Genomic DNA, 62,497 nt, shown 5'->3' on the forward strand with positions numbered 1-62,497 from the left:
TTGGAAAGGGCGGGCGACACGAACATACAAAGGCTATCTGGCCATATTCGTATGCCTCGCTACATCAGCCGTTCATATAAAGATACTCACGGATTACACGACTGATGCCTTCATTGCCACCTACAAAAGATTCACGGGCAGAAGAAGCATATGCGCCTCATTGCAAAGTGACTGCGGAACGAATTTTGTGGGAGCTGATGCAGAGTTAAGACGACAATTTAAGACATTCTCCAAGGAACTACGACATCTCGCATTCCTGCTCGCCAACGATCACACTATATGGAGGTTCAATCCCCCAGTGGCCCCTCACTTCGGAGGAAAGTGGGAGGCGACCGTAAAGTCAACTAAATATCACTTGCAACGAGTGTTAAAGGAGACTGCATTGACTTACGAGGAAATGACAACCATTACTGTACAGATAGAAGCGATCTTAAACTCAAGACCATTATGCCCGCTATCAGACGACGCGATTGACTATAACGCTCTGACTCCTGGACATTTCCTCATAGGGGAAGCGCCCACTGCTATTCCAGAACCTGCTCTATCAGACGAGAAAACTTCAAGGTTCTCACGATGGCAACTGCTTAGACAAAAGGTAGACCATTTTTGGATAAGGTGGTCCTCCGAATGTTTACAGCGCTACCAAGCAGTATCTAAGTAGTATCATCCTTCAAACGACATAAATGAAGGAACAATGGTCCTCATCGTCGATGAACGCTATCCGCCAGGAAAATGGCCTCTCGCTCGAGTAACACATCTCTATCCAGGATCTGACGGGTTAACAAAAGTTGTTACCGTGAGAATGGCTACCTCTACTTATAAACGACCCATAATCAAGTTATGTATTTTGCCCACAGATCCTGATGCTGTTCATTCGACAGAACTCCTGTCGAAGGCGGGCGGAAATGTTAAGGACACTCCCTGTGTTATCGTAAGAGTCCCAGTTAGGGGGACTGAGGCCGCGAGAGGCACTGGGATGAACGCGCAGCTCCCGCGGGAGCGGCGCCAGCTTGATGGGCCCGAGGGAGCGCGTGCCGAGAGCGTGGCGCATTCCTTTGTTCGATACGCTTGGGTTGAGCTCGATCGTGATCTCATGCGTCTTATCTCTTGTGATTTTCTCTCGTGGTATTTTCTTGTGTCTTACCAAATCAGGAAGGTCGACCTTCGTTCAATTGGGGACAAAAGGAAAGGGGGTAATCGTCTTCAACAGACGAAGGGCATGCCGAAAAGTGATAGAGAATCGCAAAGATTCTCAGAAGGATTTCTACCGCCCACCTCCCTCTGCCGCAAGGTGACGAGTCCTCGTTCGACTCTTTCTCACAGAGCTTGCCGACGACCCCCAGTGAGGGGCAAGGTGAAGAGTCCTAGTTCGACTCTCTCTTTGTCCTCCGCGTGAGTATAGTCCGAGTTCGACTCTCACATCTGACGTCACATAGTGTGACGTAACCTCGTCCCCCTTTCTGAGGGATGGGAAAACCGCTTTCTACGCTAATTATATTCTTTAAATTATATTTTTTGCAAGATACACTTAAGCTTTATTCGAACAATATTAACTTTGATATATTTTCTATTATAATTGTTTAAGTACTTTAGTGCAATAAGCATATATTATAGATTATAAGACCTCAACGCAAGCATATATTATAGATTACAAGACATCAACATGAACAAAGAAAGATAGTCACTACATTATTTGCGTACTTTAGTATTAAATGAAACTTGTTCATTTTTTGCTCTGTGCATTATAACTTATACAACTGTTATTATAATTTATTATTATCAATACTTTAAGAATAGTAATTTTATTTATGAGATTTATTTGAGTCGTTAGAGGATAGAGCATCACAAGTTTTTGTTTTTATTGATAATAAGAGCATTGATTTTGTATTAAAATATTGTTTTTTATTTACTTCGGATAAGAGAGTATTAGTTTTTACGTTCCTTTATGTTTTTTATCTTACCAAAAAGCGATAAGTGATAAAGTCAGGCATGTTTTATCAATCATTGTAAAATAAATGTTGATGCGTTAATTTCAGAATTACATGTTATTTACATCCACGCAGCAATTATTTTAGATTTAACCACCGTATCAAGAGACAACAGCGAAATGCGCGGAACCAGACAAGGGAATCTTATACAGTTGATGTAGAGAGAGAATTTGATAATATATGAAACGTCACTACTTTATTGTCCAAGGTTACTGTGCGAATGATCGTAAGTCATAAAACGTCGTTGAAATATTCTATGAGTGATGATTAAGAAAATTTAAAACATTGGTCGAAATTTATTTAATTTTAATAAGTATTGTTAGAGAAATTATTATAGTAAGTATTAATAATCGAAAGATCATAATAAAATTAATTTCTTCCCTTTTATGTTCCCTTTTTCAATTTTTATTCACAGTAATTAATGATTGCGATTCGATAAAGATTTATCGTTGCGATCAGTAATGAGTAAGATACATTTAAAATGTATTTCGATACAGATACATGTAAAAAAATATATCTAGATATAGATATAGACACACAAATTAAAATGTATATAGATACAGATACTCAGATACTTTAAAAGTATCTCAGATACATATAAGATACTTTTAAATAATATTTTATTGTAATATGCACAAAAAACTACTCAATATATCTTTTTTTTTTCTATTTTCTATTTTATTTACATTTCTATAATTTTTTATACAAGCCGCAGCGAGAATGACTCGAACAAATTATTTGAATTAATGTGTGTTGTAGTCGACAGCGAGGTATTTTTGGTTTTTATCAAATGTATAATTTCCCTTCTATTTAAAATTTAAAAAAAACTTGAAAACAAGAAAAAGAGATAGTAAAGAATTTAAGTGTAAATTATTACGGATACAGATGAAACAATGTAAAAAGAATTTACATTTCTTTGCATTACATTTCTATTTTATTGTTTTAAAAGATCAAGAATCAAAATCACAGAAACAACAGACATTTTTGCTTTATTTATTAGTATTAGTCTTACACATCAAAAAATATCGTCACTTAATCTATTTCGCCATGGTATTAAAATTTGACCACCAGTACTAAATAACCGCTTAACTGGAGCTGATGATGGTATAATTGTATTAAACTTTAAAAACAAGTGTTTTACGTTAAGAAAACGTGTTATTAATATAATATCTTTTTGTTTATCGGATAAGTAAGAAAATATCTCTATTTCGACAGTACTATCCGTTGTTGTTTCTATGTGATCTTGATCTTTTAAAAATTTAAAGAATTGACATAAATTTATGTGGCGCCATCAACGACAGTAAAAGTTATAGACAGATAAAAAAGAACATATTTATTTCCATTATACAGACAAAAATACATGAAAATGTATTTAAAAATGTATCTGAAAATGTATCTGAAAAACGGTTCAGATTCTATGTTTTATATCTATATACAGATACAGATACTTTAATTTGAATATATCTCAGATACAGGCAAGATACACAAAATGTATCTAGATACTGTATCTAGATATATGTATCTAGATATTACCCAACACTGTTGCGATACAGTTTCATATCGTTTATCAAAAATTAATTAATTTTTAATTATTAATTTTTATAGCAAATTATGTTTTGATACTAATCGTAATAGTGTTTAGTATAAAAATTACAACATACGAAGCATTTCTCATCACTACTTTATTATTCGAGAGTCACTATGCGAATGATGATAAAACCGTAACGTAGCGCGCTATTGTTTATATTTTATATTGTCAAAATCAAACACCGTGTTATCGAATTCGTTCCTGAAATATTTTATATATTATAAAATATACATTAACGCGGAATAGTAAATTATACAAGTATTTTAATTTATTGAGTAAAATTAATTATTTATTAAACAATTTATCAAGGAGCCTTTCGTTATGCTAATTATTTGCATCTATAATTCGATTGTTTTACTTTGTGTTCTCTCATAATCCAAATTATATTTATATTGTCAAATAGAACGATAATACGGATAAAATATATTTGTGACTCTAAGCATTAAAATAATAAATATTGTCCGTAAAAATTGCAACGAAATGATTATTTATTATCTTAGATTTCTATCACTTTGATTTTTGATTAAATTGTACACATCGCTAAATATGCATTTCAAGATATGTCGTCGCGACGTAATTTTACGTATTATTTAACATATATAAAATTAAGTATTAATCATATCAAATTATTTCTCAATATACTTATCAAATCAATCGCGTTTAGAAAAGGAAGTTGACGGAGCTTCAAGTATCATTGTGCGAATGATAAGAACCATAACACTTTTAAATATCAATGCGTTATATGTTGCAAAGATCGGACGCGATATTATTATTAATTTGTCGCAAAAATATTTTATATATAGCATATATACGCGCGAAATATTAAATTAATTTAGAAAAGTATTTTAAATTATTGATTAATTTACTATACGATTGATGTATCACGAATCTTTATATTAATCTCGATTGTACGATTTAACTGTCAGACTGAAAACAATAACAAAATAAACATATTTAGTCAAGTTAATATTTTTTTTGTATAATATCTACATATATGTTATGATTATTATATAAATAAGACATCTAAATAATTTTCTTTTTTTAAGAAAGACAAAGAGAGAAAGAAGAAAATGACTCACAGTAATATTAATTACAATTTCGAGAACTTTCTCTGATTATTTGTTATAAATGTAAACGCTAAGCACAAATTAAGCACGCAAACAAACAATACTTTTACAGATCCCTTTATAAAGCAAAGTGTCCAAAATAAATGATTTTAAGAAACTAATAATTACGCCCTATTTATATTTTTATTTGTCCATTGAACAGATTAGCAATTGATGATATTTAATATCATCAATTGCAATTATCGAAAAAATTGTTCTCGAGTATAACTTTTAAAAAGTGTAAAAAATTTAATGAATAAAAAATCTAATTTTTATATATAAAATATCTAAATAAATATATTATAAAAAATATTTTATAACGTATTTATTAAATGTTAATATTATTATAATTAAATATTAATATATTATAATGTATTTATTAAATATTAATTAAATCTAATTATTCTCTAAATTTTTGGCTTGCAAAAGAGTTATCAGCGTTCGATTCGCAAGAACAGCTGTAATAGCACCACGATTCTCTATAAGTCTTTTAATGCAAATCTGAATTCCATCAAGTATGAACGCTTTGGATCAGCTTTCGTAAAGATAAGTTTAATTGTTCTTGTTTTTTTGCAAGAAACACATTTAGAAGCATTAACAGAATAATGAAAATGAGATACAATTTTGCTTCCTTTAGCAAGCACGATGGAAATATTATCTTCCTTCAGCACATCCGTCACGACTAAATTTATCGTGTGTGCTGCACAACTATAATTGAATTCAACATTCATCATGTTCACTGCAGCAACAATATTACCTGCGTTATCATGGACAACAGATACACTTTTGGTGTCAATTTGCCATTTAGCAGTAATATTTTGTAAGCTGTCAGCTAAATTTTTCGCGGTATGCTTTTCGCTAAGTTCTTGCATGTTTAATGTGAGGATTTGTGGCTTCCATAAGTTATTTAAAATATGAGCATTTATATTCATGTAACCTTCTTGAGATCGAGAAGGCCAACAATCCGTATCCAGAGCAATAAATTCACACATATCTAATGTATGCTCTTCAATTTTAATTCGTTTTCAAGAATACGTAAACGGCGAAATATTGTTTGACTGCACGGGCATTTGTATCTAGATTCAATTTCTTTCATAAATGTTTTAAAAGCAGGATTTGAAAAAACTAAAAGGCAATCGGTTAAATGCAATTAATTTAACTAGCGCTTATGATCTTCTCGCTGCGTTCTTTAGTAAGAAATGTAACCGTGCGTGCGCGTTTTTGTGATACAATGACGAAATCAATGGAAGAAATATTGCTTGTGTTAGAAGAAGATCCTTCTATTGGATCATCCATATTCGTGCTATCTTGTACTCTATAAATGAGGCAAACATGTAAATTATGTATTATAGTATTATTAAAAACATGTAAATTATGTATTATTCATAGTATTATTAAAAACATGTAAATTATGTATTATTTATTGTATTATTAAAAACATATAAATTATGTATTATTTATTGTATTATTAAAAACATGTAAATTATGTATTATTTATTGTATTAAGTGATAAATCAGATTGAAAATTAAATAAGAGAGAGAAGAGAAGAGAAGAGAGAGAGAGAAGAGAGAAGAAAAGTACTTGCTAAATAATATTTACTTTTTTTTGTGAACATGTTGTTGCCTTGCATTTTTGCTTGGTGTTAAAGAATGAACGTTTTTTAAATGTTCTATTAAAGTGCTTGTAGAATTATGTGTTCGAAGTACAGTATCACATATTTCACAAGTTACTGACTGGCCGTCAGTAGCTTTCAAACAATACTGCTCTTCATTTTCTCAATTTGCTAATTCACACTACATAAATCTTGATTGCACTTTATTTTATTCGAAGATTTACACGAATCTACTTCAAAGAGGCTGTACAGAGATTTGCATACAATAACCACAAGCGACTGAGACTGCTCTCAAAATGTCTCTCTTACAAAGAAGAAGCAATTGCATGAAAACGCGTGCAAATAAATACCGTGTGATATACGAGATGTAATATGTATGTTATTCAAAATATATATATATATATATATATATATATATATATGTATATATATTTATATGAGGCTTAAATAATATAAAATAATTGATATTATTGTAAGATAAAAATAGTAAAACACATATAATAGAACAAATATATATGTAAAATGTATAAAAAATATATAAAATTTTATACAAAATTTTATATTAAAAATTTTATAATAATAAGAATATATGAAAAATTTATAAAATTTTAAGTTAAAAAATTGTTAAAGAGGTAAAAGAAAACATTAATAAATACATACAAAATAGCTAAAAAGTCTGAAAGAGCATTTATTTCTTAATACTTTGAAATTATAATTCAAGAATAATTTTGTGTGTGTGTGAGCATATACTTATGTTAATTAACTCACACTTATTCAGAATATTTTCATCATTTTTTATATAAATTCGCATTTACATATATGTAATTTCGAAACTTCGAAGCTTCGAAGTTAACTTCAAAATTCGAAGCTTCGAAAACACCTCAAACTTCGAAGCTTCGAAGGTAAACCTACATAGCAAACGCTGCTCGTATAACTTTGATCTTAATATGTTATCAAGATCATCCTCCTGAATAACATGCCAAAGGTTTTAGCCGTCGATCGTTGTTTATTAAAAAGTTATAGACAAAAGAAGTTTTATGAATTTCACAATTGTCGGACACCTACAATAATAGATCTAGATTTTAATAAAAATAAGTGTTATAGATACAACATACATTTTTGACACTGTATATATAGAATCATAAACATATATGAATAGACATGATAATACCATTTAGTTTTTCTTTGCAACCTCATATTTTGTACATAAACAGAAATATTATTGTAAAAATTTCTTACTCTTATTTTCCTTTAACATTCTTCGTATTTCTACACTTTTATTACATATTCTGCTTGAAACTTTGGAGGTGATACATACATATATTCTCAATTTTTGTTTAAAAGACTACATAATTTTGATGAACAAATTGATGCTTTCTTTGAAACTTTTTGAGACGATTTTCGAACGAATTAATGCTTTCTTTGAAGCTTTTTGAGACTTTCCAGGCGAATTTTTGTATTTATTATTTTATCTTTTTCAGCCTATATCTCCAAACTATTTGAGTCCGACTCTTATATACAGGGTGTCCTAGACAACCCGTACACCCCTTTTCTTTCAAAAACTAAGCATTTTAGAGGAAAACGTTTTCGACAAAAATTGTATGGTTTTGAGGGGAACATAAGATGGTGTCATTGGTTTGACCTTAGATGGCGTTAAGGTCAGGTCAAGGAAACACACAGTTGTTTTTAAAAAAAAATATGTAATTATTAATTGCAAATTATATATATTTTTTTCGGAATTATGTGTTTTTTTACATCAATTGATTCCTCTCATTATTTTGTACATAAAAGTATTAAGGTAAGATAATCGAAAAATAAATATTTTACTAGATATTTTATAGTTTATATAAAATTAAGATATTACTTTAAGCCTCATAAATCGAAAAGTATTCAATGAAAAAATACTTTATTATAGTGTTTTGGAAAGCTCTCGACATAAGCTATAAGAATATGCAATAAAAAATAGGTGGTTCTATTTAAGAAATTAAAGGTGTCCTTGACCTGACCTTAACGATGCCATCCAAGGTCAAACCAATGACACCATCTTATGTTCCCCTCAAAACCATACAATTTTTGTCGAAAACGTTTTCCTCTAAAATGCTTAGTTTTTAAAAGAAAAGGAGTGTACGGGTGGTCTAGGACACCCTGTATATATACGAAATTTACTCGGGAAGACCTTCTCTATAACATATTTAAAAATAAAGCAAATCAGAGAGAAGGCCCCTTTTATGCACAATTATCAATTAGCAAAAAAAGATTATGCCAACAGTACATGAGGTCATGGAGTTCCCCTACTTCTTAAAACAAACCGGTTTATTAGATATGTTACTAAGGCTAATTAGTCTTTACATATCTTGTTGGTGACATAACTAAAAAACATATCGATGTTTGTGGAAAAGTATAAGTTATAATTTATTTATATAGGGTGTCCGATTCGTGAGGGACCAAACGAAAAGTGATGATAGATTGGGTCAAACTAAGAAGAATAGTCCTCTATCATTTTGCAAAATTCGCAATAATTATTAAGTAATAAGCAAAAATGTACATATATATACATACATGCATACATACATATGATGATAGATTTGGTCAAACTAAGAAGAATAGTCCTCTACCATTTTGCAAAATTCGCAATAATTATTAAATAATAAGCAAAAATGTCTCGGCGCATGAAAGGCGATAGATCGCATGCATCGAGCGACGAGCGACACGCGACATATGATACCGCGCCGAACAGTATTAAAAAGTATTGTCTTTTCGTTTCTTCGATAAAATGATGCGCTATCATTTCCTATCATCACCTTGCGGTAGATAGCTTGGTGCGTTTTTTTTTTGTGGTATTATCATCAATTTTTCATATTCGCGGATTAATTTAGAAGTGAAACAACTATAGTAAATGTAGAAAATATGCACAAAATTCTTCGTGCAATGTCGGCGGAATTTGTCTCATCCCGACAATATTTTGTGGACTGACGAAGCGACTTTCACATCGAATGGCGTGTAAAAAAAATTTAAAAAACGCACCAAGCTATCTATCGCAATGTGGTGTGGAAATGATAGCGCATCATTTTCCTATCGCCAAAGAAACGAAAGAAAATTCTTTTTAATACTGTTCGGCGCGGTATCATATATCGCGTGTCGCTCGTCGCTCGCCGCTCGATGCGTGCGATCCATCGCTTCTCATGCGCCGGGACATTTTTGCTTATTACTTAATAATTATTGCGAATTTTGCAAAATGGTAGAGGACTTTTCTTCTTAGTTTGACTCAATCTATCATCACTTTTCGTTTGGTCCCACACGAATTGGACACCCTGTATATGTCAATGCTATATGTCAATGGAATTATATAAAAATATTAATATGGGATAATCAATTATTTCAAGATTAAATGTCTTCATTTAAAATATAAATTTAGAACCATAAAACAAGAAAAAAATTGTCCTCTGGAGATATGCCGTAAACGTTTTATTGAAGAGATATTAACATCTAAACATTTAGAATATAAAATATATTTTAGAATTATTATCAGATTATAAGAAATAAATTAATAGTATTTCTCGACTACTTTAAAATTACTAGAAAATATGAAAATTTTAACATAATTATAAATTTTGTTTAAAGTAATGATCTTGAACATTTAGACATTGCTTCGATATCTTTCTTTCACGGCACTGGACAGTTGTAATTGTTTCATATAATTCAATAATACTTCTTTTTATTTAATAGTCTTAAAACTTTTTGTTTAGTGATCATATATAATAAATTTATAAGAAAAATTACATAAATTATATTTATAAAATTATAATATAATATAATGTAAAATTAAATTTAATTTTATATATACATATATATACAGGGTGTCCCAGACCACCCGTCTCACCCGATTTTTTCGTAAACGCGACATTTTAAAGAAAAATGTTTCAGACAAAAGTTTTGTGACTTCGAGGGGGACATAAGATGGTGTCATTGGTTTGACCTTGGATAGTCGTTTGAAGGTCACATAAAGATTACCTTCAATTTCTTAAATGAAACCCCCTATTTTTTATTGCATATTCTTGTAGCTTATCTCGAGAGCTTTCCAAAAAACTATAATTAAGTACCTTTTTATTAAGTACTTTTTGAGTTATAAGGCTTGAAATAATTTCTTAATTTTACATAAACCATAAAATATCTAGTAAACCATTCATTTTTCGATTATCTTACCTTCATACTTTTATGTACAAAATAATGAGAGGAATCAATTGGTGTGAAGAAAACACAAAGTTGTTTCTAAGAAAAAATATGTAATTTGCAATTAACAATTCCATATTTTTTCTTAAAAACAACTGTATGTTTTCTTTACACCAATTGATTCCTCTCATTATTTTGTACATAAAAGTATGAAGGTAAGATAATCGAAAAATGAATGGTTTACTAGATATTTTATGGTTTATGTAAAATTAAGAAATTATTTCAAGCCTTATAACTCAAAAAGTACTTAATAAAAAGGTACTTAATTATAGTTTTTTGGAAAGCTCTCGAGATAAGCTACAAGAATATGCAATAAAAAATAGGGGGTTTCATTTAAGAAATTGAAGGTAATCTTTATGTGACCTTCAAACGACTATCCAAGGTCAAACCAATGACACCATCTTATGTCCCCCTCGAAGTCACAAAACTTTTGTCTGAAACATTTTTCTTTAAAATGTCGCGTTTACGAAAAAATCGGGTGAGACGGGTGGTCTGGGACACCCTGTATATACAGGGTGTTTTATTTTAATCCGACCATCTAAATTTCTCGGAACCTAAGCAAGATAGAGAAAAATGTTTTAGACAAAAGTTGTATGGTTTCAAGGGGGACATAAGATGGTGTCATTAGTTTGATCTTGAAGAGTCACCTGAAGGACACGCGAAGGTCAGTTCCAACTTTTTAAATGGGACACCCTATATGCTTTTGCATATTCTTGTAGCTCATTTCAAGAGCTTTCCAAAATACTATAATTAAGTTAGTTTTCATTAAATACTTTCCAAGTTATGAAGCTTGAAATCATTTTTTAATTTTACATAAACCGTAAAATATCTTGTAAAATATTCATTTTTCGATTATTTTACCTTAATACTTTTATGTACAAAATAATGAGAGGAATCAATTGGTGTAAAAAAACACATAATTGTTCCGAAAAAAATGGTGTCATTAGTTTGATCTTGAAGAGTCACCTGAAGGACACGCGAAGGTCAGCTCCAACTTTTTAAATGAGACACCTTATATGCTTTTGCATATTCTTGTAGCTCATTTCAAGAGCTTTCCAAAACACTATAATTAAGTTAGTTTTCATTAAGTACTTTCCAAGTTATGAGGCTTGAAATCATTTCTTAATTTTGTATAAACCGTAAAATATCTAGTAAAATATTCATTTTTCGATTATCTTGCTTTAATACTTTTATGTACAAAATAATGAGAGGAATCAATTGGTGTAAAGAAAACACATAGTTATTTTTAAGAAAAAATATGTAATTTGCAATTAACAATTACATATTTTTTCTTTGAAACAACTCGAAAAGTACTCAATAAAGAAATACTTTATTATAGTGTTTTGGAAAGCTTCCAAGATAAGCTACACGAATATGTAATAAAAAATAGGGAGTTCCATTTAAGAAATCGAAGGTTACCTTTATGTCATCATCAAATGACTCTCTAAGGTCAAATCATTGCTACTATCTGATGGCCCCCTTCAAGCCATACAACTTTTATCTGAAACATTTTTTTGATTTTTCATTATTTTCCGAAATATTTGAGTAGATCACTTAAAATGGCCCACCCTGTATATAAAATTTTTAGAAAAAGAGATTAATATCAATAACCTTAAACTTTGATATATATTTTAAATTCATAATTCTTAATGATTTTCATAAGTTTTTATCATTATACATACATATACACATAAAATTTTAGATTCTATTTTCGTTAATGTAAATAGCACTTCTTTCTTTTTTTAAAATTTTAATAGTAACTTTTTATAAAGATCAAAAGGTAATGTATGATAACGTATATGAATAATAATATAATTAAATGTATAATTAATAATGATTTATGATTATGTAAAGCGTATATTATTTGCGTGTAATTACCAAGATCGTGCAAGTTAAATATGCGATAAGTTCAATAAAAAGTATTCTAATAAAGTTTTAATTCTAACTAATTTACTTGATAACTTTTTTAATATATTATGTATATTATATATATTAACATATATTATAAAGATGTATAATTTTTAATAAAATATGCTTTGAATTATATCGAGTTCTCTTTCAGTTTTTATGATATTTGAAACATTGTGTTTATGTATAAAATATTATAAATAAATATCTAAAATATAGGAAATAATATTTTTAGAAAAAGAGATTTAATCTCAATAATTCTAACTTTAGTATATGTTTTAAGCTCATAATTCTTAATAATTTTTAAAAGATTTCCATCATTATTATGTACATGCATAAAATTGTACAGTCTATCTTTCTGCATAATGTAGATAGGATTTCTCTCTTTTTTTGAGATAGAAACATTTCATAAAAGTCAAGAAATAATGTAGGATTGAATAATAATATAATTGATTGTATAATGATGTTTAATTTAACACATGTTTTAACATAGTTTTTTCATAAAAGATTATATGTTAAATAACGCTAAATATATACTGTACAATTTTATTTCCTGATTTAACTCATTAGCTGCCGTATAATCAACTCGTCATATTCACTGTAGATCATATAAATATTCAATTCTGAAGTAATATCATATAAATATTCAATTCTGAAGTAATATGATTTAGAAGTGGATCATACTATACTGTTTTTCTCCTCTGGTACTTTTGAATTGTATAGCCCCAAGTATATCATTTGTGTCTTTAGCTCTCATTGTCAGATTTACATTTTCTCATAACAATGCAATGCATGCAAACTTGTGCAAATATATGCATTATTACATATGAAAGTGAATTATAGCGGCGAGACGAACATTTAACACTTGTAGACATTCATATTACCAAATCATGGCTTCATTTAGTAGGACATTTAAAACTGAACCTTGTTAGGTCCTGATTGGTTCACTTACTTTACTAATAGAAGTTACAAAAAGGTTAGAAATAAAGTTTAATAATATTAATCTATCAACTATTAATTCTTAATTTGAAGAAACATGTCTAAGTATTCATGTAGAAAATATTTTAAATTATCACAGCTTATTTCTAATCATAATAATTAATAATCTCTAAATAATGTGTAAATAAAAAAAAATAAATTTTAGCCTTTTTTTAGATGAGAACAAAAATTATGTCTTTATTGTAAATTGTAAATTCTAAATTGTAAATTTATTAAATTTTAAATTCTATATTTAAATATATATTTGAGTATACACTCTTACATACAGTAAAAAGAAATAATGTTGAATCAATAACATCAGTGTAATTGTAACTTACTTTATTAATTCAAAAACATTATTAATCAAATCAGTACATCAAATCAGTGTAGACATATTGATTTGATTAATAATGTTATTAAATTAAGAAAGTAAATTGCACTGATGTTGTTAATTCAACATTATTTTTTTCTCAATGTACTTGAAAAATGATCTCTTTCTCTCTCTCTTCTCTTCTCCTTTCTCTTTTTTCCCTTATATGTTTAATAATTTACAAATTCAAACATTTTATAAAATAAAGATTACCTATTTTATATTTAATTTTTTTAACGTAATTTTTTGGATTAATTAGATTCTTGTAGCAAAAGGAAAGTGGCATGTATAACCGCTTTCTCTTAGCGTAGAAAAAATAAATATATTAAATACATAAACACTAAAATTTTGTTTCACTTATTAGAATAGATTACCACTTGTAATGCTAATAATATTTTTACTTTGACAGTGGAAGTGCTTCCTTTCATGCATGTATTCCTCTCATTTTTTTACTATTAATTAAGATAAGAGTTGATACTAATACGAGATACTATTAAAGATTAGTTAGCTTCAGTAACATATCTAATAAACCTACCTTTTAATAGGCATAAATAAAAAACACATCGATGCTTATAGAAAAATAATGTTATAATTTATTCATATATGACAATGCCATATGTAATTATAAAAATTATACAAGGTAAAAAGTTATTTCAAGATTAAAAGTTTTAATTTGAAATATGAATTTAAGACCTTAAAACAACAAAAATTCTTTTGGAGATATGTCCGTAAATATTTTGTTTAAGAAATATTAACATCTAAATATTTTTAATATAAAATTTCACGAAATCATTGTCAAATTATAGGAAATAAATTAATATTATAAATAATATTATAAATAATAATAATAATAATAATAATATTATAAATAAATTAACATTAATAGTATTTCAATTAGTTTAAAATAATTAGAAAATATGACAACTTTAACACAAATATAAATTTTATTCAAAGTGATGGTCTTGAATATTCCTACATCAATTCACAGTATCTTTCTTTCACGGCAGTAATTGCAGAAGAAGCTATAATTGTTACGCTTCAATTCTTTTTAAAAAATTAATGTTATTAACTAGCCTTTGGTAAACTTTTTATTTAATAATTTTAAAACTTTTTATTTAACAGACGTATAAAATAAATTTAATTTATTTATTTTCCTTACTTTAGATGTCATTAAATGTCTTTAGATGTCTCTTAAACAAAACATTTACGGATCACATCTCTAGAGAAATTTTTTCTTGTTTTAAGATCCTAAATTTAAGTTAAAACATTTAGTATTCTAAATACCTTGAAACATCCTATACAGACCCCTATACAGACCATCCTATACTACAGACACACGTATACACATCTAATATTTACATAATACAATATGTATAATCCAAAGAAAGAGAAAGAGAGGGAACCAAAAGTAGAATTTCTATTGATTATTACATTCATTTTATATATATTTTTTTTCAAGATTTGAATTCATTGCAAGATTTAATTTTCTTCCTTTTATAAATATAAAATGGTTAACTTTAAGTTAAAAGAAGAATGGTTAATATTAAGTTAAAAAATAGCAAAGTGTAAATTATCATTTCAAAATTATCATATAATATCAAAATTATTATCTTTTAAAATCTTATAAAAGTATTGCATTTTAAATCAAAACTTATTTAATTTTTATCTCTTTTAAACTAAAAAGTTCTTGAAATCTTCTATGCATGAAACTTGATATTTCAAAAAAAGTTAACGCGTACTTTCCAATCTAAAGGACGTATCATGTAAATTGTGTTTTTTTATTTATTATAATATGATTGGGTGGGGAAAACATAATAAAATTGTCCACAGACAACATCCACAGAATAGTAGCAATATTAATATAATATACTATACTACTATTTTGTGGTTATCATTGTTCAATACCGTTCAATAATGTCATTTGTAAGTGATGTGTTAATTGCATTGGCAGGTATCGTCATAAGTTATTTCATCTTGAATTGTCACCGACGGTCTTCTGTTAAAACGATAAACACCCTGTCTGGTCCAAAAGCATTTCCGCTTATTGGAAGTGCTTATTATTTTTTTCGGCGGAGTTCTGATGGTAATAGTAAAAATATAAAAATATTTATTTGAAAATAAATTATAGCTAATAATAATTTAAAATAATAAGATATCTATAAATTACATTATATGATAAATTATAAAATTTATTTTAGAATTTTTAAATATTATAATTGAATTGACGGATAATTATTTGTCGCCGTTCAAACTTTGGATGGGCAACAAATTATTTATTATTATACATGAGCCAGAAGAAATTCAGGTAGAAAAATAGTGCCATATATTTCAAGAATAATACAAATTTATATTTATTTAGAAAATATGATATATATATATATATATATATATATATATATATATATATACACATATACATATATACATATGTGTGTGTGTGTGTGGTGTGTGTGTGTGTGTGTGTGTGTGTGGTGTGTGTGCGTGTGCGTGCGTGCGTGCGTGTGTGTGTGTGTGTGTGTGTGTGTGTGTGTGTGTGCGTGCGTGCGTGCGCGCGTGTGTGTGTGTGTGTGTGTGTGTGTGTGTGTGTGTGTGTGTATTGTTGCATTTTCGCAATTTTTCTTTCATACTCGCGCACAAACAATAAAAGGACACTTTCTTAAAAACGGAAATAACTTTATGCATAACACAGTTATTAAATACAGGAATACACAATTCATAAATATGCAAACGATCAATTCAAATTCAAATCTGAATACTATACGATATTATTTTTTAATCACCATAGCGATTGCCCGTTCTTCTGTTCAAGTGGCCGATCGAAATCGAGCGCAATACTGACAAGACAAGATCTTGACGACGATTGCAATAATATATATGTATATATATATATATATATTTTTTTTTTATTTTTATATTTTTATATATATATTTTTCATATTTCAGTAATATATATATATATATATATATATATATATATATATATATTAGTTATTCATATACTTCAAAAAATAAATACTTAGATTAGTGATAAATTATTGTTAATTTATTAATAAGATATGAAAAAATATGAAATATTATTATTTATTTGGTATATATTGGGTCGTCCGGAAAGTTCGTGCGGATTTCTCAATAGATGTCGTTCAAAGGCGAATTTTACAAGTTTATGTCGATGTGATATGTCAAATGCTTTCGTGTTTTGATTAGTGACATTTCAACGCATACTTAGTGATATTAATTATCCCAATAAATTAAAAACTTTTTACTTGACATTAGTTTAGAGATGGAAGGAAATAACGTGTTTTTTCGATGCATAATGCTTTTTTATTTCCGTAAAGGAAAGAACGCGACACAAACTCGAAAAAAAATATGTGCCGTATACGGGGAAGATGCCGTAAGTGATCGCATGTGTCAGAAGTGGTTTGCTAAATTTCGTTCAGGAGAAATGAATATTGAAAATGCTCCTCGCTCTGGTCGGCCAGTCACCACTGATGTCGACCAAATAACAGCTTTAATCGATTCCGAGCGGCAGATCACAGTTCGGGAAATCGCAGCGAGGTTAAACATTGGCAAATCAACTGTTTCCGAACATTTAAACAAGCTCCAGATGGTAAAAAAGCTTGATGTTTGGGTACCGCACGACTTAACTGAGAAAAATCGTATTGACCGCATTTCCATCAGCGATTTGCTATACAAACGCAATGAATACGATTCATTTTTAAAACGCATCATAACAGGCGACGAAAAGTGGATAATTTATAATAATGTCGAGCGTAAAAGGTCGTGGAGCAAGCGAGGTGAACCGCCATTAACCACTTCGAAGGCAGGCTTACATCCGAAAAAGGTAATGCTCTGCATTTGGTGGAATTGGAAGGGGATAGTATATTATGAGCTACTACCGGACAACGAAACCATCGATTCGGACAAGTACTGTTCACAGTTGGATAAATTGAAGATAGAAATCGCCAAAAAGTGTCCGGAATTGATCAATAGGAAAGGCGTCGTTTTTCATCATGATAACGCCAGACCTCATGCAAGTTTGCAGACTCGCCAAAAATTATTGGCGTTTGGCTGGGATGTTTTGCCTCATCCACCGTATTCCCCCGACATTGCACCCTCGGATTTTCATTTATTTCGGTCGCTACAAAACTCAATTAATGGTTTGAACTTTGCTTCTTTGCAACTCCTCAAAAACTACTTGGACAGCTTCTTCGCCGAAAAAACCCAAGACTTCTATGAGAGAGGAATTATGAAATTACCCGAAAGATGGAAAAGTATTGTGCAAAATAATGGTGCATATATCACAGAATGAAATAACTTTTAACAACAAAATTTTTTCATTCGAATTTTGCTTAAAAATCCGCACGGACTTTCCGGACAACCCAATATATATATATATATATATATATATATATATATATATATATATATATATATATATAAATAATAATATTTCATATTTTTTCATATCTTATTAATAAATTAACAATAATTTATCACTAATCTAAGTGAATTTTTGATGTATATGAATAACTCAAATATCAAATAATACATATCCGGAAAATAAAAATTTGAGAAATAAAGCGTTTATTTGTACCATAAGTATATAAAAAGATAATTAAAAATTTAATTATGCAATCTGATGACTATGCGATCTAAAACTTTGAAAGTAAAAGAATTCAATATAGTTATACTGATTGCATTACTTGTATTTCAAATCTGTTAATAACTTGATATCAAATTTAGAGAAATTTGTATTATTTGTCTAATAAAATATTCATATGTTAACTATTTATATGAACTATTTATATGTTGATTATCAAACAAGTATACATTGGAAATGTTTAAAAAATATTTAAAATTTTACATAATATTATAGGTAATGTTACAAAACACTGTAGAGAAAAATATAATATATAAATTTGTTGAACCAGCGTTCGGCAAAGGATTGCTCACAGCACCCGGTAAGATATTTTAGTATAATCAAATTTAAAATAACTTCTAATGAATTGTGAGTATTCGGGTTTCAGTCAGAAAAATCTAAAATATAAAATCTTTCAGTCTTATTGTTACATGAATAAAATTACAAATAACAGTTTTATCTTTTTCTTTCTCTGTCTCTCTCTCTCCCCCTCACTCTCTCATATTTAAATTACATACTAACATAATTAAAAATAGTAGCTTTTATACTTTAATTGCATTCCAGTTATATAATATTTTTATTTACAATTCGATACCAATATGACAAATTTGAAATTATTAATAATTAAATTTCTAATAACATTTCCTGATACCATTTTTATTCATATATTTCATATTCTTTTTCTATATTGTAACTTCTTATAATACTTTTTTCAGAATTAACATGGATTAAAAATCGAAAAATAATAGCACCGAATTTTAATACAATTGCATTAAAAAAGTTTTTTATGTATTTGTGGAACAATCTTTGATAATGACAGATCAATTAGAAAAAATTGGACTAAGTAGAAAGAAAATCATCCTTCACAATCATATAGCTAAATATGCTCTGAGTACTGCCTGTGGTAAGTTTAAATATTTTTATTTATTTATAAAATTATTGCATATCTGTTACCGTTAATATTAAAAAAAATAAAAAATTTACAAGAGAAAACAAAACGCATTAATGATATATATGATAATTGTGTTATAGATCTTAAAAATTAAATAATATTAAATAAAGTTAATATAAAGATAATATTAAATAAAGTTAATATTAAATGAAGTTAATATAAAGATAATTTTTACAAAATTATTAATTAATTCTTTCAATAAAATATCACTGATTTACAGTGTTATACTTAACTGCCTGTAATCAGTGACTGTTTATTGTTTTACAGTGATAATACACTGATTGAAACAATCAGTAATATTAAACTACAATTCATCTCTCCATCTCATCTCCATTCATACAAAATTAAAAATTTTATTTATATTTATTAAATACTTATAATATTAAAAATTTTATTTTATTTTATTTATATTACATGCACATTGAACTTGTTATTTTAAATAGATAACGAACAAATAATTTTTATTAAGTCGCCAGACATTTATTTGTCCGATTTATAAAATCGATTTAATATCTGAAGCCTCTCTATTGAGATTGTATCAGAAATTAAATCGAAATAATATTAATAATATTTTTAATTTTATCTGTCGCTCTTTGCAAACTTTATATTCTTATATTATATATTGCATACTTTATATAATTCTTATGAAAACTTAAATACGAAAGAGATAGCGATCATAGCAGTAAACGAACAAACTAGCGATTTTACAGTAAATTTTATTTTAACTGACCATAATCAGGGAGATAATAAAATAAAATTACAAAAAATAAGCGTTTCTACTGAAGATCAGTAAAATACTCACTGAGCCTCAGTGAAATCTTATTTTACTGTTTAAATTAGTAATATTTTCATTGATTCACTTTCAGAGAATAGGACAAAAGTACAGATATTTCCTTTGTATGATGAGATCCAAGCTATCAATTAAGATTTTGAATGCTTTAAGTGTTACTTTGTGAAATCCGATAATCTATTATTTTCATAACTAGGCGACTCACATATAGATACACAATTCGCTTCGTTGTTGCTATATATAGTTTCAAGATGCTACAGTGTATATTGTTTTTTTGAGTTTTATGTATTTTACTTTCTAAAACATTTTAATGATAAAATGTATTAAATGTGCTGATAAATTTTTTAACATTAGATATAATGAATTCATATATACATATAAAGGATGTTCCTGCATTCAGTGCCAAAATTGATACAGCGGCTTTAAGCATGAAAACAAGTCGAAAATGTAAAACATACATTCGAATTCGAACGATTCTGGAGTTATAAGATTATAAAGCGCTTCCTTAAAACAATATAAATTGAAATAAATGTTATTTAATGTTCTTTATTTTGTTTAAAACTTTACAAAAAATGCTGAAAAATTCTTTCGTCAACTTTGATACACTTTCTAACAGAATTTAATAAATTGTTTCGAGCATTTTGGAAAATATTTAGAATTCTACAAATAACATCCGCAACATTAAATGTATATCGAAGTCGACGGAAGAATTTTTGAGCATCTTTTGTAAAGCTTTAAACAAAATAAAGAACATTAAACAACTTTTATTTCAATTTATATTGTCTTAAGAAAGCTTTAGAAAATTTTATTATCTTATAACTCCAAAACCATTCAAATTCAGACATATGTTTATTAACATTTTCGACATGTTTTCATGTCCTAAAACCGCCGTAAATTCAATTTTGGCATTGACTTCAGGGACACCCTGTATATAATAAAAATAATAAAACAAGTGCAATCTTATATAGCTAATCGTAATTTTCAAGAGTATTTTATAAAGAAACATTCATTTTCTGTTTAAAAATTTTGTATCATTTGTTTACCAAATATATAACTTAATATAATATATAACTTATTAATAAATTAATAATTAATATCTTAACTAATTACTTTATTTTTCATGACATTATAAAGGCACAATGACGGATATCAAATTGGAATTTCTATCCAATGAAATCAATCAATGTCTCGAAGTAATTGCGAGGTAAACTAATTTTAACTCTGAATTTCTTATGTTAATGTATATAAAAATCATAATGATAAGTTTATTTAAAAATATTTTATGCATTTTTTAAGAGATTGCACTTTCAAAAGAATTTTTTTAAATGTACAAGTAGCAATTATATTTCAAATTAAATGTTTATTATGAATAATATTTTTGATGTATAACTAAGAGAATAATATTAGCTTTTTAATTTATTCGTATAGAACTTAATAACTATAATTAGTTAATTATGTGCTTATATCATGCAAGTGCTTATATAATATAAAATATTTTAAGAGAAAAATCTTTTAGCTTGAGAAAGACTTTTAAATCCAGATTGCGAAATCCATTCTTATATTTTGATTTGATATTCAATCTTACTGCTGTGGGACGAGAACAACAAAAGAATGTAAACTTCTTACAATCTTTTATAAATAAAGTAAGTAGGAATATTAATAACTAATTAATTTAACTTATAACATTATATTATATATATGTATATACAGGGTGATCCATTTTAAAGAAGAATTAAAGAAAAGACATAGTTATTTTTAAGAAAAAATATGTAATTGTTAATTGCAAATTACATATCTTTTTTCGAAACAACTATGAGTTTTCTTTACACCAATTGATTCTTCTCATTATTTTGTACATAAAAGTATTAAGGTAAAATAATCGAAAAATGAATATTTTACAAGATATTTTACGGTTTATGTAAAATTAAAAAATGATTTCAAGCCTCATAACTTGGAAAGTACTTAATGAAAACTAACTTAATTATAGTGTTTTGGAAAGCTCTTGAGATGAGCTACAAGAATATGCAAAAGCATATAGGGTGTCCCATTTAAAAAGTTGGAGCTTCCTTCGCGTGTCCTTCAGGTGGCTCTTCAAGATCAAACTAATAACACCATCTTATGTCCCCCTTGAAACCATACAACTTTTGTCTAAAACATTTTTCTCTATCTTGCTTAGGTTCCGAGAAATTTAGCTGGGGAGATTAAAATGGGTCACCCTGTATACACACACACACACACACACACACACACACACACACACACACACGCACACGCACACGCACACGCACACACACACGCACACGCACACGCACACGCACACGCACACGCACACGCACACGCACACGCACACGCACACGCACGCGCACACGCACACACACGCACACACACGCACACGCACGCACGCACACGCACACACACACACACACACACACACACACACACGTATATGTATATGTATATGTATATCTATATATATATATATATATATATATATATATATATATACACATATACATATACATATACATATACATATACATATATTTATATGTATATTTATATGTATATTTACTACATAGTTTATTATTACACAGATAATACAACAGCACATGTATGCATTAAATGAAGAGAATACCAACTGCACAGAATACCAACAGAATACAACTCGTAAGTTTTTATCCATGTTTTATTTGTATGTTTTTTATTGTTCTATTAAGATTAAAGCATTTTAAATTGTGAAAATAACTTTTTTTCATAAACTTACAATATTATTAAAATGTTTGTTTCATTTGTTAAAACACTATTAAAATGCCTAATTTTGATCATTACTAAAGATATTTTTCTTTTTCTAAATTTATTTTCAATATTAATTTTCAAAGCGACACATTTAAATTTGCTATTATAAGATTTAGACACTAATTAACATATACACACACGCTCAAAATTTTACATTTTATTTTCTATATGATATAGATAAAACACTTCTACAGATTTTATTATCTCATAAGTACCCGCAAGAGATGATACATGATAATCTAATTACAATGATATTAGCGGTATGTAAAATAATTCTATATAATTTCTACGTTAATTATATTTGTTTATAAATAAACAAAATTTATTATATTAAATATAAAAAGGCGAGGAAGAATAAGACTAAGAAGAATCAAGCCTAACAAAATAAACGTACTTATTTTGTGTTGAAATTCTTTTTAATAATAATGTTTCGGTTATTTGTGAATTATCTTCAGCATACAAAAATAAATAATATATTGATACAATATAATTAATATTATTTAACTTTGACACTCCAACTAATTTTGTCATATGGCCTATCAACAATTCCAAGGCATTTTTGTGATATTTTTAGTGAACATTAAAAAATGTTATTCTATAGAATAAAAAAATTCTACCTAACTATCGTCATTATTGTTCTCAGCATTATAAATAATGTCATTATAATCGACTGAAAAATAAATATCATAAATAATTTTATTATAAAATGTTTGGCGCCGTAACGACGCCTATGGCGTGCAAAAAATTAATATAAATAAAAAACATAAAGAATCGGCCACAGTATTCATAACATGAATTGCCTTATATGTTTTTTAACATATCATAAATATGTTCTATACCATATGTATATATGTTCTACGTGTCTTTTTTCGAACATTTTAGAGATATAATATGAAGAATATACTTTTATTTTATACATACGAACAAATTGCATTCCTTCAAATACTTAAATTAAATACTTCATAAAAATCTTCTCTTTAACTAATCAAATAAAAATATGATGTGTAGAATTTCAGATAGTGAGATGTGTTGTATTAATCAGCAATCGGACAGATTACTAAAAACACGCAATTAATAGCATAATAATAATAATAATAATAATAATAATAATAATAATAATAATAATAATAATAATAATAATAATAAAAGTAATTTGCAATTCTGTCGAATTACGAATATCATACATTAATGAATCACGAGTTTTAATAAGATAACGAGATTGAAGTCCTTCGGATGTTTTTTTTAAATAAGAGATTAATAATATAAATGTTATTTACGAAACGTCAGAAAAATAGTTACACAGTTTTAATAGACACACAGATATCAAATGTCTTCGTCATACATATGTGACGATTATTGAAAATTTGCCGAAATTCATTTAAATTGAAAATTCAAATGTTTTGCATTCTATGTTGACACATTTATTTTTCCTTCCTCTTCGTATGCAATTTAGTGGTTCATCTTGGTTTGTTTATATCTAATTCTTTGTCAATATGTTATTTACCTCTATATGCTGAAGATGGCTCAAAGAAAGAATCGAAACTATTATTAATCAAAACTATTATTAATCAAAATTATTATTAATGAAAATTTTTACACGTACAATATAAGTGCATTTATTTACTGTGCTCAAATCTTCTTAGCGTTTTTTCTTGCTGATTTTTTATACTTTTCTATTTAATATATTAGAGCCTTTTTTGTTTTAACTTGTTTATTGTATTAATCAACAAATGAAATTTTTATCTTTAGGCTTTCGACACAACAGCTGTTACGTTAGATTTTGCAATCTTTATGTTAGCAAATTTTCCATCAATACAAGTACGTATTTATTAAATTTATTCACAGCAATTTACTCATAATAAAGCGAAATGTGCAAATGATAATCCGATAAGCAGCCCGGCAAGTAAACAGAAATTGATTATAATGTAATTGTAATTTGTGTGCAACCTCAAAGTTCATGAACATGCATTGTTATATACAGGAGCCAAATTTAGTAGTAGCCAAATTTTATACTTTGATTCATGTCAGTAAGCCTTTTCGAAGTTATTGAAGTTATAAAGATTTCCCTGATAAGTCGACGACTGTAGCTATCGTATTATTATCCGCGAATGAAGATAGAAGTGATAAATGATGGTGGATCTACTTTTATAACTGACCGATGCGTATGATATTTTGGGTCATTTTTTAATACAGACATTCGAGCAAATAAAAATGATCCCATCCATGATTAAACACATGGCGTCAATAAATAGACCTTTTTACACCCTACAACTTTCGTTTGAAACAATTTTTTGTAAAACTTCTATTTTTTGTGATCGATTTCGAGATCCCGATTCTTTCGAACACTCCATATGCGATATAATGACACGTTTCCGACTCAGGTTCATTTACAAAAAATGGTTCTATAGTGCCCCCGACAATCTCTGAAAATTTGTCGGTTGAATTTTCAAACACTCTGTATACATTGCGGATTTCGAATGATTGTCACAGAAGTATTGTCAGTTTTTCATTGCTAAAATGCCGATCAGTAGATGAAAATCAAACGTTTACTTCTTTTTTCCATGTAACAATACATGCTTATGATTTCGAGGTTACACGTATAGATCAAATAATTAACGCTTATCTTTATTATCGAACTGCTCTCGTACGATTCTCTATGGCAAATATATTTTTAAACAATAATCAAGAAAACTCTTTTTTTAATAAATTCAATTATATTCACTCAAATCATAACTTATTCAAAATTTTTTTTAAATATATTATTATATAAGCATTATGAAGTAATTTCTACTACTGAGGTTAATAGAATCATATATATTATTGCAAATATTTATCATGAATAAATATGTAGCTGAAGCATTGTTCAAATTGTAACTTAAATTTAGTTTGTAACATAAACATAACATAAACATCATAAATATTTTTTTTTTTCAAAATAACTAAACTTATAAGAAGCGAGCAAACAAAAAAGTATATATCATGTGCGAAACTTATTACAAATTCATTTAAATAAGAATTTTGTGTGTAATGTTTTAATTAAGTTGAGGACTTTAAGATATGTGTACATTGATCTTTATCATTATTATAATATCAGAATACGAATCCGTAAACGTAATTAATAAAATTACATTAAAATTTAAATTTTAAAATGTCTCTTATAATTTATATATATTGCATGTATTTATAATTTATATAATTTATACATATTGCATATATTTATATTTATATAATTAAATGTATATGTTATTAATTTTATATATTAGGAAAAAGTATATCAAGAATTATGGCAAATTTACGAGACGAAAACTCCAAAATCTGCCCCAATTAAATACGAAGATTTAAAACATATGGATTACTTAGATCGTGTCATTAAAGAAACTATGAGATTATTTCCTGCTGCTCCTTTAATTGGGCGATATCTAACAAAGGATATAAAAATGGGTTTGTTTCTAAATATAATTATCTTCTTCTTTTATATGTCTTGTTATTATATATATATATATATATATATATATATATATATGTATATATAATAACATACAGGGTGTCTCATTTTAACTTTCACATTCAAATATCTCGAAACCATGGCGGTTTCGATGATAATGTTTGAAACAAAAGTTGTATGGTTTCGAAGAGGACATAAGAAAGTGCCATTAGTTTGATCTTGAAGAGTCACCAAAAGGTCACGTGAAGGTCACCTTCATCTAGTCAAATGGGACATCCTATATGCTTTTGCCTATTCTTGTAGCTCATCTCGAGAGCTTTCCAAAACACCATAATTAAGTTAGTCTTCATTAAGTACTTTCCGAGTTATAAGGCTTGAAATCATTTCCTAATTTTACATAAACTGTAAAATATTTTGTAAAATATTCATTTTTCGATTATCTTACCTTAATACTTTTATAGACAAAATAATCAATTAGAAATGAATCAATTGGTGTAAAGAAAACATATAATTGTTTCGAAGAAAAAATATGTAATTTGCAATTAACAATTACATATTTTTTCTTCTTAATAAATATTTATTATCAGTTTTATAATTCGGAAAGTATTTAATAAAATCTAACTTAATTATAGTGTTTTGGAAAGCTCTCGAGATGAGCTACAAGAATATGCAAAAGCATATTGGGTTTCCCATTTAAAAAGTTGGAAGTGACCTTCACGTAACCTTCAGGTGACTCTTCAACGTCAAACTAAAGGCACCTTTTTATGTCCCTCTCGAAACCATACAACTTTTGTTTAAAACATTTTCATCGCCATGGTTTCGAGATATTTGAGTGTGAAAGTTAAAATGAAACACCTTGTTTGTGTTTATATATAAAAATAAATTAAACATAGAAAAGTATTTAATAATAGATTCAATAATAGAAATACTTTATAAGATTGACTTTTTTTCTGGAATTATTCGTAGAATTTATTTCAATTATAAATTATGAGCAAAATAAGATCCGATAAAAAAACATGAGTTTTGTTTGTCAAATTGAAAACAAAAATTTTAAAATATATAAAAATAAGCTAAATATAGAAAAGTATTTAATAATAGATTCAATAATAGAAATATTTTATAAGATATTTTATAAGATTGACCTTTTTTCTTTCTGGAATTATTATTCGTAGAATTTATTTCAATTATGAATTATAGGCAAAATAAGATCCCAAAAAAGCACATGAGTTTTTTTTTTGTCAAATTGGAAATAAAAATTTTATAATTGAAAGGAACTGTTATGTTTAAAACAGCAATAATATCTTTTAGTAAATTAAAAATTAAATCTTTTAGAATAATAAAAAATAATAAAGTTTAAATTTATCAAAATTCTCAACAAAAATATTCAATAAAAAAGAACTTCTATTAAAATTTAAAAAATCATTTCAAGTTTTAATAAAAAATATTGTTTGCTCAATGACAATTTTGTACATCAAATATATACTTGTCTGTGAAATGAAAGAACATAAGACGATTTAAATTATATTCCTATTGTTTTATATATAACCTATTTATTATTTTTCTAATAATTTATAATTTTTAATATTTTCTATCGTTATTATAATAATATTATATATAAGCATATATGTTTAGCAGAATTTATTTTGCCAAAGGGCACTGAAGTTTTTTTAATAATATTGGCTCTACACCGAAATGAAAAGTATTGGCCCAATCCGTTGATATTTGATCCAGACAGATTCCTTCCTGAGAAAGGAACATCTAATAAATATTACATGCCGTTTAGTTCTGGACGCAGAAATTGTATAGGTAAGCATAAATAAATCACATAGAACACATATCACAAAGAAATATACTTAAATATAACTATCAAGCTTTTGCAGGTATGAAATATGCAATGATTTCAATGAAAGTTATCTTAGCAATTTTGATAAGAACATTTGTATTCAAAGTAGAGAAAATTACTCAGATAGATGCAATAAAATTAGATATGGATATGACACTACGTAATATTGAACCTATGGAAGTCATTATAAAAAGACGAGAATTACATTAAAATAATGTAAGAATATGTTAATAAACATGGTTTCGAGATATTCGAGTGTGAAAGTTAAAATGGGACACCTTGTATATATATGCACAATTATATTATTATATACAACCTAATATGTTTCAATAGAAAAATAAACTTAATATTTTTTGTATAATGTATTGTTTCTGCATAGTATACATAGTATAGCATAATGAACGGAGAAAGGGCAATCTAAAGTTAAGCCACAATTTATTCATAACGTGATTGAAATTAAATGTAAGTGCTAACATTAACATCATAAATAAATGAAATAAAATACATATCCACAATTGTTTTACCCAATAATTAAATAATATTTATTAAATATTAGTTGTAAATGAAAATATGTGTGTGTGTGTGTGTGTGTGTGTGTAAAGACACGATATTTTTGTTATGTAATGATAGTTTGTTAATTAAAAAAATAGATAATAAAAAATGTTTTTTTATTTTAGAAAAATATTTTGAGTGCTTTAAATGTTTAGTTTGAAAGTTGTAATTTAAGTAGAACTTAATAGTTATACGACAAGAATAATTTTTATTCTTTACTATTGTTCGTTCTTTCTTAAAGGATTTTGCCGAATTATTTATTTCAATTCTCTTTAATTTTTTTCTAAAGTATTTAAAAGTTGGACTATTAATAATTATTAATAATTATTTATCAATTATAAAAATTTTAAAACTGTGATTCAATTTTTTTTACAAATTCTTTAAAAAATATGTTATTTAAGAAAAAATGAAGCATGTAATATATTTTTAATAAATTTGTTATATATATTTGTTATATAATTCTTTGTTATGTACAGTTCTTTGTTAGAAAATAATTACCTGTAAATATATTACCATAAAAAAGATATATTATAATTATACTTCGATTTTTGTTTCAAATAATTTTAATAAATAAATAAATAACTTTAAATAACTTTATAAATCGAATGTGTTGTATATTTATTGAAAGACATTTAATATTTTTTGTATAATGTGTTGTTTCTGCATATATATATATATACAGGGTCTACCAAAAGTGTGGAAACCCCTAAATATCTCGGAAAATATACGTTTTACAGAAAAGTGTTTCCAACAAAAGTTGTAGGGTTTAAGAAGATCTATATACTGATTCTATCAGTTTGACCTTGGATGGCGTCGTCAAGGTCAGGTCAAGGTCACATTGACTTTTTTAAATGACACCCCCTACATTTGATTGCATATTCTTATAGCTTAATTCAAGAGCTTTCCAAAACACTATAATAATGTTCATTTTTATTAAGTACTTTGCGAGTTATGAGGGTTGAAATAATTTCTTAATTTTACATAAACCATAAAATATCTAGTAAACCATTCATTTTTCGATTATCTTACCTTCATACTTTTATGTACAAAATAATGAAAGGAATCAATTGGTGTAAAGAAAACATACAGTTGTTTTTAAGAAAAAATATGGAATTGTTAATTGCAAATTACATATTTTTTCTTAGAAACAACTATGTGTTTTCTTTACACCAATTGATTCCTCTCATTAATTTGTACATAAAAGTATGAAGGTAAGATAATCGAAAAATGAATGGTTTACTAGATATTTTATGGTTTATGTAAAATTAAGAAATTATTTCAACCCTCATAACTCGCAAAGTACTTAATAAAAATGAACATTATTATAGTGTTTTGGAAAGCTCTTGAATTAAGCTATAAGAATATGCAATCAAATGTAGGGGGTGTCATTTAAAAAAGTCAATGTGACCTTGACCTGACCTTGACGACGCCATCCAAGGTCAAACTGATAGAATCAGTATATAGATCTTCTTAAACCCTACAACTTTTGTTGGAAACACTTTTCTGTAAAACGTATATTTTCCGAGATATTTAGGGGTTTCCACACTTTTGGTAGACCCTGTATATATATATATATATATATATATATATATACAGGATGGGGCAAAAGTTCCGGAACGGTCAATTATCTCAGGAAATATTGGTTTATTAAAAAAATGTTTCGAACAAAAGTTGTATGGTTCAAAAAAATCTATCTACTGATCTTATTAGTTTGACCTTGGCGTTGCCAAAGTCAGGTCAAGGTCACGTCAATTTTTTTAAATTAAACATACCATTTTTGATTCAAGAATCTAATAGCTGATGTCAAGAGCTTTTCAAAACCCTATAATAAAGTATTTTTTCGTTAAGCACATCACAAGTTATGAAGCTTGAAAGTTATAGTACCGCCGGCATTAGCATTACCCAAGATATACCACGCGGAGGTTGCACGGTCGGATTTATATCTTTTTTGTTTTGTGATATGTGCGTGTATGCGTGTGTGTGCTTGTACGTGTGTGTGTATGCGTGTACGTGTGTGTGCGTGTGCGTGCGTGCGTGCGTGCGTGCATGATGGGGCTCCAGCTCATTTCGCATTGCGTGTACGCAATTTTCTAAACGAAACTTTTATTGGTCGATGGATTAGTAGAAGAGGCACGATAGAATGGCCACCGAGATCTCCCGATCTAAACCCGTTAGACTTTTTCTACTGGGGATATTTGAAAAGTAGAGTCTATGAAACGAAACCTACCAACGTGAACGATTTAAGAAAGAATATTAAACATTTCAAATTTAATAACACCGGAAACTTTAAGAAACGTCACAGATACATTTTATTTTCGCTTAGGATACTGCCAAGAAGCAGGAGGACATCAATTTAAACACTTAATAAATTAATGAACATTTATTTAGAAACACATAAGAGAGCACGCGCGCGCGCGTATGCACGCACGCACGCACGCACGCACGCACACGCACACACACGCACACACACGTACACGCATACACACGCACACACACGTACACGCACACACACGCATACACGCACATATCACAAAACAAAAAAGATATAAATCCGACCGTGCAACCTCCGCGTGGTATATCTTGGGTAATGCTAATGCCGGCGGTACTATAACTTTCAAGCTTCATAACTTGTGATGTGCTTAACGAAAAAATACTTTATTATAGGGTTTTGAAAAGCTCTTGACATCAGCTATTAGATTCTTGAATCAAAAATGGTATGTTTAATTTAAAAAAATTGACGTGACCTTGACCTGACCTTGTCAACGCCACCCAAGGTCAAACTAATAAGATCAGTAGATAGATTTTTTTGAACCATACAACTTTTGTTCGAAACATTTTTTTAATAAACCAATATTTCCTGAGATAATTGACCGTTCCGGAACTTTTGCCCCACCCTGTATATATATACAGGGTGTTCAAAAAGTCCCGGTACGGGGGAATAACTCGAAAAGTAAGGGTCGGACAAAGAAACTTTTCGGACAAAAGTTGTAGGGCTTACTCCGAGCTTTTATCTCGTGACCTTGAGTTTGACCTTGAGCTTGACCTTCAAGGTTATTTGAAGGTCAAAGTGTTTTTTTTAAATGGGAACCCCTATTTTTGATTCTATATTCTTATAGCTGACCTCGAGAGCTTTTCAAAACACTATAATAAAATATTTTTCCCTCAAGCATTTATCGAGTTATGAGGCTTCAAATCATTTCTTAATTTTACATAAACCGTAAAATATCTTGTAAAATATTCACTTTTCGATTATTTTACCTTAATACTTTTATGTACAAAATAATGAGAGGAATCAATTGATCTAAAAAAAAACACATAATTGTTCCGAAGAAAAAATATGTAATTTGCAATTAACAATTACATATTTTTTCTTAAAAACAACTGTATGTTTTCTTTACACCAATTGATTCCTCTCATTATTTTGTACATAAAAGTATTAAGGTAAAATAATCGAAAAGTGAATATTTTACAAGATATTTTACGGTTTATGTAAAATTAAGAAATGATTTGAAGCCTCATAACTCGATAAATGCTTGAGGGAAAAATATTTTATTATAGTGTTTTGGAAAGCTCTCGAGGTCAGCTATAAGAATATACAATCAAAAATAGGGGTTCCCATTTAAAAAAAACACTGACCTTTAAATAACCTTGAAGGTCAAGCTCAAGGTCAAACTCAAGGTCACGAGATAAAAGCTCGGAGTAAGCCCTACAACTTTTGTCCGATAAGTTTCTTTGTCCGATCCTTACTTTTCGAGTTATTCCCCCGTACCGGGACTTTTTGAACACCCTGTATATATACAGGGTGAGGCATCTAAAACAGGCCACCTGAATAACTCCGTTGGTAAGCCGAATACAAAAAAATTGTTCAGACAAAAGTTGTATGGTTTCAAGGGGGACATATAATGGTGTCATTAGTTTAATCTTGAAGAGCCACCCGAAGGTCACGTGAAGGTCAGCTCCAACTTTTTAAATGGGACACCTTATATGCTTTTGCATATTCTTGTAGCTCATCTCAAGAGCTTTCCAAAACACTACAATTTATGTTAGTTTTCATTGAGTACTTTCCAAGTTATGAGGCTTGAAATCATTTTTTAATTTTACATAAACCATAAAATATCTTGTAAAATATTCATTTTTCGATTATTTTACCTTAATACTTTTATGTACAAAATAATGAGAGGAATCAATTGGTGTAAAGAAAACATACAGTTGTTTTTAAGAAAAAATATGGAATTGTTAATTGCAAATTACATATTTTTTCTTAGAAACAACTATGTGTTTTCTTTACACCAATTGATTCCTCTCATTATTTTGTACATAAAAGTATCAAGGTAAGATAATCGAAAAATGAATGGTTTACTAGATATTTTACGGTTTATGTAAAATTAAAAAATGATTTCAAGCCTCATAACTTGGAAAGTACTCAATGAAAACTAACATAAATTGTAGTGTTTTGGAAAGCTCTTGAGATGAGCTACAAGAATATGCAAAAGCATATAAGGTGTCCCATTTAAAAAGTTGGAGCTGACCTTCACGTGACCTTCGGGTGGCTCTTCAAGATTAAACTAATGACACCATTATATGTCCCCCTTGAAACCATACAACTTTTGTCTGAACAATTTTTTTGTATTCGGCTTACCAACGGAGTTATTCATATGGCCTGTTTTAGATGCCTCACCCTATATATATATATATATATATATATATATATAGTATAGCATTACAAACGAGGAAAAAATAATCTAAAGATAAGCTACAATTTATTCATAATGTGATTGAAATTAAATGTCAACAATAACGTAGTATATATAAAAGAATATAATCTACAATTGTCTCATGCAATAGTTAAATAATATTTAGTAAATATTTGTTCAAATGAATGTGTGTGTAAAGAATCTATGTTCTGTTGTGTAGTAATAATTTGTTAATGAATAAAATAAATAACAAAAAAGTTTTTTTAGAAAATTACTATTAGTTTTTAGAAAAATATTTTAATTGCTTTTAAAATGTTCAGTTTAAAAGCTGTGATTTAAATAGAAAGATTTAAATTTAATAATTATACGACAAGATTAACTGTCATTCTATTCTTCTATTACTCGTTTGTTTCTTTTTTAAAAAATTTTTCTCTATTAATATTAAGTTTATTTTTCTATTATTTATTGAAATTCTCTTAACTTTAATTTTTCTAACGCACAGGTAATTTAAAAATTGAACTATTAATAATTATTAATAACGATTTAATCAATTATAAAAATGTTTAATCTGTGATTCAATTTTTTTGCAAAATTTAATCATTGATAATAATCCCATATAACACAGAAAGGTGAATATTGTAGAAATATTGCAGAATAATTTCATTGAAATATTGCAATTCAAATATTGTATTTCTAATTGGTTATGAAACCTTTTGCGTCATTGCTATAAAATTACGACAATTTAAGCTGCCCAATTTTTGTAATATTGTAACAAAACATCATAGCAACATTGCAATATACCTAATTAAAAGAATGCAATCTTATAATAGTATTGTATAGAATATTTTTGTATCTGATAGATGAATATCTTGGAAACTTAGAAAAAGATATAAAATTTAGTCAATTGGACATTTTTAGTGCCTTTCAAATTAGATCTCTATAAGACGTTTATTTAAAGATCTATTAAATAAAATGTTTACAAAATATCTATTAGTGTTTTTATTAAATGTTTCTTATTAAACTGTTTTGATCAGTTATTTTAATAATTTATAAAATATACTATCTTTATTTTATATACATTCCACAATAGAAATTCTTCTTTTTTATTATTGTTTATTTTTGTCGCTTGCTCAATTGTATATTCAAATTCTTTTAAAAAAAATTTTTTTAAGAAAAAATTGAACATTAAATATATTTTTAATAAACGATATTCTTTGTTATATACAATTCTATGTTATGTACAATTCTATGTTAAAATAATAATTACTTGTAAATATAAGGCAGTAAAAATATATTGCAAATATGTTGCAATTAAAAAGATATTTTATAATTCTATTATACTTTATTATATTTTTATTTTCTATTTTAAATAACTAAATCGAATATACTTAAAATTAGTATATTAAATCGCTTTCATCTTAATATTATAAGTCGTTTATCCTTCATTATAAGTCTTTAGTCGCCAAAAATGTTAATATTAATATTTATCAAATTATTTATTTTTTAATATAACTGTTTTCCTCCTCAGCTTATCAAATTTCCCGAATATGTAAAATCTATAAATGTTTACATCCTTACAATGACGTAATTTTCAGTGGTTTACAGCAAGTTCATATATTAATTTACTAATATTTAAATGCGCTTTCGTCTTGGTTAAATTAATCGAATCTCGAAGAACATAATGCATTCTTATTGTTAAAACTAAGAGAAAATATCTGCAAACAAAACTCCGACGTCTGTAACTGTTATAATTAATATTATAATTAATATTAAAATATTCGATGACAATTTACAATAATAAAAAGTAAAAGTGATTTTTGCTTATAACTTTTTGATAAACAGTAACCATCGATTAAAACCTTCACAACATTACTTAGTGATGATCTTGATAACATATGTGAAAATTATTGAAATCTGGAGGTGGTTCGTATTAGTAAATAATTTTTTTCTATCTCTTATAGTTTCTAAAATATTCCTCTCGAAAGAAAAAAAACTGATTTTATTTAAGGGATGTTTTACTCCCTCGACGCGTAAAATGCTGCGTAATGCCCCCTTGGGCACGTATAAAAAAATACGTGTCCTTCATTTTTGTCTAGAAAACAACATATTAAAAGTTCATTAAAATCAGTAGGGGACACTTCCGTGCTCATACAAGACCTTCGTAATCGCGTAGCACCTAAACGACGCGTCAGAGAACATGGATTGTTTGACAAAAAATAATCCTTTTTACAAGACCTATCGTCCCTCACAGTTTGTTGCAGAAGGAGAACTGACCAATCAGCAAAAATTTTATTAATTCTTTCATAATAAATAAACGATAATGATGAATATATAATATTATGTCTCCTTAAGTTTTAATGGCTGTGTTCCGAAATTCACTACCAGTACTGAAAATCTATAATACATGTCACGTATATTATAGATTTTTAGTACTGGCTGAATTTTGGAACGCAGCCATTATAGATCCTATTGTGTGCTGCAACCTTAAGATAAATCTGCATGTGTGAAACCAAAACTAGTAGCATTCTTATGATTGGAGCAAGCAAAGCACCCCGCTAAACGTATCGAATATATTTACAAAACCAGTAGGAAAAATCATATCGTGTGCCATAGACTTTAAACCTCAGACAACGCACAGAAAAAATCGTAACGTAAAGATATGTCTTTTTCTGTGCGTTGACTAAAGTTTAAGTTTACGTACGAAGTTAAGTTTACGATTTGTACTTAACGTAACATAATGCGATACAGAACACCTTGTGCGGAGGCCCTAAGCCTGGTGCAGTGGCGTAGAAAATATCGTTTCGCTGATTGGTTGCTGCTCGCTGCTTGACACGTCCTGTCTGCACCAGATTTTACTGGAAAGGCTCGAAATATATCGCTCCGTAATGAAACAAATCCTTTTGAAAAGCACTATTACGGCCTCTGTGAAGTTGGTACCTCAACTATTGGCACCGCAAGTTTTTATGCAAGTTCTGTTTGCACCCCAAATAGTTCTACAGTTCCTGATAGGTTTTAGAAATAGTTCCGGCAATTTATCTAAAAAAATATCATTTTGAAAATATGAGGTGCTAATTTCCCGGTAGCACCGCAACATATGAAAATGTCAATTTAAACTATAGAATTCTATAGTTCTCGAAGAGTTCTATAGTTCCTGATTGATTTTAAGAATAGTTTTAATTGCTAAATAATTTTTTAATATGGGAACCAGCACCTCATAATACGATACAAATGGTCAGAACTTTTTTGTTTTTCATTTTACAACTTCGGACCTTGATATTTATCGATAGAACTCTTTGGGGTGCAAATACAACCGTCATTAGAATTTCAAAATTTTGAAAAAAATTTTTTAATCTTAGCGCGGACACCGCATATTAGAGATCTATGAAGTGCTGGCTATTTTCTTCGTTTTTCGACAGTTTCCGACAGTTCTCGAATAATTCCCATCGTTTTGATAGGTTTTGACAATAGTTCCGGCCTTTAAATATTTTTTAACACACAATTTTTTAATCTTAGCGCGGACACAGTTCATGGACATGAAATGGATGTCCATCGTACGTTTGATTCCAGACATCTGTTAAGGTCCAATATTTGGACGTCTATATGATGTCCGGTCTTCATCAAAGTTTCACACGAGCACGCAAGGATGTGTTAGTTCGTTCGTTTATTGCTACGCGATGTGCGATGCGCTATGATTCTCGTATTTAAATTTTAGTTAGAAGAATTATATGAAGTTTGCAAAGAGTAACAAATAACATTAAAGATATACTGTTCAATTTAATTTCTGATCTCAATGCTTTAGATATTAAGTTGATTTTATAAGTCGGACAAGTAAATGTCCGGCAAATAAATGAAAATAATTCATTATCTATTTAAGATAAAAAGTGCAATATGCAAGTATAAATGTAAATAAAATTTTTATATGGAACTTTTATGTAAAATATTAAAATTTTTGTATGAAATAGATAAATTATATTATTATTTAATTATTTTATAAAATAATATAAGATTTATATGATTTCAACGCAAATGATTAACTCTAATGGACATATTATTATTGAGATATATATGATATATATATATATATATATATATAACGTAATAAATAAATAATATAAATTATATATATATATATATATAAAATAAAACAAATGCGACATTATTATACAATAGTAATTTGTTCACAATTTTTAATATTTAGCGCGCAGACCTCTTATTATTGTTAGATTCATTTATTATATATAATTGCAATTCGTCCTATTGAAAACAGAAGATACAAAAATCAGAATAACAAACTCGTGCATCACTCACCACATTCGACTTATTATATTGATGATTCTTGGGCAACCATGACTTAGTGACTCAAGTATTTTATCAATAATTTAGTCGACCACTCTTGCAAAAACTATATGATTTCAGCTATTCGAAATTTCAATTTTATAAAAAGCAATATTACTTTTGCAACATTCCAAAGAGAAAACAAGAAATAAAAAAGCTGGTATGTCCGCGGAATTCGATCTTTCGTCTTTGCGACTTATATTCAAAAAAAAGCACACTCACTACTGATAGAGAAGGTCTTGTTCCTAGAAAATTCTTGTTTTGATTATCTCCGTAAACGTATACGTTTGCACATTTTCACTTGTGAACTTTTTTTATTATACATAGCCACGATTTAATATACGAGGTGTGTTCAAAAAAAAAGGTGACTTTTTATTTTTCTCGAAAAATATTTATTTATTCATCAATATCTATTTTGTCCCGTTCAAAGTAATCCCCCTCAGATATTATACACTTGTGCCAGCGCTTTTTTCAATCCTCGAAGCACTTTTTGATATGCGCTTTTTGGTATGGTCTCGAGCTTTTCCAGCGATGCGGTCTTTATCTCCTGTATTAAATTTTGTGTGAAAAATAAAATTAAGTGCTCTGACATACTTGAAATGTTGACTGCGGCATTTGGCGAGTCTACTCTGAGCAAAAAAAATGTTTACAAGTGGTACAAGCTCTTCACAGAAGGTCGAAAAGATGTTAATGACAATGCCCGCCCTGGACGCCCCAGCACGTCAACAACCGATGACAACGTCGAAGCAGTGAAGAAAATTGTTATGGAGAATCGTCGAATCACTATTAGAGAAGTTGCTGAGGATGTCGACATATCGATTGGCTCATGCCATGCAATTTTTTCGGGTGTTTTGGGCATGGATATTGCACCACGATAATGCGCCAGCTCACACGTCGTTGCTTGTTCGTGATTTTTTGGCTAAAGTCAACACCGTAACCATGCCTCAGCCATCGTATTCACCGGACTTGGCCCCCTGCGACTTTTTCTTGTTCCCAAAACTGAAAAGACCCATGAAAGAACAGAGATTTGCCACGATTGAGGAGATAAAGACCGCATCGCTGGAAGAGCTCGAGACCATATCAAAAAGCGCATATCAAAAGTGCTTCGAGGATTGGAAAAAGCGCTGGCACAAGTGTATAATATCTGAGGGGGATTACTTTGAAGGGGACAAAATAGATATTGATGAATAAATAAATATTTTTCGAGAAAAATAAAAAGTCACCTTTTTTTTTAACACACCTCGTATGATAATAACCGAGAAATGACACAGAAATTGCGACAAGAAAATGGAAGATCACGATCAAACATGTGATTGCGTCAGATATATATATATATATATATATATATATATATATATATATATAACTTGCGCAATGAGAGGGCATGGCAAGAGTCAATTATGTGGCTGCTATGTCAAGTATTTTTCTTTGCGTACATAGAAAAATAAATGTTAAATGTTAAATGTTAAATATATAAATTTAACTGAATAATTAAGCAATATCGAGCCAACGCAGATGTAAGGCGTGAAGCAATAAAAAGCTACTTCAAAATCCACACTTTATTGATGTCTAACGACACTTAATCGACAATTAACGGAACGAGAATGAATTTCTCGTTCCGCTAATTGTCGGTTAAGTGTCGTTGGACATAGCGAGATGTTGGTGTCCTTCTCCGACGCGTTTTTTGTGTCCGATGCAACTTTCCTTGCGTCTTATATCGTTAGGAGATTCATAGATCGGACGTGCAGTTAAGATGCTCGCGTATTGTCGAACTATTTGACTATATTTCACTGAAGAAGGCTCGAAAAAAGTCCGAAACGTATGACTGATCATCAATAAAATGTGGAGTATGGAAGTAGTTTTTTATTGCTTCACGCCTTACATCTGCGTTGGCTCGATATTGCCTAATTATTTAGTTAAATTTATATATTTTATACTTGAGCCGTCAAGTTAATTAATTTATTTTAAATGTTAAATGTTAAATGCATAAACGTAGAGTTTGTTCAAGTAGATTACTTATATTGCATAGTATTTTTCTTTTGATAGTTGGAGTGTTTCTTGTCATGCACATGTGTTCCATTTATTTGGTTTTTTTCTATTCATCAGGACAAAAGTTCATGCATTCAGAATGCTATCTCTGTTTTTTATAGATTTCTCCTGCCTTTTAAGACAAAAACCGGTTTACTAACTATATTATTAAAGCTAGCTGGTCTTTCTAGTATCATGTTGATAGGATAAGTAAAAAAACATATCGATGGTTGTGGAAAGATAAGTTATAATTTATTTATGTGTCAATGCTATATGTCAATTATGTAAAAATAATATATACGGTAACAAATTATTTGAGGATTAAATGTCCTAAAATATAAATTTAAGACCTCTAAACAAATATCGGTATTGTGATATCATTTCTAACTTTTCTGTAACTTTAGATGTCAAATGACATTATATTGTTAGATAAAAAAGAAGTACACGAGAAGGATTTTTCGCGATTCAAAAATTAAGATATTTTTTAAGCATTTTTTTATTTTATCTGAAAGGAACTTATTTACAAAATTTGACCCAAATCAGAACATGATTTCGGAAGAACAGCCGATAAATGATTGCTACATAAAAAGCATAATACAAAGTTAGGAATGATATTACAATTCCGATACTTATTTAGAGATCCTAAATTCATATAGTTAGTTTTAAGTTAGGACATATTTTAAGTTAGAAATTTAATCTTGAAATAATTTGTTAGCATATATGATATTTTTACATAACTGCAGTGACATATAGTATTGACACATATAAATAAATTATAAAATGTACTTTTCTACAAATATTGATATTTTTTATTTATGTTATCCACAAGATACTATAAAGACTAGCTTAGCCTTATTATTAGCATATTAACATATATAACATATATAATAAATCGATCTCTATTCTAAGAGACAGGGGAAATCTATGAAAAACAGAAATAGCTGAATGCATAAATCTTTCTCTTTATTAATAGTAGAAAAAACCAAATATCTCTGAAACAAAATATTTATAAGCACATTCTTAGAGGAAAATTTTTTTCATGCGGTCCTAAAATTATATTTTAAGGCTCCGGAGTAGTCACTGCGGCCATCTTTAAATCATGACGTCATAAGCGAGAAAGGACACCCAGATTTATATTGCGACTGACATCTAAATAAAAACATGTTTGAATGAAATAAGACTACCAATCTCTTCAGCACACCTGTAAAAATGGACGGATACTAATCCTTTCCTTTCACAATATTTATAAATAGCCGTAAATTAAGTCCGAAATGAAGCCTTGAAAATGCGAAAAAACACGCGATTTGACAGCTGTCGAAAGGAGAGGAAAATATTACTTTCTAAAGTTTATTTCTTATACAGCTTAGTATCCGTCCATTTTTACAAGTTTCCTTAATACATTGCACATTACAACACTAGCACAAAGCAAATAATTATGAAATGGGACGCAACGTAAATTGGGCTGTCATTTCTCACTTACGAGGTCATTTTTCACGCCTTGTAGTTCACTTTTAACCTATGTCGCCACCGTCAACTCAGAGTTTCACGGTGAGTACTCCGGAGCCTTAAATTAGGATATTTAACACATCCTGAAATATCCTGCATATATAAATATACATATATACATTTAATCTTTATATATATATATATATATATATATATATATACATATATGTACATATCTAATCTTCATGTATGTAAACATACATATGTACAATACACATCTACAATGTTTATATAATATAATCCTAGAACCAGAGAGAGAGAGAGAGAGAAAGAGAGAAAGAAAGAGAAAGAACCAAAAGTAAGATTTATGTTGATTAATATTTTCATTCATACTTATCTTTTTTTAAAATGACTTGAATTTTATTGAAAGATTTGATTTTCTTTCTTCAAAGATAAAATAGATAAAATCTAACATTAAGTTAAAAGAATTTTAAAAAATAGCAGAGTGAAAATTATCATTTAAAATATAACATCAAAATTATTATCGTATAGAATCTTATAAAAAAATTGCATTTTAAATCACAACTTATCTAATTTTTTTTTAACTGAAAAATTCTTGAAATCTTTTATATGTGAGATTTGCTATTTCAACAAACTAATACGTTTACTTTCTAATCGGAAGGACGCATTATGTAAATTGTGTTTTTTTGAATTTGTTATAGTACGATTGGGTGGGGAAGACATAATAAAAGCAACCATAACAGAATGTAGTAACAGTAGAACCAAAGGTAACATTAATATGTAATCATATTACCATTTTACTGTTATTTTTCAGTAATGTTTTTTGTAATTGTGTCATTAATTTTACTGGCAAGTTATTTTATCTTAAATTACTGTCATCGACGATCTTCTATTAAAACGGAAAACATTTTGCCTGGTCCAAAAGCATTTCCTCTTATTGGAAGTGCTTATTATTTTCTTCGGCGGAGTTCTGATGGTAATATAATAAAAAGATACAAATATTTATCCGAAAATTAATTATAGTTAATATTAATTATAATCAAATATTCATAAATTACTTTATATGATAAACCATAAAATTTATTTTTTAGAATTTTTAAATGTTATAATAAAATTGATAAATAATTATCCATCCCCATTTAAATTTTTAATGGGGAACAAATTATTTATTGCAATACATGACGCAAAGCAAATTCAGGTAAAAAAATAGTGTCATATATTTCAAGAATAATGCAAATTTATATTTACTTTGAAAATATATGTGTATATATATTTCTTTTGTTGCGTTTTCGCTTTACACTCTTAAGAACAGAAATAACTTTATGCACAACACAATTATTAAATACAGAAATATATAATTTATGAATATGCGAGCGATCAATTCAAATTCAGATCTGAATACGGTATTATTTTTTAGTCACCATAACGACCGACCATTCTTTTGTTCAAACGACCGATCGATATCGAGTGTAATACCGGGTGACAAGATCTTGACGGCGAGATTGCAACAATATATATATATATATATATATATATATATATATATATATATATATATATATATTCCAAATAAATAATAATATTTCATATTTTTTCATATCTTATTAATAAATTAACAATAATTTATCACTAATCTAAGTGATTTTTTGAAGTATATGAATAACTCAAATATCAAATAATACATATCCGGAAAATAAAAATTTGAGAAATAAAGCTTTCTGCGTTTTGTACCATAAGTATATAAAAAGATAATTAAAACTTTAACTATGCGATCTGAAACTTTAAAAATTAAAGAATTCAATATAATTATACTAATTCCATTACTTGTATTTCAAATTTGTTAATAACTCGATATCAAATTTAGATAAATTTGTATCATTTGCCTATTGAAGTATTCATATGTGAACTATTCATATCTTAATTATCAAAATAATACAAACAAATATACATTGAAAATATTTAAAAAATATATAAAATTTTACATAACATTATAGGAAATTTTAGAAAACAATAAAATTGTAGAGAAAAATATACTATATAAATTTATTGAACCAGTATTCGGCAAAGGATTGCTCACAGCACCCGGTAAGATATTTTAGTATAATAAAATTTAAAGTAACTTCTAATTAGTTCTCCTATTCGTTGATTTTTTCCCCGATTTGCCCTGGTTTTTCAGGTGTCGGAAAACATTTAAGGGGATTTTTTTAAGTATTTCACAGATTTTGAGTGCTTTTTTCTAAGCATGGCTTAGAAGCATGGCTTCACAGGATATTGTGACGCTCTAGAACGTCAGTCGGAATAATTAACAACAGAAAAAATATTATAATAATCACATTTCTATTAATAATTCTCAACAATAATGACTATTAATAATATTAATGATTATTATAATAATTCAAAATGTAAAAGATATAAAAGATTCAAAACATAAAAGATTTATTTTATTTTACTTTATCAGCAGTTGCAATAATTATACATTATGAATAGTGAGCATTCGGATTTCAGTCAGAAAAGTCTAAAATATAAAATCTTTCAATCTTATTGTCATATTAGTAAAATTACAAATAACAGCTTTATCTTTCTCTCTCTCTTCCTCTCTATCTCTCCCCCCCTCTCTTTTCCTCTCACTTTCTCTCTTTCTAATATTTAAATCACATAATTAAATAACATAATTAAAAATAGTAGCTTTTATATTTCATTTACATTCCAGTCGTATAATATTTTTATTTACTATTCGATACCAATATGACAAATTTGAAATTATTAATAATTAAATTTCTAATAACATTTCCTCATACCATTTTTATTCATATATTTCATATTCTTTTTCTATATTGTAACTTCTTATAATACTTATTTCAGAATTAACATGGAATAAAAATCGAAAAATAATAGCACCGAATTTTAATACAATTGCATTAAAAAAGTTTTTTTATGTATTTGTGGAACAATCTTTGATACTGACAAATCAATTAGAAAAAATTGGACTAAGTAGGAAGAAAATCATCCTTCACAATCATATAGCTAAATATGCTCTGAGTACTGCCTGTGGTAAGTTTAAATATTTTTACTTATTTATAAAATTGTTGCATATCTGTTACCGTTAATATTAAAAAAAATTTACAAGAGAAAATAAAAGGCATTAATGATATATATGATAATTGTGTTATAGATCTTATAAATTAAATAATATTAAATAAAGTTAATATAAAGATAATATTAAATAAAGTTAATATTAAATGAAGTTAATATAAAGATAATTTTTACAAAATTATTAATTAATTCTTTCAATAAAATATCACTTATTTACAGTGTTATACTTAACTGCCTGTAATCAGTGACTATTTATTGTTTTTCAGTGATAATACACTGATTGAAACTATCAGTTATATTAAACTACAATTCATCTCTCCATCTAATCTCCACTTATACAAAATTAAAAATTTTATTTATATTTATTAAATACTTATAATATTAAAAATTTTATTTTATTTTATTTAAATTACATGCACACTGAACTTATTATTTTATAACGAGCGAATAATTTTTATTAAGTCGCCAAACATTTATTTATCCGATTTATAAAATCGATTTAATATTTAAAGCCTCTCTATTGTATCAGAAAATCGAAATAATATTTTTAATTTTATCTGTCGCTCTTTGCAAATTTTATATTCTTATATTATATATTGCATACTTTATATAATTCTTATGAAACTAAAACTTAAATACGAGAGAGATAGCGATCATAGCAGTAAACGAACAAACTAGCGATTTTACAGTGAATTTTACTTTAACTGACCATAATCAGTAAGATAATAAGATAAAATTACGAAAAATAAGCGTTTCTACTGAAGATCAGTAAAATACTCACTGAGTCTCAGTGAAATCTTATTTTACTGTTTAAATTGGTAATATTTTCACTGATTCACTTTTAAAGAATAGGACAAAAGTACAGATATTTCCTTGGTATGATGAGATCCAAGCTATCGTTTAAGATTTTGAATGGTTTAACTGTTACTTTGTGAGATCCGATAATCTATTATTTTTATAACTAGGCGATTCACATATAGATACACAATTCACTTCGTTGTTGCTATATATAGTTTCAAGATGCTACCGTGTCTATTGTTTTTTTGAGTTTTATATATTTTACTTTCTAAAACATTTTAATGATAAAATGTATTAAATGTGCTGTTAAATTTTTTAACATTAGATATAATGAATTCATATATACATATAAAAGATGTCCCTGCATTCTGGGCCAAAATTGATACAGCGGCTTTAAGCATGAAAACAAGTCGAAAATGTTAAACATATATTCGAATTCGAACGGTTCTGGAGTTATAAGATTATAAAGCGCTTCCTTAAGACAATATAAATTGAAATAAATGTTATTTAATGTTCTTTATTTTGTTTAAAGCTTTACAAAAAATGCTGAAAAATTCTTTCGTCGACTTCGATACACTTTCTAACAGAAATTAATAAATTGTTTCCAGCATTTTGGAAAATATTTAGAGTTCTACAAATAACATCCGCAACATTAAAAGTGTTTCGAAGTCGACGGAAGAATTTTTGAGCATCTTTTTAAAGCTTTAAACAAAATAAAGAACATTAAACAACTTTTATTTCAATTTATATTGTCTTAAGAAAGCTTTAGAAAATTTTATTATCTTATAACTCCAAAACCATTCGAATTCAGACATATGTTTATTAACATTTTCGACATGTTTTCATGTCCTAAAGCCGCCGTATCAATTTTGGCATTGAATTCAGGAACACTCTGTGTATAATAAAATTAATGAAACAAGTGCAATCTTATATAGATCTAATCGTAATTTTCAAGAGTATTTTATAACGAAACATTCATTTTCTGTTTAAAAATTTCGTATCATTTGTTTACCAAATATATAATACTATATATACAGGGTGTCCGTCGATTTTCGACCTTAATGAAATAAATAAGTAGATTGGCTCGAATTAACAAGAAATGACCGGTATTGCTTTGGGATTGTCTGAATAATTAACGAAATATTAAATAAAAAAGATCGGCCAATCTGCGTGAGTAAAAGCGCGCGGCAACGAGAGTCGTCCCACCGTAAACCGATACTACGAACGCGGCGAAGCGGTGGGCGGGTCGCTCTCCGAGACATGATGGTGGTTTGCGATATATCGCAATACCGCGCCGAAAAATGACCCGTCCCCCCTTTTCGTGGCGAGAAAATGATGCGCTATCATTTCCACACCACCTTGCGGTAGATAGCATGGTGCGCTTTTTTTATAGTGGTTTCCCCCATAGGCCTATTCCACTCTCAATTTAAAAATTATTCAAAATGCCATTTACTATACGCTGAATATATCGTAAATGTAAAAAATTAATGGACAGTACCTTTACAAAAATTGATTCGTGGTTGAAAATTCCTCGATAAAATGTATTGCACACGTTGATAATGTGATACGATGATAAAATTCTTCAAGAATCCTTTCTTCATCTCGTACACGAAGACGCACTGCTGGACCGGTTATCCCGATATTATGCACGACACTTAGTTTCACATAATTATTGCACAACACGTAAAATTGTACGGCCACTTGGTTTTCGTGCACGCCCGAGAAATGATTCCATGTAAATTGCGACCGCACGATAAGTATTTTCTCTCGCTAGTCCGTATGCCACAATCATATCCGTATATTCCTGCAGAGTACACTTCATTTTCACTGTTAATTTACTACGCAAACACAAGATTTTTATTAAAACATCTTAGCTCTCGCACGCTGTTACCAGACGCCAGCAGCACGCAATTACAGCTGAGCGGACATGCGAGCGTAATCATAGTGCGCAGGCGTCAAACTCACACGTACGCTTACACTCACATGTCCGCTCAGCTGTCAGCTGTAGTTGCGTGCTGCTGGCGTACGCAGTCTGGTAACAGCGTGCGAGAGCTAACACGTTTTAATAAAAATCTTGTGTTTGCGTAGTAAATTAACAGTGAAAATGAAGTGTACTCTGCAGGAATATACGGATATGATTGTGGCATACGGACTAGCGAGAGAAAATACTTATCGTGCGGTCGCAATTTACATGGAATCATTTCTCGGGCGTGCACGAAAACCAAGTGGCCGTACAATTTTACGTGTTGTGCAATAATTATGTGAAACTAAGTGTCGTGCATAATATCGGGATAACCGGTCCAGCAGTGCGTCTTCGTGTACGAGATGAAGAAAGGATTCTTGAAGAATTTTATCATCGTATCACATTATCAACGTGTGCAATACATTTTATCGAGGAATTTTCAACCACGAATCAATTTTTGTAAAGGTACTGTCCATTAATTTTTTACATTTACGATATATTCAGCGTATAGTAAATGGCATTTTGAATAATTTTTAAATTGAGAGTGGAATAGGCCTATGGGGGAAACCACTATAAAAAAAGCGCACCATGCTATCTACCGCAAGGTGGTGTGGAAATGATAGCGCATCATTTTCTCGCCACGAAAAGGGGGGACGGGTCATTTTTCGGCGCGGTATTGCGATATATCGCAAACCACCATCATGTCTCGGAGAGCGACCCGCCCACCGCTTCGCCGCGTTCGTAGTATCGGATTACGGTGGGACGACTCTCGTCGCCGCGCGCTTTTACTCACGCAGATTGGCCGATCTTTTTTATTTAATATTTCGTTAATTATTGCGACAATCCCAAAGCAATACCGGTCATTTCTTGTTAATTCGAGCCAATCTATTTATTTATTTCATTAAGGTCGAAAATCGACGGACACCCTGTATATATATATATATATATAAATATATATATATATAATACTATATATATATATATATATATATATAAATTAATAATTAATATCTTAACTAATTACTTTATTTTTCATGACATTATAAAGGCACAATGACGGATATCAAAATGGAATTTCTATCCAATGAAATCAATCAATGTCTCGAAGTAATTGCGAGGTAAAATAATTTTAACTCTCAATTTCTTATGTTAATGTATATAAAAATCAAAATGATAAGTTTATTTAAAAATATTTTATGCATTTTTTAAGAGATTGCACTTTCAAAAGAATTTGTTTAAATGTACAAGTAGCAATTATATTTCAAATTAAATCTTTATTATGAATAATATTTTTGATGTATAACTAAGAGAATAATATTAGTTTCTTAATTTATTCGTATAGAACTTAATAACTATAATTAGTTAATTATGTTATTATATCATGCAAGTGCTTATATAATATAAAATATTTTAAGAGAAAAATTTTTTAGCTTGAAAAAGACTTTTAAATCCAGATTTCGAAATCCATTCTTATATTTTGATTTGATATTCAATCTCACTGCTGTGGGACGAGAACAGCGAAAGGCTATAAACTTCTTACATTCTTTTATAAATAAAGTAAGTGGGAATATTAATAAATAATTTAACTTATAACATTATATATTATATATGTATATATATTTATATATATATATATATATATATATGTATATGTATATGTATATATATATATATGTATATGTATATATATGTATATGTATATGTATATGTATATGTATATATATATATATATACATATATATACATATACATATACATATATTTATATGTATATTTATTACATAGTTTATTATTACACAGATAATACAACAGCACACGTATGCATTAAATGAAGAGGATACCAACTGCACAGAATACCAACAGAATACAACTCGTAAGTTTTTATCCATGTTTTATTTGTATGTTTTTTATTGTTCTATGATTCAAGCATCTTAAGTTGTGAAAATAACTTTTTTTCATAAACTTACAATATTATTAAAATGTTTGTTTCAATTGTTAAAACACTATTAAAATTCCTAATTTTGATCATTACTAAAGATATTTTTCTTTTTCTAAATTTATTTTCAATATTAATTTCCAAAGTGACATATTTAATTTTGCTATTATAAGATTTAGACACTACTTAACATATACACACACGCTCAAAATTTTACATTTTATTTTCTATACGATATAGATAAAACACTTCTACAGATTTTATTATCTCATAAGTACCCGCAAGAGATGATACATGATAATCTAATTACAATGATATTAGCGGTATGTAAATTAATTCTATATAATTTCTACGTTAATTATATTTGTTTATAAATAAAACATAATTTATTAATAATAAAAATAATTTATTATATTAAATATAAAAAGGCGAGGAAGAATAAGACTAAGAAGAATCAAGCCTAACAAAATAAACGTAATTATTTTGTATTGAAATTCTTTTTAATAATAATGTTTCGGTTATTTGTGAATTATCTTCAGCATACAAAAATAAACAATATATTGTTACAATATAATTAATATTATTTGACTTTGACACTCCAACTAATTTTATCATATGGCTTATCAGCAATTCCAAGGCATTTTTGTGATATTTTTAGTGAACATTAAAAAATGTTATTCTATAGAATAAAAAAATTCTACCTAACTATCGTCATTACTGTTCTCAGCATTATAAATAATTTCATTATAATCGACTGAAAAATAAATATCATAAATAATTTTATTATAAAATGTTTGGCGCCGTAACGACGCGTATGCCGTGCAAAAAAATAATATAAATAAAAAACATAAAGAATCGGCCACAGTGTTGATAACATGAATCGCCTTATATCTTTTTTAATATACATATATACAGGGTGTCCGTAAATTTTCGACCTTAATGAAATAAATAAGTAGATTGGCTCGAATTAACAAGAAATGACCGGTATTGCTTTGGGATTGTCGCAATAATTAACGAAATATTAAATAAAAAAGATCGGCCAATCTGCGTGAGTAAAAGCGCGCGGCGACGAGAGTCGTCCCACCGTAATCCGATACTACGAACGCGGCGAAGCGGTGGGCGGGTCGCTCTCCGAGACATGATGGTGGTTTGCGATATATCGCAATACCGCGCCGAAAAATGACCCGTCCCCCCTTTTCGTGGCGAGAAAATGATGCGCTATCATTTCCACACCACCTTGCGGTAGATAGCACGGTGCGCTTTTTTTATAGTGGTTTCCCCCATAGGCCTATTCCACTCTCAATTTAAAAATTATTCAAAATGCCATTTACTATACGCTGAATATATCGTAAATGTAAAAAATTAATGGACAGTACCTTTACAAAAATTCGTGGTTGAAAATTCCTCGATAAAATGTATTGCACACGTTGATAATGTGATACGATGATAAAATTCTTCAAGAATCCTTTCTTCATCTCGTACACGAAGACGCACTGCTGGACCGGTTATCCCGATATTATGCACGACACTCAGTTTCACATAATTATTGCACAACACGTAAAATTGTACGGCCACTTGGTTTTCGTGCACGCACGAGAAATGATTCCATGTAAATTGCGGCCGCACGATAAGTATTTTCTCCCGCTAGTCCGTATGCCACAATCATATCCGTATATTCCTGCAGAGTACACTTCATTTTCACTGTTAATTTACTACGCAAACACAAGATTTTTATTAAAACGTCTTAGCTCTCGCACGCTGTTACCAGACTGCGTACGCCAGCAGCACGCAACTACAGCTGACAGCTGAGCGGACATGTGAGTGTAAGCGTACGTGTGAGTTCGACGCCTGCGCACTATGATTACACTCGCATGTCCGCTCAGCTGTAGTTGCGTGCTGCTGGCGTACGCAGTCTGGCAACAACGTGCGAGAGCTAAGACGCTTAGTAAAAATCTTATGTTCGCGCAGTTAATTACCAGTGAAAATGAAGTGTACTCTGCAGGAATATACGGATATGATTGTGGCATACGGACTAGCGGGAGAAAATACTTATCGTGCGGCCGCAATTTACATGGAATCATTTCTCGGGCATGCACGAAAACCAAGTGGCCGTACAATTTTACGTGTTGTGCAATAATTATGTGAAACTGAGTGTCGTGCATAATATCGGGATAACCGGTCCAGCAGTGCGTCTTCGTGTACGAGATGAAGAAAGGATTCTTGAAGAATTTTATCATCGTATCACATTATCAACGTGTGCAATACATTTTATCGAGGAATTTTCAACCACGAATTTTTGTAAAGGTACTGTCCATTAATTTTTTACATTTACGATATATTCAGCGTATAGTAAATGGCATTTTGAATAATTTTTAAATTGAGAGTGGAATAGGCCTATGGGGGAAACCACTATAAAAAAAGCGCACCATGCTATCTACCGCAAGGTGGTGTGGAAATGATAGCGCATCATTTTCTCGCCACGAAAAGGGGGGACGGGTCATTTTTCGGCGCGGTATTGCGATATATCGCAAACCACCATCATGTCTCGGAGAGCGACCCGCCCACCGCTTCGCCGCGTTCGTAGTATCGGATTACGGTGGGACGACTCTCGTCGCCGCGCGCTTTTACTCACGCAGATTGGCCGATCTTTTTTATTTAATATTTCGTTAATTATTGCGACAATCCCAAAGCAATACCGGTCATTTCTTGTTAATTCGAGCCAATCTACTTATTTATTTCATTAAGGTCGAAAATTTACGGACACCATGTATATTCTATACCATATGTATATATGTTCTACGTGTCTTTTTTCGAACATTTTAGAGATATAATATGAAGAATATAATTTTATTTTATACATACGAACAAATTGCATTCCTTTAAATACTTAAATTAAATATTTCATAAAAATCTTCTCTTTAACTAATCAAATAAAAATATGATGTGTAGAATTTCAGATATAGATTGTGTTGTATTAATCAGCAATCGGACAGATTACTAAAAATACGTAATCAATAGCATAATAATAATAATAATAATAATAAAAGTAATTTGCAATTCTGTCGAATTACATACATTAATGAATCACGAGTTTTAATAGGATTACGAGATTGAAGTTATTCGGATGTTTTTTTAAATAAGAGATTAAATATATAAATGTTATTTACGAAACGTCAGAAAAATAGTTACACAGTTTCAATAGACACACAGATATCAGATGTCTTCGTCATACATATGTAACGATTATTGAAAATTTGTCGAAATTAATTTAAATTGAAAATTCAAATGTTTTATTCAAATGTTATATTTATTTTTCCTTCCTCTTCATATGCAATTTAGTGGTTTATCTTGGTTTGTTTACATCTAATTCTTTGTCAACATGTTATTTACCTCTATATGCTGAAGATGGCTCAAAGAAAGAATCGAAACTATTATTAAACCAAAATTATTATTAAAGAAAATTTTTACACGTACAATATAAATGCATTTATTTACTGTGCTCGAATCTTATTAGCGTTTTTTCTTGCTGATTTTTTATACTTTTCTATTCAATATATTAAAGCCTTTTTTATTTTAACTTGTTTGTTATATTAATCAACAAATGAAATTTTTATCTTTAGGGTTTCGACACAACAGCTGTTACGATAGATTTTGCAATCTTTATGTTAGCAAATTTTCCATCAATACAAGTACGTATTTATTAAATTTATTCACAACAATTTACTCATAATAAAACGAAATGTGCAAATGATAATCCGATAAGCAGCCCGGCAAGTAAACAGAAATTGATAATATAATTGTAATCTGTACGCGCAACCTCGAAGTTCATGAACATGCATTGTTACATACAGGAGAGAAGTAGTAGTCAAATTTTATACTTTGATTCATGTCAGTAAGCCGTTTCGAAGTTATTGAAGTTATAAAGTTTTTCCTGATAAGTCGACGACTGCTATCGTATTATTTTCCGCGAATAAAGATAGAAGTGATAAATGATGGTGGATCTACTTTTAATTATAATATATATAACTATAACTGACCGATGTGTATGATATTTTGAGTCATTTTTTATTATAGACATTCGTGCAAATAAAAATCATCTTACCTACCAAAAGCTCAATAACTTCGAAACGGCTTACTTAAAAGTGGTAAAATTAGTGCTTTTAAACAGTCACAGAAGTATTGTCAATTTTTCGTTGCTGAAAGGGCGATCAGTAGATGAAAATCAAATGCTTACTTCTCTTTTCCATGTAACAATACATGCTTATGATTTCGAGGTCTCACATATAGATCAAATAATTAACTTTTCTTTATTATCGAACTACTCTTGTATGATTCTCTATGGCAAATGTATTTTTAAACAATAATCAAGAAAACTCTTTTTTAATAAATTCAATTATTTTCACTCAAATCATAACTTATTCAAAATTTTTTTTAATATATTATTATATATGCATTATGAAGTAATTTCTACTACTGAGGTTAGTAGAATCATATATATTATTGCAAATATTTATCATGAATAAATATGTAGCTGAAGCGTTGTTCAAATTGTAACTTAAATTTAGTTTGTAACATAAACATAACATAAATATCATAAATATTTTTTTTTCAAAATAACTAAACTTATAACAAGCGAGCAAACAAAAAAGTATATGTCATGTACGAAACTTATTACAAATTCGTTTAAATAAGAATTTTGTGTCTAATGTTTTAATTAAATTGAGTACTTTAACGAAGATATACAATATGTACATTGATCTTTATCATTATTATAATATCAGAATACGAATCCGTAAATGTAATTAATAAAATTACTTTAAAATTAATTTAAATTTTAAATTGTCTCTTATAATTTATACATATTGCATGTATTTATAATTTATATAATTTATACATATTGCATATATTTATATTTATATAATTAAATGTATATGTTATTAATTTTATATATTAGGAAAAAGTATATCAAGAATTATGGCAAATTTACGAGACGAAAACTCCAAAATCTGCCCCAATTAAATACGAAGATTTACAACATATGGATTACTTAGATTGTGTCATTAAAGAAACTATGAGATTATTTCCTGCTGTTCCTTTAATTGGGCGATATCTAACAAAGGATGTAAAAATAGGTTTGTTTTTAAATATAATTATCTTCTTATTTTATGTGTGTATGTGTGTGTGTTGTTATGATACACAATTATTATTATATATAGCTTAAATGAAAAAAAATAATTTTTAAAGGATAACTACGAATATATATATATTTGTAATAACATATATATGTATAAAGTGTCCCAGGCCACCCATACACCTCTTTTGAAATGAAAATAAATGGTTTTTATCAAAAATCGCGGACAATTTTTAAGTAAATCGGATACATTCTATCAAATGGTGATATTTTCAACTTTTCATTCCAACTGAAAATACGCCATCGGGAATGGAAGAAAGATGAATTTTTTTAGGGGAACATGGTACTTTTTATTATAGATTCGAATTGTACATGAAAAATAAGAAAATTTTTGTATCAAATGTTTTTTCTGAAAGTACCTCTGTCAATCTTAAAATTGACATTGAAAGTAAATGTAATGAAATAATGAACTTCAAATTTCAAATGTTCCTGTGGTGCTACTAATGACAAGGATGTGTGTGTGCTTGAATGTATGGTATTATAAACGTTCATAGAAGAATCAATTGGTGTAAAGAAAAAATAGTTGTTTTTAAAAAAAATATATATATAATTTGCAAATATGTAATTTAACAATTTTATATTTTTTCTTAAAAACAACTGTATGTTTTCTTTACACCAATTGATTTCTCTCATTATTTTGTACATAAAAGCATTAAGGTAAGATAATCGAAAAATGAATATTTTATTAGATATTTTATGATTTATGTAAAATTAAGAAATGATTTCAATCCTCATAACTCAAAAAGTACTCAATGAAGAAATACTTTATTATAGTGTTTTGGAAAGCTCTCGAAGTAAGCTATAAGAATAGGTAATAAAAAATGGGGGTTCCGTTTAAAAAAATTGAGATAATCTTAAAATCTCTGAAGCGCCTCTACCTACAAAAAATTATTAGTACCATATTACGGCTCTCTTGGTACCGTACAACTTTTAGAAGTACAAAATTTTTGTATCTCTAAAAATAACGGAGATATTTCAGGTGGACAAAGTTATTGGTCCACCCTATATATATATATATATATATATATATATATATATATATATATAAATATATATATATATATATATATATATATATATATATATATATAGGGTGGACCAATAACTGTTGGTACAATATTATTGGTCTACTATTATAGTAATATATATATATATATATATATATATATATATATATATATATATATATATATATAGGGTGGACCAATAACTGTTGGTACAATAAATGTTGAAAATGTTCACCATTTTCCTGAATACAAGCAGTAACACGTCGACGCATCGATGTTATGTTTAAAACAACATTAATATCTTTTAGAAAATTAAAAATTATTAAATTATTAAAAATGAAAATTATTAAAAATTATACCTTTTAGAATAACAAAAATATTAAAGATTACATTTAACAAAATTCTTTATAAAAAAGAACTTGAAAAATCATTTTAATGTTTAATAAAAAATATTATTTGTTCAATGGCAATTTTGTATATCAAATATATATCTGTCTGTGAAATGAAAAAAACATAAGACGATTTAAATTGTATTCTTATTGCTTTATTTATATATAAGCTATTTATTATTTTTCTAACAATTTATAATTTTTAATATTTTCTAACGTTATTATAACAGTATTATATATAAGCATATATGTTTAGGAGAGTTTATTTTGCCAAAGGGCACTGAGGTTTTTTTGGCAATATTGACTCTACACCGAAATGAAAAGTATTGGCCCAATCCGTTGATATTTGATCCAGACAGATTCCTTCCTGAGAAAGGAACATCTAATAAATATTACATGCCGTTTAGTTCTGGACGCAGAAATTGTATAGGTAAGCATAAATAAATCACATAGAACACATATCACAAAGAAATATACTTAAATATAACTATCAAGCTTTTGCAGGTATGAAATATGCAATGATTTCAATGAAAGTTATCTTAGCAATTTTGATAAGAACATTTGTATTCAAAGTAGAGAACATTACTCAGATAGATGCAATAAAATTAGATATGGATATAACACTACACAATATTGAACCTATGGAAGTCATTATAAAAAGACGAGAATTACATTAAAATAATGTAAGAATATGTTAATAAACATGGTTTCGAGATATTCGAGTGTGAAAGTTAAAATGGGACACCTTGTATATATATGCACAATTATATTATTATATACAACTTAATATGTTTCAATAGAAAAACAATCATAATAGTGTGTGTGTGTGTGTGTGTGTGTGTGTGCGTGTGCGTGTGCGTGTGCGTGTGCGTGTGCGTGTGCGTGTGCGTGTGCGTGTGCGTGTGCGTGTGCGTGTGCGTGTGCGTGTGCGTGTGCGTGTGCGTGTGCGTGTGCGTGTGCGTGTGCGTGTGCGTGTGCGTGTGCGTGTGCGTGTGCGTGTGCGTGTGCGTGTGTGTGTGTGTGTGTGTGTGTGTGTGTGTGTGTGTGTGTGTGTGTGTGTAAAGACACGATATTTCTGTTATGTAATGATAGTTTGTTAATTAATAAAATAGATAATAAAAAATGTTTTTTCTTTTAGAAAATTATTTTGAGTGCTTTAAATGTTTAGTTTGAAAGTTGTAATTTAAGTAGAACTTAATAATTATACGACAAGAATAATTTTTATTCTTTATTATTGTTCGTTCTTTCTTAAAGGATTTTGCCCAATTATTTATTTCAATTCTCTTTAATTTTTTTCTAAAGTATTTAAAAGTTGGACTATTAATAATTATTAATAATTATTTATCAGTTATAAAAATTTTGAAGCTGTGATTCAATTTCTCTTTACAAATTCTTTAAAAAATCTGTTATTTATGAAAAAATGAAGCATGTAATATATTTTTAATAAATTTGTTATATATATTTGTTATATATAATTCTTTGTTATGTACAGTTCATTGTTAGAAAATAATTACCTGTAAATATATTACCATAAAAAAGATATATTATAATTATATTAATTATTATAATTATATTATAATATCGATTTTTGTTTTAAATAACTTTATAAATCAAATGTATTGTATGTTTATTGAAAAACATCTAATTTTTTTTGTATAATGTGTTGTTTCTGCATATATATAGTATAACATTACAAACATTACAAATTAAAACATTACAAACGAGGAAAACATAATCTAAAGGTAAGCTACAATTTATGCATAATATGATTGAAATTAAATGTAAATGTCAACAATAACGTCATAAGTATATATAAAAGAATATAATCTACAATTGTCACATGCGATAGTTAAATAATATTTAGTAAATATTTATTAAAATGAATGTGTGTACAAAGAATCTATGTTTTGTTGTGTCGTAATAATTTGTTAATGAATAAAATAAATAACAAAAAATTTTTTTAGAAAATTATTATTAGTTTTTAGTCTTAATAATTATACGACAAGAATAACTTTCATTCTTCTATTATTCATTTGTTTCTTCTTTAAACAATTTTGCTCAATTGTTTATTGAAATTCTCTTAACCTTAATTTTTCTAACGCACAGATAATTTAAAAATTGAACTATTAATAATTATTAATAACGATTTAATCAGTTATAAAAATGTTTAAGCTGTGATTCAATTTTTTTGCAAAACTTAATATCATTGATAATAATCCCATATTGCATAGAAAGGTGAAAGTTGTAGAAATATTGCAGAATAATTTCATTGAAATATTGCATTTCAAATATTGTATTTCAAATTGGTTATGAAACCTTTTGCATCATTGCTGTAAATTTACGACACTTAAGTTGTCCGCTTTTTATAATATTGTAACAAAACATTCTAGCAACTTTGCAATATACTTAATATATTTAAAAGAATTTTATAATATTGCATGGAATATTTTTGTTTCTGATAGATGAATATCTTGGAAACTTAGAAAATGATATAAAATTTAGTCAATTAGACATTTTTAATGCCTTTCAAATTAGATCTCTATAAGACGTTTATTTAAAGATCTATTAAATAAAATGTTTACAAAATATCTATTAGTGTTTTTATTAAATGTTTCTTATTAAATTGTTTTGATCAGTTATTTTGATAATTTATAGAACTATCTTTGTTTTATATACATTCGACAATAGAAGTTCTTCTTTTTTATTATTGTTTATTTTTGTTGTTCGCTGAATTGTATATTTAAATTCTTTTAAAAAAAATTTTTTTAAGAAAAAATTAAACATCAAATATATTTTTAATAAACGATATTCTTTGTTATATACAATTCTATGTTATGTACAATTCTATTAAAATAATAATTACTTGTAAATATAACGCAGTAAAAATATATTGCAAATATGCTGCAATTAAAAAGATATTTTATAATTCTATTATACTTTATTATATTTTTATTTTCTGTTTTAAATAACTAAATCGAATATACTTAAAATTAGTATATTAAATCGCTTTCGTCTTAATATTATCCTAAAAAAATTACCTTCTCAAAAAAAGGTAAAAAAAGAAGTCGAGTCATCTCAATAGTAAAACATTATTGTATAAAACTATTTTACAAAAAATTATTTTAATAAAAAATTGCTGTATTAAAAAAAATTGTGTAAAATGGTTGTCAAAATTATCGACAAAAGTTAATGATATATTTAAATAGAAAATTACGTCGAGAATAAAAGAGTGCGATTTTATTTTATGTTTATCAACAGTGTGTGTGTGTGCGTGTGTGCGTTCGTGTGTGCATGTGCGTGCGTGCGTGCGTGCGTGCGTGTGTGTGTGTGTGTGTGTGTGTGTGTGTGTGTGTGTGTGTGTGTGTGTGTGTGTGTGTGTGTGTGTGTGTGAGTGTGTGTTAGATGTGATTGAATGCTGATAAATAATTAGATGAAGAAAAATTATGTTTATATTTTCGTCGAAAGTTATTACATCTTTGTCGTAAAAGTCAGAATCCCGATTTCTTCGACCGATGAACAGTTGATTCATGTAACTCGTAATTTAAAAAATTTTAATTATTAAAAAATTCGACGCTGTTGAATAATATACAAATAAATTTGGCAGCGTCGAGTTTTTTAATAATTAAAATTTTTTAAATTACTAGCTACATCAACTGTTCATCGTTGAAGAAATCGGGATTCTGACTTTTACGACAAAGATGCAATAACTTTCGACGAAACTATAAACATAATTTTTCTTCATCTAATTATTTATCAGCATTAAATCCATCTAACACACACACACACACACACACACACACACACACACACACACAGGCAGACAACAAGCAGACAGACAGACAGACAGACAGACAGACAGACAGACAGACAGACATGCACGCACGCACGCACGCACGCACGCACGCACGCACGCCACCCCCCCCCCCCCCCACGCACGCACGCCCACGCACCGCACGCCCCACGCACCCGCCCACCCCCGCACGCCCACCCCGCACCGCACGCACGCACGCACCGCACGCACGCAACGCACCGCACCCGCCACGGCCACGCACGCCCACGCACGCACGCCCACGCACGCACGCCACGCACGCACGCAACGCCACGCCACGCCACGCACGCCGCACGCACGCACGCACGCACGCACGCACGCACGCACGCACCAACGCACGCACGCACGGCACGCACGCACGCACGCACGCACGCACGCACGCACGCACGCGCCAGCACGCCGCACGCACCACGCACGCACGCACGCACGCACCGCACGCACGCACGCACGCACGCACGCACGCACGCACGCACGCACCGCACGCACGCACGCACCGCACGCACGCACGCACGCACGCCCACGCACGCACGCACGCACGCACGCACGCACGCACGCACGCACGCACGCACGCACGCACCCGCCGCACGCACGCACGCACGCACGCACGCACGCCGCACGCACGCACGCACGCACGCACGCACGCACGCACGCACGCACGCACGCACGCACCACGCACGCACGCACGCACGCACGCACGCACGCACGCACGCACGCACGCACCGCACGCACGCACGCACGCCGCACCACGCACGCACGCACGCACGCACGCACGCACGCACGCACGCACGCACCCGCACGCCACGCACGCACGCACGCACGCACGCACGCACGCACGCACGCACGCACGCACGCACGCACGCACGCCACGCACGCACGCACGCACGCACCGCACGCACGCACGCACGCACGCACGCACGCACGCACGCACGCACGCACGCACGCACCACGCACGCACGCACCCACGCCCACGCACGCACGCACGCACGCACGCACGCACGCAACGCACGCACGCACGCACGCACGCACGCACGCACGCACGCCACGCACGCACGCACGCAACGCACGCACGCACGCACGCACGCACGCCCACCGCACGCAACGCACGCACGCACGCACGCCACGCACGCCCCACCACGCACGCACGCACGCACGCCACCGCACGCACGCACGCACGCCACGCACGCACGCCAAACGCACGCACGCACGCACGCACGCAGCCGCAACGCACGCACGCACGCACGCACGCACGCACGCACGCACGCACGCACGCACGCACGCACGCACGCACGCACGCACGCACGCACGCACGCACGCACGCACGCACGCACGCACGCACGCACGCACGCACGCACGCACGCACGCACGCAGACGCACGCACGCACGCACGCACGCACGCACGCACGCACGCACGCACGCACGCACGCACGCACGCACGCACGCACGCACGCACGCACGCACGCACGCACGCAACGCACGCACGCACGCACGCACGCACGCACGCACGCACGCACGCACGCACGCACGCACGCACGCACGCACGCACGCACGCACGCACGCACGCACGCACGCACGCACGCACGCACGCACGCACGCACGCACGCACGCACGCACGCACGCACGCACGCACGCACGCACGCACGCACGCACGCACGACGCACGCAACGCACGCACGCACGCACGCACGCACCACGCACGCACGACCACGCACGCAACGCACGCACGCACGCACGCACGCACGCACGCACGCACGCAAGCGCACGCACGCACGCACGCACGCACGCACGCACGCACGCACGCACGCACGCACGCACGCACGCACGCACGCACGCACGCACGCACGCACGCACGCACGCACGCACGCACGCACGCACGCACGCACGCACGCACGCACGCACGCACGCACGCACGCACGCACGCACGCACGCACGCACGCACGCACGCACGCACGCACGCACGCACGCACGCACGCACGCACGCACGCACGCACGCACGCACGCACGCACGCACGCACGCACGCACGCACGCACGCACGCACGCACGCACGCACGCCACGCACGCACGCACGCACGCACGCACGCACGCACGCACGCACGCAACGCACGCACGCACACGCACGCACGCAGCGCACGGCACACGCACGCACGCCGCACGCACGCACGCACGCACGCACCACGCACGCACGCACGCACGCACGCACGCACGCACGCACGCACGCACGGCAGCACGCACGCACGCACGCACGCCACGCACGCACGCACGCACGCACGCACGCACGCACGCACGCACGCACGCACGCACGCACGCACGCACGCACGCACGCACGCACGCCACGCACGCACGCACGCACGCACGCAGAGCACGCACGCACGCACGCACGCACGCACGCACGCCACGCACGCACGCACCGCACGCACGCACGCACGCACGCACGCACGCACGCACGCACGCACGCACGCACGCACGCACGCACGCACCACGCACGCACGCACGCAGCACGCACGCACGCACGCACGCACGCACGCACGCACGCACGCACGCACGCACGCACGCACGCACGCACGCACGCACGCACCACGCACGCACGCACGCACGCACGCACGCACGCACGCACGCACGCACGCACGCACGCACGCACGCACGCACGCACGCAGCACGCACGCACGACGCACGCAAACGCACGCAACGCACGCACGCACGCACGCACGCGCACGCACGCACGCACGGCACGCACGCACACGCACGCACGCACGCACGCCACGCACGCACGCACGCCACGCACGCACGCACGCACGCACGCACGCACGCACACGCGACGCACGCACGCACGCACGCACGCACGCACGCACGCAGCACACGCACGCACGCCGCACGCAACGCACGCACACGCACGCCACGCACGCACGCACGCACGCACGCCACGCACGCACGCACGCACGCACGCACGCACGCACGCACGCACTACGCACGCA

At 30.4% G+C, this 62,497-nt stretch overlaps 4 protein-coding genes across 6 annotated transcripts in view; all 4 read left to right on the forward strand.

Annotated features, from left to right (window-relative positions):
• Positions 1 to 661, forward strand: part of LOC105249513 — a 750-nt gene extending 89 nt beyond the window's left edge. Inside the window, exon 1 of the mRNA XM_011255039.2 lies at positions 1 to 661. This exon is cut by the window's left edge and continues 89 nt beyond it. Within this exon, the coding sequence (XP_011253341.2) occupies positions 1 to 661 (661 nt within the window).
• Positions 662 to 17,223: 16,562 nt separating this feature from the next.
• On the forward strand, positions 17,224 to 18,090 carry LOC112637297 (histone-lysine N-methyltransferase SETMAR-like). The gene has a single exon (XM_025406692.1). It carries the CDS (start codon positions 17,224 to 17,226, stop codon positions 18,088 to 18,090), a length of 867 nt encoding a protein of 288 aa, XP_025262477.1.
• Positions 18,091 to 23,489: 5,399 nt separating this feature from the next.
• Positions 23,490 to 28,466, forward strand: LOC112637298 (cytochrome P450 4V2-like). The gene is made up of 5 exons (XM_025406693.1): positions 23,490 to 23,519; positions 24,708 to 24,776; positions 26,222 to 26,399; positions 28,036 to 28,209; positions 28,284 to 28,466. The coding sequence occupies exons 1-5, from the start codon at positions 23,490 to 23,492 to the stop codon at positions 28,454 to 28,456; spliced, it is 624 nt and encodes a 207-aa protein (XP_025262478.1). The 3' UTR covers positions 28,457 to 28,466.
• Positions 28,467 to 42,112: 13,646 nt separating this feature from the next.
• Positions 42,113 to 56,501, forward strand: LOC112637296 (cytochrome P450 4V2-like). 3 transcript variants are annotated; one of them, XM_025406686.1, is made up of 12 exons: positions 42,113 to 42,298; positions 42,414 to 42,520; positions 43,317 to 43,407; positions 44,185 to 44,373; positions 48,225 to 48,294; positions 48,607 to 48,733; positions 48,977 to 49,049; positions 49,353 to 49,435; positions 52,733 to 52,801; positions 54,067 to 54,244; positions 55,956 to 56,129; positions 56,195 to 56,501. In XM_025406686.1, the coding sequence occupies exons 1-12, from the start codon at positions 42,139 to 42,141 to the stop codon at positions 56,374 to 56,376; spliced, it is 1,503 nt and encodes a 500-aa protein (XP_025262471.1). In that variant the 5' UTR covers positions 42,113 to 42,138; the 3' UTR covers positions 56,377 to 56,501. The 3 variants fall into 3 exon arrangements, with proteins under 3 accessions (XP_025262471.1, XP_025262472.1, XP_025262473.1); XM_025406687.1 differs by having other exon boundaries at positions 56,204 to 56,501; XM_025406688.1 differs by having other exon boundaries at positions 48,631 to 48,733.
• Positions 56,502 to 62,497: the final 5,996 nt, after the last annotated feature.

Source organism: Camponotus floridanus, unplaced genomic scaffold, assembly GCF_003227725.1.
Source record: "Camponotus floridanus strain SB8 unplaced genomic scaffold, Cflo_v7.5 scaffold151, whole genome shotgun sequence".
NCBI lineage: Eukaryota > Metazoa > Arthropoda > Insecta > Hymenoptera > Formicidae > Camponotus > Camponotus floridanus.

Bases quoted from the DNA above. Each gene is read 5' to 3' on its own strand.
- LOC112637296 (XM_025406686.1), top strand. From the start codon at position 42,139: ATGTTTTTTGTAATTGTGTCATTAATTTTACTGGCAAGTTATTTTATC. The intron at 44,374-48,224 runs GTAAGTTTAAAT...GACATTATAAAG, and splicing joins TGCTCTGAGTACTGCCTGTG to GCACAATGACGGATATCAAA. The intron at 48,295-48,606 runs GTAAAATAATTT...AAAATTTTTTAG, and splicing joins TGTCTCGAAGTAATTGCGAG to CTTGAAAAAGACTTTTAAAT.
- LOC112637297 (XM_025406692.1), top strand. From the start codon at position 17,224: ATGAATATTGAAAATGCTCCTCGCTCTGGTCGGCCAGTCACCACTGAT.
- LOC112637298 (XM_025406693.1), top strand. From the start codon at position 23,490: ATGGCCTATCAACAATTCCAAGGCATTTTT. The intron at 23,520-24,707 runs GTGATATTTTTA...TTTTATCTTTAG, and splicing joins AACAATTCCAAGGCATTTTT to GCTTTCGACACAACAGCTGT. The intron at 26,400-28,035 runs GTTTGTTTCTAA...ATATATGTTTAG, and splicing joins AACAAAGGATATAAAAATGG to CAGAATTTATTTTGCCAAAG.